Source organism: Bidens hawaiensis, unplaced genomic scaffold (genome assembly GCF_021521415.1).
Source record: "Bidens hawaiensis isolate Kalapana, Puna unplaced genomic scaffold, B.hawaiensis_p1.1 tig00038477_1, whole genome shotgun sequence".
NCBI classification, from domain to species: domain Eukaryota; kingdom Viridiplantae; phylum Streptophyta; class Magnoliopsida; order Asterales; family Asteraceae; genus Bidens; species Bidens hawaiensis.
Window position 1 is genome coordinate 66,623 of NW_027505544.1, and position 72,089 is coordinate 138,711.

General features: G+C 36.6%; 6 protein-coding genes across 7 annotated transcripts; all 6 read left to right on the forward strand.

Annotated features, from left to right (window-relative positions):
• The first annotated feature begins 32,819 nt into the window (after positions 1-32,819).
• LOC143613842 (transcription factor bHLH18-like) lies at positions 32,820-35,426 on the forward strand. Its single transcript, XM_077087449.1, has 2 exons — positions 32,820-33,509; positions 34,735-35,426. Exons 1-2 carry the CDS (start codon positions 33,102-33,104, stop codon positions 35,200-35,202), a joined length of 876 nt encoding a protein of 291 aa, XP_076943564.1. The 5' UTR covers positions 32,820-33,101; the 3' UTR covers positions 35,203-35,426.
• A 2,039-nt stretch (positions 35,427-37,465) lies between these two features.
• Positions 37,466-39,715, forward strand: LOC143613843 (transcription factor NAI1-like). Of its 2 annotated transcripts, XM_077087451.1 has the most exons (3): positions 37,466-38,137; positions 39,047-39,445; positions 39,571-39,715. In XM_077087451.1, the coding sequence occupies exons 1-3, from the start codon at positions 37,757-37,759 to the stop codon at positions 39,631-39,633; spliced, it is 843 nt and encodes a 280-aa protein (XP_076943566.1). In that variant the 5' UTR covers positions 37,466-37,756; the 3' UTR covers positions 39,634-39,715. The 2 variants fall into 2 exon arrangements, with proteins under 2 accessions (XP_076943566.1, XP_076943565.1); XM_077087450.1 differs by having other exon boundaries at positions 39,047-39,715.
• A 278-nt stretch (positions 39,716-39,993) lies between these two features.
• Positions 39,994-41,939, forward strand: LOC143613844 (transcription factor NAI1-like). The gene is made up of 2 exons (XM_077087452.1): positions 39,994-40,351; positions 41,271-41,939. The coding sequence occupies exons 1-2, from the start codon at positions 40,049-40,051 to the stop codon at positions 41,814-41,816; spliced, it is 849 nt and encodes a 282-aa protein (XP_076943567.1). The 5' UTR covers positions 39,994-40,048; the 3' UTR covers positions 41,817-41,939.
• A 278-nt stretch (positions 41,940-42,217) lies between these two features.
• Positions 42,218-44,137, forward strand: LOC143613845 (transcription factor NAI1-like). Its single transcript, XM_077087453.1, has 2 exons — positions 42,218-42,575; positions 43,469-44,137. The coding sequence occupies exons 1-2, from the start codon at positions 42,273-42,275 to the stop codon at positions 44,012-44,014; spliced, it is 849 nt and encodes a 282-aa protein (XP_076943568.1). The 5' UTR covers positions 42,218-42,272; the 3' UTR covers positions 44,015-44,137.
• A 278-nt stretch (positions 44,138-44,415) lies between these two features.
• On the forward strand, positions 44,416-46,417 carry LOC143613846 (transcription factor NAI1-like). The gene is made up of 2 exons (XM_077087454.1): positions 44,416-44,773; positions 45,665-46,417. Exons 1-2 carry the CDS (start codon positions 44,471-44,473, stop codon positions 46,208-46,210), a joined length of 849 nt encoding a protein of 282 aa, XP_076943569.1. The 5' UTR covers positions 44,416-44,470; the 3' UTR covers positions 46,211-46,417.
• A 171-nt stretch (positions 46,418-46,588) lies between these two features.
• Positions 46,589-48,449, forward strand: LOC143613840 (transcription factor NAI1-like). The gene is made up of 3 exons (XM_077087448.1): positions 46,589-46,969; positions 47,863-48,261; positions 48,387-48,449. Exons 1-3 carry the CDS (start codon positions 46,589-46,591, stop codon positions 48,447-48,449), a joined length of 843 nt encoding a protein of 280 aa, XP_076943563.1.
• The last annotated feature ends 23,640 nt before the right edge of the window (positions 48,450-72,089 follow it).

Sequence of the window (72,089 nt, forward strand, 5' to 3'; positions counted from 1 at the left end):
AAGAAAGCGGCCGACACACCGGAAACTATCACCGGTACGTTCCTTGTTAACAACGCTTATGCTAGAGTCTTGTTTGATTCAGGAGCCAACTTAAGTTTTATATATTATAACTTTTGTAGTCTATTAAACGAACCTTTAATCAAACTCAATAAAACTCTAAGCGTCGTGACCGCTAGTGGCGAAACAATTAAAATCTCCGAAGCCTTAGAAAACGGAAAAATCTTATTAGCCGGTTATGTTTTGCCTATCCAGTTACTACCCATGACTCTTGCTGGTTTTGATGTTGTATTGGGTATGGATTGGTTATCCGACAACCATGCTCATATCCTTTGCAATAGAAAGACCGTTGAACTTCAAGCCCCGGATAAACGAACTATTCGAATTGAAGGGGATAAAGACGCTGGCCGAGTTACCCTAATCTCCATGATAAGGGCTAACAAATGTTTAAATCAAGGATGCTTAGCATTCATGGCCTACGTCACCGAAGAGGCAAAACCCAAGGAAATCAAAGACGTTCTTGTTGTTTCCGATTATGCCGATGTATTTCCCAATGAACTTCCAGGCATTCCTCCCGATCGTGAAGTAAAATTTAGAATCAATCTTATTCCTGGTACTGCTCGGATAGCTAAAGCTCCATATCACCTCGCGCCAACCGAGATGAAGGAACTAAAGAAACAATTGGACGAGCTTCTCGAGAAAGGATTCATACGACCAAGTTCATCGCCATGGAGAGCGCCGATACTATTCGTTAAAAAGAAGGAAGATGCGCATGTGTATCGACTATCAAGCTCTCAACAAAGTTACAATCAAGAATCGATATCCACTTCCCCGAATCGATGACCTTTTCGATCAACTTCAAGGTGCTATCTTCTTTTCAAAAATCGATCTTCATTCCGGCTATCACCAACTTAAAGTTCAATCCGAAGATATCCCGAAAACCGCCTTTCGAACAAGGTATGGCCATTATGATTTCACCGTTATGCCATTCGACTTACTAATGCGCCAGCTGCGTTCATGGACATGATGAACCGAATTTGTAAGACTTACTTGGATAAATTTGTTATCGTCTTCATCGACGACATACTTATTTATTCTAAGTCTAAGGACGATCATGAAAATCATCTTCAAACCTTACTTGAAATCCTTAGGACCGAGAAGTTGTACGCCAAGTTCTCGAAATGCGAGTTATGGTTGCACGAGGTGCAATTTCTTGGCCACATCATAAACGTTAACGGTATTCAAGTGGTCCCCGCTAAGATTGAAGCTATCTCTAAGTGGGAGATTCCAAAGTCGTCAACCGAGATTCGAAGTTTCTTGGGATTAGCCGGCTACTACCATAGGTTCATTGAAAACTTCTCCCGAATCGCTGTTCCCCTAACTTCGTTAACTCGCAAAAACATTAAGTATGAATGGGGAACGAAACAACAAGAGGCGTTTAATATACTTAAACAAAAGCTTACCTAAGCACCTATACTGGCCTTGCCAGAAGGTACCGAAGACTATGTTGTCTTTAGTGATGCGTCTCATTCCGGGTTGGGATGTGTACTAATGCAACGAAAGAAGGTAATCGCTTACGCCTCTCGTCAACTCAAGGTGCACGAAAAGAACTATACAACTCACGATCTAGAGTTAGGCGCCATAATCTTTGCACTTAAGATATGGAGGCACTATCTCTGTGGAGTAAGATTTATCGTATACACCGATAACAAAAGATTGAAGCATATCTTTGAGAAAAAATAGCTTAATATGCGCCAACGACGCTGTATGGAAACTCTTAAATGATTACGATTGCGAGATCGTTTATCACGAAGGTAAAGCAAACGTTGTGGCTGATGCCTTAAGTCGTAAAGAGCACAAAAAGCCAAAAAGAGTCCGAGCGTTAAGGCTAGAACTTCAAATAGATCTTATCGACCAAATCAAATCTGCTCAAGCTCAAGCTATCCACGAAAACAAGATCTCCTATGAAAAGCGTAATGGAACCATTGACTCGTTAGTCAAGGGTGACGATGGTATCCTTAGAATGGGAAACCGGATTTGGGTACCAATCATTGGAGACTTGCGTGAAAAGATAATGAACGAAGCTCATAAGTCCAAATACATGATGCACCCCGATAGTGACAAAATGTATCAAAACCTTAAGTCAAACTTCTGGTGGAATGGGATGAAAAAGGGCTTCGCTTCGCACGTTGCGAAATGTCTAACATGTTTGAAAGTCAAGGATGAACATCAAAAGCCTTCGGGACTACTTCAACAACCCGAACTTCTCATGTGGAAGTGGGAGTTAATCACTATGGATTTTATAACCAAACTCCCGAAAACGACTCGACAACATAATACTATATGGGTGATCGTCGATAGATTAACCAAATCGGCACACTTCATTCCTATCAATGAGTCATATTCAATGGATAGACTAGCGCGTATTATGTGAACAACATTGTTGCTTTGCATGGATTACCGTTGTCTATAATCTCTGATCGAGACAGCCGTTTTGCGTCTCACTTTTGGAAAAGCTTCCAACAAGCGTTAGGCACAAAGTTAAACCTTAGCACCGCCTATCATCCACAAACTGATGGGCAAAGTGAAAGGACAATATGTGCTCCGCGCTTGTGTGATAGACTTAGGTGGAAGTTGGGAAGACCACTTACCCCTAATGGAATTTTCGTATAACAATAGTTATCACGCGAGCATTCAAGCCGCACCATTCGAGGCGTTATGTGGTCGAAAATGTAGAACGCCCGTGTGCTGGTCTGAAACTGGAGATAATCAATTGTCTGGACCAGAGATAGTCCAAGAAACCACTGAAAAAGTTCTACAAATCCGTGAACGACTTAAGACGGCACGTGATCGCCAAAAGAGTTACGCCGATATCCGTCGTAAGCCGTTAGAGTTTAATGTCGGTGATAAAGTTCTTTTGAAAGTCTCGCCATGGAAGGGCGTAGTCCGTTTCGGCAAGAAAGGCAAACTAAGTCCTTGATTCGTTGGACCCTTCGAGGTACTCGAACGAATTGGTACTGTCGCATACCGTTTGCGACTACCTGAGGAAATGCAAGGAATACACGATGTATTCCATGTTTCGAATCGACGAAAATGTCTAGCCGATGAATCCCTTTCGATGCCACTAAAAGATGTAGAAATTAACGAGAACTTAAAATTCATTGAAAGACCAATACAAATAGAAGATTCGAAAACTAAGAAACTTAAAAGGCGAACATTGAAAATCGTGAAAGTGAAATGGGATTCCTGAAGAGGACCCGAGTACACATGGGAACTCGAGTCCGAAATGAGAAAGAAATACCCCCACTTATTCTCGTAAGCAATCTCGAGGACAATATTTATTTCAAGGTGGGGAGGATGTAACATCACGTAAGTATCGGGCTAAAAATATTAATTTCCAAAGTCAAGGGACCAATTCTGCCAATTTCAAAACTCAAGGGACTAAAATGAAAAATTCTAAATTTCCTGACCCATAGCGCTACGCGATGGATCAGAAGAGAGCCCCATCGCGTACCGCGATGGGGTATCTGACACACTGTGACACGTGTGCCATGTGACACACGGTGGCAACGCCTGCCGCCACGTGGCAACACGTCTGTCACGTGTCACCACGTGACGCCTCGTGGCGTGGCGCCTGCCACGTGTCGTCACGTGGCAGGTCTACGCAGTGACTCAGCTAACCTATATCGCGATACGCGATAGGTTAGCCAAGGAGCCCATCGCGTAGCGCGATGGGATCCAAAATCGAGTCTATAAATAGCGGCCATGGGGTTGTTCATTTGGCACAGCAAAACCACAGCTCTCATATCTCTCTACAATACTCTCTCTCTAAAATTCCTCGTAAAACATGCCACGATAAATATCGATCTCCGTACCTATTATCCCGATATACATATCACTTTCCGACGACGTTCCTAGTAAAGAGGAGGTGCTGCCCCGACGTCCCGACGTTTATCTCGAAGTACGTGCCAAGAAGTGTTGGTGTCTCGATAGCGTGCCAAGGAGAAGGTGTTGATTGGGAAAGATTGATAAAGAAGATAGAGTCGAAGTGCTGCCCGAGTGTGAAGGGTATATTTAAGCCAAGCAAGGTAGGCATAATGCCCGAACAAAATAATAATACAATATTATAAAGGCTTAATACCCCAAGTCGATATTATTCTCGATAAACAAAGAAAGATATAACAAAGAAAACAAAGAAAAGAAAGATAATATATATATATATATATATATGAAAATATATATGTATATAAGATTATTCTTTGTTATGAAATATATTATTTAAGTGTAATGAGTATACTTAAGTAATAAAGAAAGAAAAATATGTTTCTTAATGAAGAAGAAACGTCGGGTTTTATAAATAAACTAAAGGTTTATTAATATTACTTTCCAACTAAAGGTTTTAAAGTAAAAAGAGATTATGAACTAAAGGATCTACGAGATAAATAAGACTAAAGGTCTTAAGCCGGATCGTGCATCAGACTAACAAAGGTTATACTCGTACTATAGGTGCGAGATAGCAAGGAAAGATTCACGGACGGTGTTGGAAGCCGATCCCATTGAAAAGGTGAATACGCCTCACTTTTATAAACTTGTTTTCAAGCAAACAAACGTGTTATGTGTAAAACTTTACATGAGACTAAGTGTCTCTAAAAACATTGTAAATAAGACTATAAACCTAGACCTCAGGCTGTGGTATACGTTTATCTGGATCCTTACATATGTGGTAAGCAGTGGGCACATCGCACCACGCCTGGTCACGACCTCCAGCCACAATGGGCCGAACCAAAGTATGTTCGAGTGAGAATGACCTTGTGTATATTTATGGTACCTAAGTACGTCGAAACGCTGCGGTGTTTTGCTGAGGTGACCTAGTGTAGAGACTCGAGTTTATGATGATTGTTTAACTTGATTATTCCTAAGCCAATATGGGCCGAGACTTACGTGGTCTCGAGGGGTAATTAAGTAAAGAAAATATTTTTAGCGTCAGCATATTCACCAGCATTCGTTGCTGACGTTTTTTTATAACATTTTGCAGGTAATCAGAAATAGAGCTTAAAGGACGAAGAAGCTCAAGAATCCGATGGCTCGGATAATTTTGTTTAGATATTAAAATATGATGTTTTTGTTAAACATATAAACAAGTAAATACTAAACGAGACTTTCGTCTCGTCTCTTTTGTTGTAAATATTTATAATATAAATCCACATGTTTTTATAAGTCTTCCGCATTAACCCGCAACTCTAATTTATTTACAAATGTGGTACCAACTATTGATCACACGCCTAGGCTTAGAATGGGGGTGTGACAAAAAGGCATACTAAGCTTGGGATATGTCGGTAGGCCCAACTAGTCTTGAAAGGTTTCCTACTGCATATTCTTAATAAACCTAAGTAATCTTAGATTTTGTGGGTTCTCATCCTTAGGGGTCACAGTGAAACTGAAATTCGACAAGGCATAAAGAGTATTACCATATGCTAATTACCCCAATGTGGGGGAGATTAAATGCACTCTAAGTTAGCATACCACTCCGTTTTATGAAAATAAATAAAGAGTGCTGGCACCCGCAATGTCCATTTTTATACGAGCTTTAGTCTTTAATTATATATTTAGGGAAAAAGATGCCTAAGTGCAAAAAGAAGAAAAAAAAAGTATTTTATGAAAGTTATAAAAGTATTCCAAGAAGTTGGTCTGAAAATCAAAAGCAAAAGTGAGAAAGTTATGTATTGAAAAATGTCAAAGAAGCATTCTCATAAATAGAAAAAGAGGCCCAGGTGCACATACTAGACAGGACTGAGAGCTTACGTGTTACCAAGGGGATGGTGACTATGAGGATACACTATTGGGGCTCAATGTTTTTAATCAATAAATATTTTTTAGGGAATACATAGGACAAAAGTCCTATAATATTTAGGGCATGCTCGTACGACCTCACTTGACCTATCATTCACAAATTTCATCTAAATGTATTTTCTTCTTACCATTATGGGGTTCTTATCTTACAGTGATAGGTTGAATCAGTTTTCTTTAACACGATTTTTAATTGTATTTATTATGCTTGAGATGGGGTAGGTGAATCCTAACTCTAAAGGTGTGAGAACAATAAGTTTTTGATATCAGTTAAACTTAAATGCTTAATGTGCGTGGGGGCTTGATAGGCAGGTGACTGGGTTTAAGTGGACAACAATATCGACAATCGCGGTTTTTGCGTTTATTTGTGCTTTAAAATAACCTATATGTTTTTAAGATCCACTTCCAGATTATGATTCCATTGCAAATAGTTTTTTTCAGGGACGAAAACTGTTTAATTGTGAGGATATTTGATATGAGTTAAATTATACGTATTTTATATTAATAGTTCATCCATTTTTATTTGTGTTCAATTTGGTTTTTGTTGAATGTTACTCTTATTTGGCTCATATATGAATTTTAAGGGGTTGAATAAAGAATGAGCTAATATGAAGTACTATTACTAAAATTGAGACCGACGAGCGTATTCGAATGAATTTTATATATTACTAGTACTATTATTGTTGTTATCATGATTTTTATCATTACCCATTTATTTATAATTTAATAATAGTTTATATTAATATTAAAGATAGTAGGGAAAAGAAACAAAAGAAGTCATGGGGATTAAGGTTTTAACGATTGAATTCACTTATTATTATTATTAGATTAATCTTAGATGCGCAACTTATAAAAACAGGTTTGAAGTTGGCGGGCCGTTCATCACCAAATTAATGAAAAGGTTTACTATGGGCCCAAAATAAATTACTGTAGGATCAATTTAAGTGGCCTTTTGAGCAAATCGTGAAGGTCGGCGACTATAATCAAAAAATATCTATATATACTTATATATTAAATTAAGAGGAAAGAACCCTACGGAAAAAAGGGTAGGAGCCCGAATATTTTATTAACAGAGGTGGGGTTCGAAAAAAAGAGAATATTGGGGACAAAGAGTTTGACGCAAGAAAGAATAAAAGAGAGAGAAAGCCGTTGGTTCGAGCGGAGAACGTTTGGGTTCAACACCTAATCTAGAAAATATTATTATTATTCGGTTTGATTTTATTGTTTTCTTTATGGATTCAGTTTTTGAACCTTACTTATTCGGTTTGTTCTTGAGTATGGTTGTTTGCTAAAACCTTAGACCGCCTAGGCTTATGATGAACTTTTGTTGACGTTCGATTTTATTTTGGATTTTCCTTTTGTTTATGGATTTATGATTAAGTAAGAAGTTTATTGTTATTCATTCGATGCATATGTGTGCTTAGAATTGATTGATTAGTTTTTATTGTTTTAAAATTATTTTGTTGATTGCCTATCATATAATAGGATTCTGTTACGTCATCTACTGTGTGTTTTTGACTAGTTTGTGGTTGATATGCATTAAAACCATAGAAACGATATTAATTAATCAAATAGATCTAAGTGTGCTGCTAATCTAAATAGCTGTAAGGTGATAGATTATATGATAAGTCTTGGTTGTTTAAATTTCTAGATTTAGTTCTTCGTAAGGAGCCCGTCTAGGTTTGATTTATCAACTTTGTTTATATAGTCGAGTGAGTTCTTTAAACTACCTTTGATTTCCACGCTGTAAGGTAGGGTTTCTTATAGAGGTACTTGTCATAAATAAATTAGCGATCGTAAGTGAGTCTAATTAAAACCGGTAATTATAATAGCTTATTAGGATTCCATAGGTGTCTTCTTGAGAAGGGCCAAGAGTTGTGTTCGGTTTCACATTAAGTAAATAGTTTAAGATCCTTGTTCCATAACTTAACGTTTTCCTACCATTTGATAGTTGATGCATTAGGGATTCTAGCCTAGGTGGTTGTATTTCATCATCTGAACTTAGTCCAGGTTTAAGTCATCTTAAGTTTTATTAATTAATTTTAGTATTAGTTTAATCTTAATATTTTAGTGAAACCCCCCATAATAATAATAAATAAATAGTCGTGTCTGTAGTTGAGTCTAGTCTAGTTAATTTACGTAATTTAAAGAGTCTTGCGGGTTCGATATCTAGACTTACTTAGTTGTACTAGAGTCAACCGGTTCACTTGCTGGTTAGTAGTTTTAGTTAAGTTAAGAGTCTAGAATTATTGATTAGTGTCTTGGTTAGCTTATTTATAGTTAATAAATATTAGACTACTTTTAGCACATCAAAAGGTGATTGTGGAATCCTTCAATGTTGATTGGTAAGAGCCTAAACCCACTTATGCTCGCACAGGACCCAACTGGTTGTTTGACAACGACTACCTGTTCAATCAGTTTTGTGGGATGTCTACCTCCCCATCAACAAGTGCTCATGTTCCAACTTCTGTACCTGAACTAGTGTTGATGCAAATTCTTGTCAACAACATGAATGATGCCAATCTGTCTGCTGGCTCTTCCAACAGAAATGTACCGCCAGCAGCTCCTCCACAAATTATCATCAATCCTCCTCTTCAACCTGCTAATACAACCGACATGGCAACCGTTGAAGATGCTTCTGATTCTGATGACTCATTCCTGTCAGCTGACAATGTGGAACAAATTCAGCCAAAACCCACAACAAATGTTCAAATAACACCTAGGGTGGTCGAATATGTTCCCACACCTCCCTTTTCAATTGACAATATACAAGTTGTTGTTGCTGAACAAACTGCTGCTGGTGATTTTGACAACACTGCTTCTAAGCCTGTTCCTGCAGTTATCGTTCTCTTTGTTGAAAATCTTTGGGATGACCCTATTGCTGAAGAACATGTGGTTGATCAACTTGACACCGTTCAGCCGGCCACTGATGTTTTGATTAACGCTCCACACATTTTCCATCTCATCGAGAGTTTGACAGTTGATCTTCAAGTGGAACCTGTCGTTCAAGTGGAAGACATTCCTTAGTTGTCGTTCATCGGTCACACCCGACAGAAAACATCATTGGCTCTCCTTCAGCCGGCATCCAAACAAGGAGCAAATCTGGTAACATTAACAGATGTCTTTTTGCTTGTTTTATTTCACAGGTCGAACCGAAGGACTACAAGGTAGCTCTCAAGGAGAAATCTTGGGTTGAAGCTGCGCAATAGGAGTTGTTACCGTTTAAGAAGTTCAACGTTTGGAGACTGGTTAAGAAGCCAGAGCACAAGAAACCGATTGGTACAAGATGAGTGTTTAGAAACAGGAAGGATGATAAATGGGTAATCATAAAAAATAAAACACGGCTAGTAGTTCAAGGTTTCTCTCAGAGTGAATGTCTTGATTACGATGAAGTGCATGCTCCTGTTTCTAGGATCGAGACAATTTGTCTCTTCCTGTCCTATGCTTCATACATGAACTTGAAAGTGTATCAGATGGATGTGAAGACTTCCTTCTTGTATGGGAAAGTGAAATAAGAAATTTACGTCAAGCAACCGCCATATTTTGAAGATCCTGAATGTCCAAACTACGTTTACAGCCTTGATAAATCTCTCTATAGCCTTCATCAAGCACCTTGTGCTTGGTATGCTACCCTACCAGAACATCTCTAGAAGAATGGCTATAGAAGAGGTGTTATCTATCATACACTCGTTATCAAGAAGGTAAAGGACGATCAGATTCTTGTCCAAGTGTATGTTGATGACATTATCTTTGGGTCAATATGTGATAAGCTGTGTATAGAGTTCGCAAAGGTCATGCAGATTCGGTTTGAAATGAGTTCATTGGGGGAAATGACTTTCTTTTTGGGCCTTCAAGTTGGACAGAAGACGGACGACATTTTATTCATCAAGAGAAATGCGTTCACGAAATTGTTCAGAATTTTGGGTTCAAGGACGCCAATTCCCGTGTCACTCTAATTGTAACTAGACCAATGTTGGCTCCAGATCCATCCGGAAAGTTAGTCGATCAACACCTTTATCGGTCCATGATTGGCTTCCTGATGTACCTCACTGCCATCATACCGAACATTATGTTCCATGTTTGTCAGTGTGCAAGATATCAATGTGATCCAAAAGAGTCCCACTTAACCGCTATCAAGCGTATCTTTCGGTACCTAAAGGGAAAACCTTGCTTAGGTCTTTGGTATCCCAAAGACTCTCCTTTAGTGCTGCACGCGTTCACTGACAATGATTATGGGAGATGTAATCTTGACAGAAAATCAACTTCCGGAGGATGTCAATTCTTGGGAGACCGGTTAATTTCTTGGCAATGCAAGAAACAGGTCACCGTATCCATCTCCTCAGTTGAAGCAGAATACATTGTCGCCTCCGCTTGGTGTTCACAAGTGATATGGATCCAACATCAGATGCTGGATTACAGTTTGAATTTTTTTAATACCCCTATCAAGTGTGATAACAAAGCAGCGGTTTGTATAGTCAAAAACCCGGTCCACCACTCTAAGATAAAACATATTGGCATCTGAATACATTACATTCGTGATTTTTATGACCGAAACTGGTCAATATTGAAAGGGTCCACACAGATCACAACTTTGTCGACCTTTTCACTAAAGCCTGGGACCTTACCCGATTTCTATATCTTGTAGAGTCATTGGGTATGATTTGTTTTGACTGAATTTATTTTATCGTTTTGTATTTTAAAGTTTGTAAATATTTCTAAAATACGTCACAATTTTAGAGGAAGAAAATGAGTTACTTAACTTAACTCACCAAAAAGATTTATGTTTGTCCTTTAAAAAACAAATTTAAGTCAATTGACTTGCCAAAAATATTTTATATTTTACTCTATATATTTTATTTCATATCTTACTATCTTATTTATGAAAATCAGAAAAATGTCTTAAAACTGTTTTCACGTTTAAGGGAGCTCCTACTTAGAGGGAGTCGGATAATATAAAATTATAAAATTTTTGAGAAATCGATCTGACCTTTGGAAAATGATAAGAAATTGTCTTTAATGATCCTAGCAAATGAAAATAGTCGATCAAAAGCCAACAAGATCATTTCTTGATGTGTATATATGCTTGACAAATGAGTATGTGTCATAGTGATATAAACTAAATTATCCGCCTATGCTAGTGGTTTTACCTTTATGAAGCGCTTACATGACTCCACATTAAGTTATATCGATGAAGGAAAAAATGTTATTTGTCAGTCATACACAAGCCCGTTAATGATTGATCACCATAAAATTATTTTTACTTTGAGAAATATATATTAAAAATCAAAATGGAAAAGCAGAAAAACTGCAAAAGTGATTAAAAGAATTTAAATTCAACACAAAAATGTTGACAATTCACAACACAAAATGTTGATAATCAACAAACAAAAAGGGGCATATTAGAACCACACAACGTGGGGCGAACAAGTAAGTCTTAAACACTTTATATGAACGCATGTAAGTATGAACTTGGCAAGTAAGTCCACGGTTCAACCTTTATTGTCTAGAAAAGTTTAAATTAGCTCAAAATGTTTTGATTAATCATTAGGGGTCAGAGTCAGTTCGAGGTGATTTGATGAACACAAATTATGCCTGTGGTATGATGGAGTCAATAACATGTTGGATTAAATGGGGACCACATAAGTGTTATGCTTAATATATACCTTAAACGTATCACATTGACACCTAAATACTTGTTAAGTTTAAAGTGGACAAATTATATCTACAATTGACTTTAGGTTCTTGACATAATAATGTTGGAATAAAAGTGCGATCTAGGACGTTAACGGATAATGTGATTCCATGCCGTGATATTTCTCACCAAAAATATGTAAACTTTTAATGATTATAATTAGTATATAATATATAATATTAATTTAATCTTTACTCCAATTTTTTTTAAATCCTTTTGTTTTATTTTATTTTATATTTTTAACTTATATTTTGTTTTATGTATGTTTTAATTTTTTATTTTATATTATTTTACATTTTAATTTTGGTTAGTTTTAACGTATGATATTTATGGGTTTATGATAAGGTCTTTCGTGCAAACATTGTTAATGGGTGGACCGACAAAAATATATCCTTTATATATTTGAGTGTTTGGATTCGGTTTATAAATATTTTTCGGGTTTAAATTTGTAAATATATTCAGAGACTGGGGGTTGAGAGTGTAAATTCGTTTAAAACTCGAGACGTTTTGACCCTATCGCGAGATAGGCTAACCCTATATAAAGGTCCAACCAAAATACCTTTCATTTATTTACTTCACTTTTTCGCAAAACTGTCTCAACTCTTTCTCTCTCTACCTTATCCGCCGTTCTAAACCTTCAAACCCTAAACCACTACAAATCTGCTTAAATCTTTGTTGTTCACACTTAATAGTCATCACCAAATGGACAATTCACATTCGGCAATCCATATTTGGTTATTTGAATCTTGTTTGTTTTTAATCTTGTTATTCACTATTCCTTTTGGAATCGTTCATGGATCAAGGGACCGTTTGTGTTGTTGTGTGCTTGTGTAGTTGTTATAATCTTGATGTCGCTATCCTATGAAACATAAGGAGTGATTTAATTGAGTTTTTTTCATCGTTTATACAACTTTCAGAACTTAGGTCATTTCCAGACCATTTTGGGTCTCGTGTAAACTGTTTGTATGTGAAAAAAGGACTGCCCAAAATGTTTATCGGGTTCAAACGAACCCAAATAAGAAGAAAATTGATGATTTGGACTAAGTTTTGTTTTTTATTCGAATTCAGTTTGAATCGAATTGAGTTCATAATTGAATCAAATTGAGTACAAATTCGATTCGAATCAAACGTGATCACTGAAAATCCTCAAAGGGAAAAGGAATCGAATCGCATTCATGAAAATTCCATTCGAATCGAATCGAATTGAATTGCAGACTCGATTCGATTCATTTCAAACTCTATTCGATTCTTACACAATTGTATATTTTTCACTTCTACAGGTTAAAAGGATTCGAAATTACTATAACTCAAATCCGATCGAGTTACTAAAATATCGATCTAATCGAACTCAATTTCAATCGAATCGAATCTCCAGATTTGATTAGATTCATTTGATACTCGATTCGATTCATTATATATTCGATTCGATTTGTTTACACCTTGAATATGTTCTTCAAACAATATGCTACTCGAATCATTTAAATCAACCTCGATTCGATTCATTTCTCCTTAGCAGTTTTTATGACAGAATTTTCAGATTTAATTTTTATTTTATTTTTACTTTATTTATATTTAAATTTTTTATTATTTTTACTTTTGTTAACTGTTTGTATATATACCTTTCTTATTTTTGTAACTCAATGATCAATCTTGATGTTTTATTTGATAATGCTATTGCAGCAACACAACATGTATTGTCCTTTGGATCTTCCGAGGAAGAGGAGATATTTACTTTCATGATCAAAGGACTACGGGAATGCCCACTGATGCACGCTATCTCTGCTAACCAAGGGATACATACTTGTTGGATAGTGGAATTTTGGACGAAGGCTAAAATGGTGAGCGTATGGTGTTCTATCACAACTGAAGTAGCCGGGAAGAAGCTAATAGTCACAGAGGATGTTGTTTATCGAGCCCTAAATATCAAGGATGCCTCACACCATTATTATGAGCGTATCTATACAAAGGATTTGGAGGGTTATGTGAAGAACATTGGGTTTGATATAGTTTGGACCACATGTGAGAAAATACATCTGCCGCCGTATTGGAAGTTCTTGTTTCACGTCACAGTTCATTGCTTTTCTGAGTAGAAAGGGGGGTTCGATAAGCTGAATACGGAATGGGTTGGAGTAATGGCATGTTTGACAAACAAGGTTAACTTCAACTTCTCCAGGTGGTTCTTTAAGTGCATGCAATCTAATGTGCTCGCAAAGAACACCTGGATGATGTATCCAAGGTTTTTACAACTGATTCCGGACGACTTGATGTCCGAGGTTCCAAGACCGGTCTACATAGAGGAATTTGATGATGAAGGAAACATGTTACCACCCACCAAGCCTCACCATGCCAAGATAGTGAAGTAAACTGTGTTCAAGGCTATGTTGGAGCCTGTTGGAAGAAGTGGGTACAAGTATCGAGGAGAAGAGTCTAGTATGAAGTTTGGTTTATTTGCAAAAACTGAACCTGATAGTGAGGAGACTACTAAGGAAGAAAGTGATGGTGATAGTGGAGATGATGGATATGATGATGGTGAAAGCGGTGATGACCAAGAGCATGATGGTGAGGCCACGGATTCTGACACTGACGTCGAGGGTGAACACCGAACCAAGAAACTTAATGACAAGAAAAGGAAGGCTTTCAGTAAGCCTTCTACTAGTGGTTCATCCCAACATCAGGATGAGGAGGAAGAAGAAGAGGAACCCGAGCGACCTCTCAAACGTTTGAAGAAGACAAAGGACTGCAAGAAGTCCGGACCTTCAAAGATACCGACATCGATTAAGGCAATATTTCCCTCTGCTTCCACTTTGACACAATCACAACCAACCAACCTATCACGCACCTTAAAAATCCTTAAAGGCAAACAAACTCATGTGCCGAAACTTAAAACCAAAACCAAAGCCAATACAAAAACCAAAACCAAACCTACTTCTAGGAGACTCCATGACTCACCCGTAACCTCTCCCGAGCAATCCCTTACACAAAGACCAACCCATCAAAGGCCGCCCCAACCAAAACTGAAACCGAACCTACCCATACCTCACCCATACAACAACTACATCTCTCCCCACCTAGGACAATCTCACCAATCTCGACCCCATTTAGCTCATCCTTTACCTCACCACTAAAGGGAACCACATTCTGGTCAACCACATTCATTACCTCACCTAATACCTTACCCATAACCAGCCCTACCCAAACCATTAGCCTACTTTTAGCCTTAACCTCACCCTTAGCCACCCAAACCATAACCATGCCTACCCAAACCTCACCACAAACTATATTCTCAATCACACCACCCACAATCACCCAAAGCCCAGTCATATAAGCCATTCCTTTGTCAAGTGGGAAGTCAAGGAATCCCCCAGTCTATCGGTTCTCGTTTTATTAAATAAATAAATTATGAGTTATTATGAGTCGGGCTTGTGTTGTGTTAAATGGATAAGAGTTATGGACTTGGGTTAAAAGGAAAGGAGAAAAGACCATGGACTTAAGCCCATGAACACAAAATATATAAACCATAATCACCATTTAATCCTTCATTTCACATATTCCATACACCATCCAAAACACACACTTAAGCTCTCTCTCTAGTTCTCTCCTTATCTTAGCCGAAACCAAGAAGGAAACCGAGCACCGACTCGAGGTAATGATAGTATGATATTGTATGAACTCAAACCCATTAGATTTAGTCGCGAAACGACGAGCCGACACCCTTAAACCGTTAAAATCACGAGATCAGGATGGAATCGGGTATAAACCGAACAAAAGATGAGCTTAGGGGTCACCCTAGCTCAGATCTGGATCGAACGGGACGAAAAACGGTGGAAAATAACCAAGATCTCGCTTTTCCGGCGAGATCCCTGTTTTCCGGCGATGACGGCGCCGGAAAAGGAGGGTATGTGGTTGAATAATATCAGATAATGTTTATGACATTCTAACCTAACCCTAATTCGTTAACGGAGGTTTAACGAACTAGCCTTAATTCGTTAACGGAGGTTTAACGAACTAGCCTTGATTCGTTAGCTAATTCGTTAAGGAAAAGAATGACAAACTAGTCTTAATTCGTTAAGGAAAAGAATGACGAACTAGCCCCATTCGTTAAGGTCCAGTTCATTATGAGGACCAGTTCGTTATAAGGTCCAGTTCGTTATAAGTACCAGTTCGTTATGAGGCCTAACTTGTTAAAAAGGCATATTTTTTATAATACTTAATTCGTTATGAACTTCCATTCGTTAAGGACTGAATAACGAATTAGAACTTTGAAAGAATGACAGAAAGGTCCCTAGACTTAGAATAAAATGGATAAATACATAGAAGCCCTCGAACTTTTTAAGTTAGCAAATAATATAATAATTAAAAATCCTAATGGAAAATGTGTTAAGACAGCTAATGAAAAATATAATAATTAAAAATCCTAGCCAGGGGCTCTGCCCCTTGGACCCCGCTAGGGGCTGCCGCCCCTAGAACCCCGCTGCCAGGGGCGCTTCCCTCGGACCCCCGTTCGTTAAGGGTGATAATTAAACTAAAAGCACGTTATGGATAGTGAAAGTAGTTAATACGCATAATTGTTATACAGTTAGCCCTGCACAACTAAAGAAAGGGATTACCATAAACGGTGAACGTGACCGCATTCAGGTGAGTTTCTAGCCCCATTCCTTGTTATGTTTTCGGGGTTGTGTGCATACTCGATGTGATTTGTTAATACACTTATCCTAAGTGATAAGTGTATGCCTTATGTGAATTATGTGAAAGGTATGATTGACTGCTTGTCGGTACATGAACGATCTTCGGATATTGCACGTATTGTCAAGTTATGATTATGGATATAATGCTATGTATAATATATGAAGGATGTGTACGTATGTTATGAATGAATGTAAGAGGTAGCCAGGTACAGAAGAAAAGGACTGAGCCCTAATAATACTCAAGGTAGAAAAGGGACTGAGCCCTAATAATACTCAAGGTAGAAAAGGGACCGAGCCCTTTATAATCTCGAGGCAGAAAAGGGACTGAGCCCTAATAATACTCAAGACAGAAAAAGGGACCGGGCCCTAATAATATCCGAGGCACAATAGAATAATGTAAAGTAGAATTTAGAATAAAGTATGAAGGTAAGTATATATATCATGTACGAAGTATGAGAATATAAAGTATGTACGAAAGTATGTAGTAAATGAATGTATTGTACGTTGTATGATTAACTAGAACTCACTCAGCGTAGCTGACTTTTAGTATGCACGCAGGTGAGTAGAATGAAGCAGCTCGCTTGAGGGGAAACACGTGGCACACGAATAAGAGACTGGCATCTGAAGACTCAAGACGTTTTATGTTTAATACTTAGTTTTTGAAAGACAAGTTGTTCGTTTAAGACAAGTTATAGGTTGTTATGAAATGTTTTATGAAAGTTTTTATATTCCGCGAATGTTTTTATTAACTCTGATGATTAGAACTATGTTGATGAGTAAATCCAACATCCAAAGTAAGGCACCGGTAACGGGGCCTTACAGATCCAGGCTCCGGAGGAATCAAATGAGAAAAGGGTCAAACAGGAACACCTATTTATCAAGTTTGTGAAGGAACAAGAAGAGACAAATGAGAAAGTTGTGAAGGAAAAAGACACATTGGCTGCTCGAGTTTCTCAGTTGGAGCAAGACAAGGAGGTTGATAGAGCGCTGATCGAGAGTCAGCGCCTGTGGATCGAGACTCTGCAAAACCAAGTCAACAATCAACACACTTTGTTGACCAATCAATATCTGTTGAATGTTGAACGTCATGAGGAGGTGGCGCTTCTTGAATCGGGGTCTCATGTCTTAAGACTAATCTACCTTCTTCCCCAACCTTGCACAAAATTTGAGAAGAGAGCTAGACTAAGGTGTTGACAAGACGATGATTGAGGTCGAAGGACTTGATACTCGAGTCCGTATGTTGGAAGGTGAATCGGGTTCCTCAGAAAACATTGAAACTTTGATTGGTGAGAATGTTGATTGGGAGCTGAGATTGAATAATTAAAAGCTTTGATTGATCAACACGAGCATTTCATAAATGCTCAAGTGCAGGTGCATGAAGGTTTTGTAAATCGGCATCTTGGAGTTATTGAGATCATGAAGATGACAGAAGATATTCAAGAAACGATTGAAGACCGTTTTCAGAAGTTGGACTAACTATGACTCCGATGATGATAAAGACAACAAAGGGAAAAGGAGATTAGTTTTTTTGGCCGAGATTATTACTGATGCTCAAACCGTTAGGTCTAAGGACGGTGCAAGTGGTGGTGGTGCAGGTGCTGGAGTTGGTGTTGGTGAAAAAACAATGGTCACTGGTACAATTTTTGAGACCACTGTTGTTTCAACTGTGAGTGTTGAGACCGTTTAAGTGACTACTCTGGATGTTGGAGCAACTTTCGCTGGGAACGAGGATGAAGTTGTGGTTGAAGAGGAGGACTATGACGAGTCCGATGACGAGGAATATAAAAATGAATATGGCGAGGAAGACGATGATGAGGGTGATGATCCTCATGATAGTTCTGATGAACCGCGTAGTGGTGGCGGTAATGGTATTGATGATGAAGGCGATGATGGTGGTGGCAATTGAACGAGTCACCCACGTGATGACTCTCCAAAGGATGTTGTCACAGAAGATCCTGCGAGGAAATAAGAGATGCGGATGCTTCATTGGAGGCTGAGATCTCCTCGATTTTTAATGTTGATGATATTGCAGGTACCGAGTCTCCAGTTCAAGAAGTTGTGGAACACGACAAGGAAAATAAAGATGATGATGAAGGTATCAACTATTTTCTAAACCCAAATACTCTGGTTCGTGATGATACCATTGTATCGCTTCTTGCTCATACTGCTGTTGAATCATCTCAAGCTCCGAGACGTCGAAAGAATAAGTTCTACTCTATCAGAAATCGAGCAAGTGTTCGAGACCGATTGTATCCCTATCTTGATGATTCTCATATTGTTTACTGCAACTGGCATCCCAACAATGAAACTTGGCCCATTAGACGAGCAAATGGAGACCTGACCAACATGCATTTCAAGAATATGCACACGCTGTCCGAGCTTTAGAGCTTGAAATGAATTACTTTAGAAGAATTGTGGGCCACTACACGACGGAGAATGAGCTTAAGATATGGTTTAACCGGTTTCTGAGAAAGGAATGGAAGAAGGACTACCCCAACTTCAAACTTAATAAGGGTAAGTCTTATCGGCATCTAAAGAAAGTTGATCCAGCCACCGGGAAAAACAAGAAGATGTGGAGGTACAAGACACACAAAGAAGGGCGAGCTATCTATCTATCATGGTGAACCTTTCTTGCCAAACTTGTTCCAACATTTTAATTGTTAGGAGTTCGACAACAACACGGGGGAAGCAGTTATTCACTGCAAAGACATGCACCACCTCCGATTCTTTGATGAGCACGAGCTGGCCGCCCTCAACAAAGAAGTGTTGAAGTTGTACAACTCCCCACTGGGAACAATCGAAGATGTCCGAAATGACAACACGGATGGAATAGTTGAGAAGTTCGACAAGTTTGTCCATTATCTTGTTGACAGTCAACTATTCAACTGCGAATCCGGCTTTGATTACGAGACCGACTGAAGTCAGAAGCTATAGGATCAAATACTAAAAACTAGAGGGAGACTATAGGGCCATGTTTTGTATATTAGTCTTTTGTATTTGTTTGATCTATTCACGATGTATTCTATTAGCTTGTCGGTCTGTTTATATATGTTTGGGACCGAGGTCATGTAATGTTGAGCCCATTGAGCCGAATATAATAGAAAGAGGGATGTGATGCTTCTCCTATAAATAAGAGAGAATGCCTATGCACTCCATAACCTTATTGAAATAATCTTATTCACATCTCATCAACTCTCTCTCTACTCAATCTTTTTATCCATTTCGGAAAATAACAAACACAAACAAGATCGAGATCTCGGTTGCTTACTAGTGATTTCCGCTAGCTAGTAAGTGAGATTGATTCAAGAACTTAGTTGTTTGATCCGTTCTTAGGACCTACAGGTTGGACCGTTGGCAAAGATTTTTAAAGGTGAGATTATGATCGACCAATACATAAAATGTGAGGTTATTTATTTCAAATTTGCTTTTTAGTTTATTAACTAGGTTTTATAACCCGCGCGTTGCGCAGGTTTGTGTCTAGAAATTTCGACCTCACGGGTTGCGAAACTGTGAAAAGAACCATATTGACAAAAAAAAAAGAGTTTTAACAAAGAAAACATAAAACCAATTTCTCAAATCTACATATCAACATATTCATTACACAACAAAGATGCTCAAAACACACAATTCCTCGTGGCCATTGCCAACAAACCACAACCCACCGGCTAAAACCTTCCAATAAAAAAGAAAGAAACCAGGAAAGCTCCATTGCAACCGGCGAGAACAAAGAGGAGAACAAAGAGGCTCAGATAAACAATTCATCAGTGCCATCACCAACAAAGCACAGCTCGGTGGCACTACGGCTGCAACAAAAGTCGCCATGCCAAGTAGTTGACCACCATCATCGTCGGCTAAGAGAGAGAGAAAAAAACAGTCCGAACCTTGCCATGCCACATCATTTCCTTTATAGTAAAACTACAATGGAATAATATAGCATTAGTAACTTCATCAAATATAATTAAAAATGTTACTTTTGTGGAACCAAACGTTGATTAACACCACCAATTTCTAAACTCAAAACATCATCAATCAATAAATCATTTTTACCCCTTCCTTTCAAAATCTTGATACCTCATTCCCATTCCCTATGTCGAAACATCCAGCGCAATCCATATTTAATTTCTTGTTATTCAAACACCCAAGAAACTTACCCCTAGTTCCACTCCAGTTGTAAATCTTTTCCCTTCAGAACTCAGTTGTGTGGAATTTGAAGTCAAACCGAAAAGGGGGCTATGAATGGTGTTCAATGTTTCTGAATTAGACATATAGCTTCTGTAAAAACCAAAGTTTCAACCAAAAAAACCGAACCAAATTTATGGATTTTTATTTTTAACTTTGAATCTTAAGTAATTTATTAAAACTTAATAAGTAGCATAACCAAAACTTTTAGCCCAAAAATATGATAATAATTAATCATTTAACTAATAAAATAATTTAGGCCCGAATCTATTATTTTGGGTTAGTTTATATTTTCAACCCAAAAATTTCAAATCCAAATTAAATAGGAAAACCAATACACATGAAACTGAACCAAAACTAAACGGTTTTTAAAACTCCAAAACCAGTGTTTCAATTTTAAGTTCAGTTTGAGTCTGAAACCGACTCATGCACGCTCGTAATCTATAATAATCAACTAGTAATCTATAATAATCAACTATATAGAACTGTTACTAACCACATACCTTAAATGTAAGAGTTCCTCTATCTTTCTTATCCTTTATCTTGAGGATATCAATTACGACTGTAATCTCAATTGAACTTCTTTTTCAACTTCCGGTTCAAGATCAATAAGAGGCAACTTGCTATCCCCAAACTCTTGTCTTGATCTAAAACCTGTTTGGATCCCAACACATATAATCATAATATATTTAACTAATAATTTATTGTACTTCAAATATAGCAAACTGTGTATCCTTATCTTGTGCAATCAACTCATTTTCATGATTCCAAACAGGATTAAAGTTGTTATTGTCAACCTTTTTTTTGAACTTTTCTATGCAGTCACATAAGGATCAAATTCAGATATTTTTCAAACACGATAGCTTTTGATCGAGTACCAAAAGGGGGGATGTACTCCCTCATGACTTGTAGAGTACATGACCCATGTCCTTTTTCATTAACTTAACTGAGTGTGAACGTCAATCTTGATGGTGATCTTTATGAAGCAGAGACTACCAACCTGACATTACTAAAAAAAGGTCCTGGTCAAAAATAATCCACATCAAAACAAAGACATTACATTGAACAACACATTTAAGGCAAATTGTAAATTCCAAATACGAACAATAAACAAAAAGGGCACACACCTCAATCCACTGCCGACGGTGGTCGACAACCACCGGTCTCCATCATCGTCGTAGCCAAGGGTTCCAAAACGGAACCCGGCAACTGTCACAATATCGGTGTCACCTAGTGTTTCCAAAATTGAACCCAACAACAAACGAATCTGAGCCGCCGTCGAGTATCTTTTTGATAGGCGCCTCTATTTGTAAGGGGAATTCGCTTCTCAACCAACGCCTTTTAAGCAATATCTTAAGTAGGGGTAGGGCTCTTAGGCAGCAATAGAAATGACTCCAGATGATTGGAGACGCAACAGTGTAAATCTTAACTTTGCCGATTTAATAAACACCTTGTTAATACCGGGAATCCCAATACGCATCATACCAGGGTTCCAAAACTGAACCAGACAATAGTCAAATACACATCATTACCGTCTTATTGCCACCGCCTTACTTCTGCACAACCAGAGACAACCAAAAGTGACCATCGCCTCAAAGTGAACAATTATAATCCCTTAATTTTGCCACAACCATAAGTCATCGGCCTCCGCCACATCTCGCCTAGGGTTCCAAAATGGAACCCGACAACAATCAATGCATCGGTATTGCTTATGGTTCACAAAACAGATTCAGGCAACAACAAATGTACGTTGCCACGCCAAAGTGTGAATTATCATCACAGCCGTAAACGAATCTGATGTCACAAATAAAAACTAAGCGCTTAGAATGTACAAAAAAGAGCACACCAATTTTCTGCCACAAACCGAAACAGGTAATCAAAGGTAATCGTTATGATCTGAACACCACAATTAGATAAACTAAAAACCCATTTTCACAATCATAGTGCGAACACATGAAATTCACAACAGTCAACAATCTAACTTTAGCTACAGATCATATTCATGGCTGAATTGTAGTTGCTTCTTTCCAAGAACCACGGTCGCCGTGCCAAGAGTCAGTCATCATCATCGCCCAAAAACCCAAAAGGTGTGGCACAATCATTAAAGCATTATGTCAAACACCTTATGTGCACCATACCTAGGCTCAGAAAATCATCACAGCCTTTCTAAAACCCAAACGAACATAGGCGCATTTCATCGAGCACCTCATGTGCACCATATATAACATTACAAATCACATACGCAAGGCACCACAAGTTATTTGAAATTATTCCATGTGCTAGAAGAATTCGTTGTCAGCATAATGTAAGTTCATGAAAACACCGCCGCCATTTAGAATCAAATGGAACAACACACTGATTGCAATTTGGGGTTTTCACGGCCACCAGAACACCGCCGCTACCAACCACCGTCACCTAGGGTTTCCAAACAGAAACCCGGCAACAGTTGGGCAACAACCTCGCTCACCCTTTTCCGGTCGTTTCCTAACAACGCCACGACACCGAACCCCGTCTTTAACACACCACGTAGGGATTCAGATGGTCCTGATGACGGTGGTGAACACCATAGCGGTGACGTCGGCGGCTTGGCTCCGGTGATGACGATGGCGGCAGATGGTTTTGCCGCCGGTGAAGACCAAGAAGACCTTACTAAAAGACCATCGGACCACCACGCTACCTAGGGTTTCCAAATAGAACCCGGCAACGGTAGATAGGATATTGAACACGGTGGCCTTGACGACTTTGGTGGTTGAAGATGTGCTTGCAGAGGTTGAAGACGATGGTGACTGGTGGCACATGAGATGAAGAAGAAGAAAGAGAGAGAAGATAGACGGTGGCCGGTGGGTGTAAAGAGTCAATAAATAGGAATTCTGAAAAGGAAGAGATGATTCCCTAGGAAATCAACGCGTGTAAAGTAAACAAATACGTGGCAAAAGGTATCATGTTCACAGCAAATAGTACAAACACTAAAGCAGCCTGAACAACAAAAGCAACACAACATACAACTCTTAAAGTTAAGAAAGTTGTGTTTTAATATATATATATATACTAGGTTATTTGCCCGTGTAATACACGGGTCGAAATAAAATAAGTGTTAATACATCAATTTTGAATTAGATATTACGTTAATTCAAATTACCTCATAATTTTTCAAAGTTCTAAAATGGTACTTTCATATTTTACATAGTAAATGCAATAGTTTATATATTAAAGTATAATAAAATTAGATATTTTACCTCATAATTAGATATTCCGAGTAAGATTTTAATTTAAAATAAAGGATAATAAAATTTAGGCAAGATGTTTTGTTGATTATATATTTAATTAAAAATACATTTGATTGATTTTAATTTGTAAAACTGGTAATTTAATTCTAAGAGATAATTATTAAAGTGGTATTTTTGAATGTGTAATACCTATATAAATTTTAACATACCTATTTGTATCTCATTGAGTTTACAAATTCTTCAAAATGTGATATGATAAATCGAATTATACACCCATAACTTGTTAATAATTTAAGATTTAGTTATTTATCCTAACATTGTTTATTAATACAAATAACTCTAGTGATATAAGTTACGTAACTTTATTTGTTAATATTTAAAGAAGAAAGGGTAAATTAAAAATAGTTGTTTTATTGACTAAATAAGTTTAAGAGAAAGGAAATCTCCGGAACTAATGTGTTATGATGATGATGATGATGATGCGTTCAACGAGGATAAATATGAGTTTTATTGTTAACATCTCTAGCATTAACATCTCTTTTGTAAGTTAGATATTCTTTTTGTATGTGGAGACACATGTGGGTTTTGATTATTTTCGAAGAATTGGATGATTTTATAGTGCTATTTTTGTCTAGAAACTTCATAATAGGTTTGCATGTGTATGGAATCTATCAATTTGACTACTTAAATTGTCATAGTAAATTGTTAATTCTAGGGTTCACGGTTGAAGAGGTAGGTCCCAGCAGAGTCCAGTTGGACCCGCAAGACTCACATCAAAGAGGGACGTCTGCGCAGTTGAACCCGCAAGACTCACCTTCAACAGGGACGTCTGCCCAAAGGCTAAACTCGCAAGACTCCTTGAAGAGAGACGTCTGCGCAGAAACCAACTGGATCCGCAGGACCCACCATGCTCAGAGACGTGACGTCCTTACGCGTAGTACGCAAGCTGTTCCCGCAGGAAAAGCCTCCCAATAGTCGACGTACTCCGCCTGTTCCCGCAGCAACGGATACTAGCCATCAGGGAAGGCTACCCGCACAGCAAGGCTACACGCACAAGGCACTTAACTCTTAAATAATTCAGTAATGTCACCTGAAGAAGGAGTGAGCAAGCCGGGAACACTCCCGCACAAAGCCGGGAAAACTCCCGCCCAAATGAGCCAGTCCGTACGATACTGGAGGATCTTTTGTACTGTACCTGACGAGGTATGGACAAAAGATCTGACCAAAGATACGACAGCTCACTGACAACAGTATGACGAGCAGCACGCTCTTGTACTGTATGTCACTATTAGCCGCTGCCTACTCACCAACCTGTCGGAGGACGTGCATAGCCTGCAGTTGGTGGAACAGGAATAGTACACAGCCGGCCTGGTCACTATCAGCCGCTACCTACCCACCAACCACCAGCATGGCATGTGCGTAGCCCACAGTTGGCAGAACAGGAACACTATTCAGCCGGCTGTACCTGCTTGGCCTTCGGCTATAAATACTCCAACACCTTGGAATGGTAGGATCTCATATCTCATATCTTGATATATTACCTGATATCTGCTCTAGTCATTCTCTTAATATACACTTATATTCAAGAGCAATCTAGTCTGATTCTCACGCCGGAGGGTGGTCACAAGGAGGTACCCCCCCTTCTCAGTGACAAGCTCACGGTGTCTGTTTTGCAGGTTATCAGAAGAACCATCTTTGTCGGACCTAACCCCTCGTGGGAAACATCTATTTAACCCCCAGATTATCCGTAATATGCCCGGGGTCGGTTAGTGTTTCTTCAACTGTGAAATCGAGGTTGTTGATTTGTATGGATGTTGTTCATCTTTAATATTCAAATATGGATTAAATATCACCAATACGATGTGTTCAGAATAGCTAGGATAATATAGCAAAACATCAAGGTCTATCAACTAATTTATATTCTAAAGTTTATATTGCACATAAAGTGTATGAAGAAGTGCTTCCTTTGTTAAATTTTTTTTTAACGAAATGAAAATTTAATGAGTGAAACTAGTTTGATGAAACTAAATGTGAAAGGTAAATGATTCAGTTGATTAAAATAACCCACGTGTGTTGGAGAAACCATATCAAATACATGACTATTGATATGTTATAATTCTAACTTTGGAAAGTTAATGGGTGGGTGGAATAACTCAATAAACAAATTCTCCTATGGGCGAGGTAAATGAGCTTACTATGTATTATTAAGTATCTTGTGTCATTTAAATTAATTTAAAAGCTTTTATTGTAAGAATCTTACGTAAGAAGTACTCTACATAGTTCCCAAGGACGATATTTGAAAATTTTAAAAGTTTACTATGAGACGTGAAACTGACTATAAATAAAAAGTTAACTGTTTAATATAAGATGTATCTTGATAGTCTAAGGAGTGTGTTGAACTAAAAAAGTTAACTTCTTATTTATAGTCAGTTTCACATCTCATAGTAAACTTTTAATATTTTCAAATATCGTCCCTGAGAACAATGTAGAGTACTTACGTAAGATTCTTAGTTGTGCTAAAGTCAAAATTGTAACGCCCTGGTTTTAGTTATGTTATAATTTTATTAAATTGGGTTACTGGTCAATGGCCATGGTTGTGTATATTGGTCAAGCTAAACTAATAATTCACGCGTTACATGAATTAAGCTAGTGAGTCCAATTTAAATTGACCTTAGGTATGACGAACTAGCTTATGTAATGTAGTAATTCAACTTAAAAGTAATTTAAGTATCACATGTAATATGTCCTAGTCTACTGGAATGGATGTGACATATGTTCCTAAGGTTAAATAGAAATTACATGTAACATGATAAAAGGCTAATAAATATAATATGACATGGATTAATGAATATCAAACTAATGATTGAATGGAAAATGATTTCAATAGTTTAGTATCTAATGTAACTTCGGGTCAAAACTGGAGTTAAACCTCATTGTTGGGGGACTATCCACATATTCTTGAGGAGGTTCAACTATGAACAAAAAATTAGGAGGGGGGCGGTTTGGTGTTGCTATAACAGGGAAAAGTAAGCAAAAGTGGGATAGAGGGTGTGTACGATCAGCTAAAAGGGATGAAGTAATATGGTTCATTCGAACAAATGAAAGAAGAGACACCATGAGGCTAATCAAGACTAAACAACGTGTTTCTGGAGGCTTGGAGAACCTTGATTGTCCATGTGATTGTGTGTGGCATCTATAAACTGAAGCAAAAGGGTTATAGTGCTAGGTAAATATCAAGGAGTGTGATAAAATCAGTTAATTACGAAAGAGCAAATCATACTTGGCCAATACGTTGGAGTGATTGCCTCCACATAATTAGTTTGCATATAATTTGTATTTAATAGTGTCGTTAGTATTAGTAATTGTATTGTATTTATATCTCTCATTTTAGTTGAACAATTCATGGTTTCATAATATATTCAGAACATTAATATTAAATACCAAAATTTAAGACAATCACACAATTTGAGGCAAGTCACCATGGAAGATGTGACCATGTGCGTAGGATGCCAATTTGGGTAGTATGGGAAAATGTAATAATATGAAAGTAATTATCAAATCAATATAATTTCCTTAATAGGGAAAGCAAAATGTAATAATATGAAAGTAATTATCAAATCAATATAATTTCCTTAATAGGGAAAGCTCGTGTACAGAAATGGTTGGGTATTTAAGTAAGTAGCAAACTTTGTCTTGTCTTGTTACATAATTCGCTTGTGACAATCTCGTGTGTTTTTATTTGAATGAATGTATAAACGTTGGCTTCTTTTAATAGGAAAATTGGATTTTAATAATCCCAACTTAATGCAGTTGGCTGATAATAATCTCAACTTTGAAAGTAGTTGTCACTGGTCTCAGCTTTCACACTATTTATTTTCATTGGACACCCGTTAAAAAAAACTTAACGACGTTATGTTTTTTTCCAAATTTCAAACTGATATTTTAGGGCTTTTGATCGGAATGAGAATACGAGTCGATTGATGAAAAACTTACTTCCAAACGGTGGTCCAAACGACTAAAGGAAGCTTCAATTTCGGTGTTTAAACTTTTAATTAACAAAATTCAAACTGTTTGAAGCATCGTTTCGAGTTAAGTTTTACATCAATCGACTCGTATTCTCATTCCGATCAAAAGCCCTAAAATATCAGTTTGAAATTTAGAAAAAAACATAACGTCGTTAAGTTTTTTTTAACGGAGGTCCAATGAAAATAAATAGTGTGAAAGTTGGGACCAGTGACAACTACTTTCAAAGTTATGATTATTATCAGCCAACTGCATTAAGTTGGGATTATTAAAATCCAATTTTCCCTTTTAATAATAAGAAATCTAGAGAAAATTATAAATACCTATTTATGAAACAAACATTGAAACTTTTATCTATGAATTCACCAACGTAAGCTGATTTAATTTAACACATGTTTTAGGTGAGATTAGTAAGTGGTGACGTGAGATCCCTAGAGTATCTAGCATGGGTTGTGGGGGGCATCATAGGTTAATTATAAGTTGTGCTATATATCATGCCTGCTAAGAATCTTCCCATCTTGAAAACCCTTCAGAGAAAAACAAAGTGGTCAAATTGAACCGAGACCCAGTTGTCAATGGCGAATCATGGGATTGATATACGATTTTTGATTACTTTTGGTGTGTAAAGGATGTTTCTAAGTACAGTGGTTTAGATGGGTTATGTCACCCGAATTGAGAATTAGCATGCTATTACCATTTTTGGAAAATATAAAACTGATAGAATATATACCTTAAGAAGGGATAAAGATCATACATTGGCCTACAATTAGGTGATTGAAGCCATGCGCTCATATACCACTTATTGGTTGTCACCATCCATGTTAGTCTGTAAAATCGTGGCTTACGGTAGTGCATCCCCAGGATCAGTAGGTTGGAGATAGTTATAACCCACAAGATGGGCTTGAGTTAACCGTCTAGAGGAGACCGATTCTGAGTTTACACTGTCCGAGAAGTCCAGCCCGGATGAGAAGGACACTACTATGGTGGATTGAGCCAAACATGTTGTAGCAATTACAATAAGGGGTCTTCAAATTCGATATCTGAAAATTTCGGATATCTGAAATTTCATACATGAATTCGGATATTAAAATGGATACCCGAATTGAAAAAAATTACATATATTTATATATTTTAAAATAATTTATTTAATACTGCAAATTAAATATGAAAAACAAATACGTATGCTTCGTTTATTTTTCTAATATCATTTTCATACCCACCATTCATCAAAACCTAATATCCACACTACCTCGATCACTAACCATTAACCATCACTGGCCATCAATCATTACCGTATTTTGAAAGGGGTAAATGTATGTTGGTCCAGTTGTAACAAATTTGTCGGATTTTGAAAGATTTCGAAACCAATCGTGGTTTCAGAACATTTAAACAAATTGTTGTGTAGGAAAGAACAAGTTTGTTGCGTATGGGAAATTTGGTCATTCCCAGATCTAAATTAGGAGTTGAATCTAGTTTCACGACTCATTAACATTGAATCAGCAACCATCATAACCTTGAGTGCATGCAATAAAAAGATTCTCCGTATTTTTTGTTGTGTAGGGAAATAACTCATTCTGTGGCGGTTAGATCTAGAGTTTGGTGGTGATAGGTGGTGTGTGACGCTAAGGATTTGGGAATACAGCCACCGTGGTAAGGCGAAGAACTTGAATTTATAAAATTGATTATTTTATCAGGTTTCGATTTTGCTATGTATGAACAAAAAAATAAAAAATTTAAAAACAAAAACAAAATGAATGAAATGAAAACCAACTTAAAAGGCCGAATCTAAGTAATTTATATGAAACTAACAAATAGTATAGCTAGGGGTGTTCTTCGGGTTTGTTTTCGGGTTTCGGGTTTTTCGGGTCGAGTTCTTCGTGTTTCAAAGTTTTAAATCTTGACCCGAAACCTAACCCGAATATCTTACGGGTTTTTCGGGTTCGGTAATTCGGGTTTGGGTTTTTTCGGGTTGGGTTAATCAGATTTCGAGTATTCTATAAAACAAAATAAAAAACAAAAAAAAAATTAAAAAACTACAATGTTAAAATTAAAACAACATATTATTCTTTGTTCTTAAGCAACTAATAAAATAATAAACCAATATAACTTGATAAAACAATTCAAAAGAAGAGTAAAACAAACTTGAACCATAACCGTCTTCAATCGGGCGTGATTTGGTTGTTCGATTACGGTTGCTATTAGTAATAAATGGAAAACATAAATTATCAATAAATAATCGATCTATAATAGATGTAATGAGAACAATTGATTAGGACCAGATTTTGAAAACGTTAGCGGCTAAGAATAAGCCTATTATACCTAAATATATATTTAATTTCAAACTAAAAGTTTATTCGGGTTGACCCGAAACTTATAAATCAAACCCGATAACCAACCAGAATTACTTTTGTTCGGGTTCGGGTTAGTCTTTTCTCGGGTTCTGGTTTTTCGGATCGGGTTAGTTCGGGTTCGGGTACGTGTTTTCTCGGGTTGAGTTTCGGGTAAAAGTGACAGCCCTGAGTATAGCCCATAAACTTAAGTCTTAATGTGTCATAATTAATTACAGATATAGATAAAAAAAATTGTGGTTTGGTGCCGTAAATAGCCTATTGGTCCACTTGGCATCACCTTTACTTCTTTTTGTATTTAATTTTTTGTTTTAAATAATTTACAATTTTTAGTTGTTATTATTATTAGTACACCGTTGATACCGGCCGAACTCGTGTTGGTTTGCGGTCGCAAAACATTGCTATTAATAAAATTATTATTATTTTTGGTTCGTCGCATTTTTTTGTTTTATATATGTTAGTTTGTTGTATTAGTGCTCGGATTCATGTTGTTTCACGCTCACAACAAGTTTTGTCAAGGGACATCACTTTCAATACCACCACGTTAGTTCACATCCGTAACACACTTTTTTGTTCGTCGCGAGTTTTGTTGGTGAACTTATATTTTTGTTTAGTTTTGGTGCCGAAAGCGATACCGACCGAATTCGTGTCGGTGCACCTCCACAACCCGCGATTTTTATTATTATTTTTTAAAATATGTTAATTGTTGTATTTCAGTGTTGATGAATTTATTTTTTTATTGATTTACCATCAACCATCGCAACGCACTGGGTGTGATCCCTAGTTACATATTAATTAAGCCCAAAATTTGTGGGTTAAATTAATTATGGTAGGACCTAGAGGTGTACAAATCGGGTTTTTCAAACACTCGGGTTCGGGTATGACAGGGTATTGAAAAATCGGGTATTGGCAATAACCGGGTCGAGTTCGGATCCATGTATTATCTCTAAAAACCATACCCTATGTATCGGGTTCGGGTCGGGTATAAAACCGGGTATTTGAATACCCTATTTCAGGGTATAAAAAAAACCCTATTTTGGTTTTTTCTGGTTTTTTCCGGGTATTTTCGTATATATATTGGATTTTTTAAGGGGTTGCACCTATTAGGATTATTTTTCCTGGTATTTTTCGGGTAATATCGGGTATAGATCGGGTATTTGAAAAACCCGGTTCCAGGTATATGTAAAACCCGGTTCAGGTATGGAATCGGGTTTTCGGGTACCGGGTACAAATCGGATCAGGTTCCGGGTACGGGTTTTGGTACTGAAATACGTACCCTATCCGTACCCTACGGGTAGGGTCGGGTACGGGTATTTTTATCGGGTCCAGGTTTGGGTTTTTTGTGCACCTCAAGTAGAACTAGGACTGTTCAAAAGGTAAGACCCGACCCTTTTACCTAATACCCTACCCAGACCCTTTACCCTTTTAGGAAGAAACTTGGATCCAAGACCCTACCCTCTAACCAATAAAAGGGTCGGGTATAATCACATCTCCTTTTTCTACATTTACAAGTTGCATATCTCATAAATGACTTTAATATATGAATCATAGAACAATTATACTTTCATTTAATACATAGTAAAGTTTAACTTCAAAAGTTTATCAATCATTTGAATTGATTCAAGCAATATTCATATTCACAAATTACTTGTAGAGAACAATTCAGTGATTTTCATATATATGTTTCAATTTAGTAGCTAGTATGACCATTTATTTTTATTATTTTTAGTAGTTGGAAATTTCTGATGTATCATATATGAAATACAAACCTCTCCTAAATTTAATATTAATCATGAATCTGATGTATATATGTCTAGTAAAAGGGTCAAGGGTTTGAAAAAGGGTCAGACCCTTGAAACCCTTTTACCCTTTAAGGTGATATTTAAATACCCTTTACCCTACTCATATTATTTATTCGGGTCTAATTAAGGGTTTTTAGAGTCGGGTAACCGGGTTTCAAGGGTCCGACCCTTATCTTGCTCACCCCTAAGTAGAACCCACAAAACTGAAACCTAACCAAACTAGGGGGTGTTTGGCCTAGCTTTTATTTTTTAGCTTTTATGCTTATATTTTAAAGTAGCTTATAGCTCATTTTCTATTATTTGTTACTCTTTTTAAGTGTTTGGATTAACTTATATTCTACAAGTTGATTATACACCTTAATAAGTTGTTAAATCCATCATTCTTTAATTTGTTTTAGTAATAAGCTGCTTCAATATTATTAATCCATCACCATTTGAAGGCAAATAAGTAATTTACCCCCCTTAAACAAATAAACTTCTTCAAATAAGATAAAAAACCATATTCAAATAAGCTCTTTAAATTAACTTATATAAACTAATTATAAGTATAAACTAAAAAAGTTAAATCAAACACCAAATTAAACCGTGTGAAAATGAAAACAGAACAATTTATATAAAAAACTCAAGCATACGGTTTGAGCCCAAAACCAAATTGAAGAGTATGACACTTTCTAGCTCATGGTCTAGGCCCAGATCGTTTGTATATTGGCCCTTTGGCTTACTTTGATCTGATCATGATCATGATCATGCTTACATCAACTTTTGTAAACAACATTAAAATATACATAATTAGCACGTTTGTTAACCCTAAAGGGAGAAGAAATGCATAGGAAGTTACAACCCGCAGAAGGAGGAAAGCTGCTTTTACACGTGGGTCTTGAATAAATAAACAACAATAGTCATGTCTCTTGCTTGCATTAAACAAACACAATTGACAAGAACTAAACAACGCTGTTTTTTTCTTTTTCAAAGGTAAATTAACCCTTATCCATCTTCATCTATCTGATCTTTTTGGTGCAGCTTCTTGTTTCTAGAATTATTTTAAAGAGTTTAATAGTAGAAGTTGATGAGTTTATTTCTTTGTTTCTTGATTTATACCAAATGTTTCATTTTGGATATCTAATTATATAGCCTGATTTATTTTCAGACTAGTTGACCACACTAAGGAGTAACAATGGGCCTGGATCCGCCGTCAATGTGGTTACCGGAAGTCGTAAGATACACACGTTGTTTATTATAGATTTACTAGGAAAGAAAGAATATGGTCATGAAAATACTTAATTAATTATTGTGGGTCTTGGATGTTGCAGGAAAATGAAAATCAATGGTTCATGAATCTAAGTGTTACCGACAGATCTTTCCAGACTCCAAGTAGCTTTGAACAAGAGACAGAAATGAAAATGCCAAGTTATAATCACAAAGCTAGTAGCACTAACACAAGGCCGTGTCAAACTCCCAACATTGTTAGTGCTGCTAGTCTTTCAAACTCCAATTCATTCAATATATCTTTTGGAGAACAAAACACTAGAGATGACATTCACCCTTCTGTTGATTCACTCGGTATCGAAGTTTCTGGTGCAGTAAATGTTCAGCAAATGCCCAGATCTCCAGTTCAGGTTCAAGATCATGTGTTGGCTGAGAGGAAGAGAAGAGAAAAGTTAAATGGACATTTGATTTCTTTGTCTGCCCTCCTTCCTAACCTTAAAAAGGTGTTACTTTGGTTCTTCTTTTGATTAATCATTGCATTCGTTGCATCTAATTACTTAATTAACCTTTTGATTAGTAAGCGCTTTAGGGAGGAGAATTATAAAGAAACCTATAGTATTTAGGGTTTTAATTAGTAGGGACCTTATATGCCCAGTTTATCTCTATATATTGCAATCCTCTATTGAATGAAATGAAATAAGAATTTACAATCTTATATGATATTAAAGCCCATCTTTGGATCTCAGCCTACCACCTCCGTTGCTCCACACACACAAACCCTAGCCATTGCCACTTGGTTCAAACCCTAGACAGGGTAGCGTGCCATCACGACCGCTAACCTGTCCCAGTTTTTGGTTTATAACTTTATATATCTTGTTTTCTATTTCCAGTCCTAACAAAGGCCGGGTTTTGGTTCGGCCTCCGGCCACTGTTCCCAATTAAATCCTTTTTCGAGCAAACCCTACCTCTCACCTCCGCCTTCATCGTGATTGCCTCCCTCCGACTAGCTGATTGCAGAAAATTGCTGCACTTCCGCTTAGCCACATGTCACCTCCTTTTTTCGGTGAGGCATTTTTTAACGAATATCAAGCCATCCTAACATCAGTTTCAGGATCAAACAAGCTGTCTCCGTGTCTAGCCACTGCTTGACCACGGGCACACTGCCACTTCTTTGTTGGACTATGGTTCTCCACCGCACCCCTTTAGAACCATGGGATCATTGATATTGGAGAATGTGGATTATTGTTAGGGCAAAATCAAGAAGAATGTGGATTTTTGGTTGAATTTCTTGCAAGTCAAGAACTGAGATCGAGACTAGCTAGTTTTTTTTTTATTATTATTATTATTATTATTATTATTTTATATAATTGTTCTTTCTTTTATGTTTTTTTTTTCTTAATTGTTTTCTGTTCTAAGCATCTGATTTTCTATTGCTCTAATTGCATGTGTGCATTAGAACCTATAGTATTTAGGTTCTATAACATCTTTATATATTTTATATATTGTAACCCTCTATTGAATGGAATGCAATCCATCTTTTACCATCTTACATGGTAAACAAGGTGTTTTTTTGAATTTCTTGTATTTCCACAATAGAATTTTACTTACTGCCTAGCTAGGTCTAACGAAAACGAGATTCATGTGTCTACTGAAAGATTTAATTTCTTGAGCTTAACCCAGAATCTTTCTTTTCAATGGCCTAACTCTTATATATACATATTGTTTTAGATGGATAAGGCATCCGTGTTGGAAGATGCAGCAAATTACATAAGAGAGCTTCAAGATCGTGTGAAGGAACTTGAGGAATTGTCAGACATCAAGAGCAAGGATGCTAAAGATTATATAATTGCAATGAAGAGATCTTCAGATGAAACGAATTCTGCAGATTGTTGTGCGGATGTTACTTGCATGTCATCTGCTGAGATTGAAGTGAGGATGACAGGAAATAGTGTGCTAGTAAGAATCCTATCAAAGAACAACTCATCTCTGCTAGTGAAAGTGGTAAGCAAGATGCAGCAACTTGGGCTATCCATAATCAGTAGCAGCACGATGCCTTTTGCTGATACTGCTACTCTTGTAGCCATTGTCGCTCAGGTATATGTTCAGCCATTTATGAAATTATTCAACTCGGGTAAACTTAACTTCGGTCACAAATTTGAAGCTACACGATTCCAGATAACCACAAATAATTTTTGACCAATCTCTAAACATTTGGTTGTTTTTTATTTACTACTGCAGATTGAGGATGACTTGTGTATTACGGCAACCGATCTCATTAAGAACCTTCAACTGGCAATATGAAATTCTATTACAAGCAAGTACTACGTTCAACATTTCCACTTTGGGATTGTTGATAGGTTTTACCTTTGTGATTTGTATATGAAACCATCTATATTCTCAAAATCTGCTTTCTTTATTTTTCTTGTGGTATAACGTGGACAGTCACCATAGATTCTCATGAGATTTCATTGTTTTTCTTTATTTAGCATTTTGGAGCTAGCTGGCTGGAATCATCTTATAAAATTGTAGTCTATCTCCAATATGCATTATTCAGAAAGCAACCTTTTCTGCCAACTTCATCGCATTTCATAACATTATCCTACTTTTGCATCCAATATAATTAGCATATATATTTTTATAATATAATGAGACTAAAAACGAAGCTGTACGCCAAATTAAACATTTCAAAATTAGACCAAAGTATAGTTTTAACAAGAAAATAAAATCGAAACGGTATGCAAGTATAAACTGAATGCAATACTGTTTTTGTTTGTTTGATAACGGTCAATATCGGCAACATTAAAAATAACAAAACCGAATGGTGCCAAAACCGAAAAATGAAAAATGAATACCGGGTGCATTACCGAAGGTGTTCGCTCGGTATCGGTTTGGTATGGTACGCTTTAGTACGGGGATGGTGTGAGTACTCGGCACAAAATTGTTCATCCCTATTTGCAGCTTTCAATTCATGTTTAATTCTCTGTAATCCTAGATAGTATTTTGAATCGTAGACACATCACTTTCATATTAAAGTATCTCGCTTATACATGAAATAAATAATCAACTAAGAAAAGAAGTAATTTCAAAGAACGACATAGGTTCTTTTTCTATAATAATTCGAAGTATATATTTGATCTTGAATTTAGACGGCCGGCCAAATAATACATGCACTACGTGTTGAAGAACCACATCAGTTGGGGTGAAATGCCTCAATGTTTAACAAATAGTTATTATAGTTAAGGTGTAATCGTTGTTAACTTCAGTATCAGAAACTCCATTAATTTGGTAGCATACTCATTTGTTAACAAATTAAAAAATGTAACTAAATTACAATATGCTACGTACCTTATGCTATTGATATTTACTATTTAGTATAGGTCACTATCGAACATCAAAGTTGCTACCAATTTGATACAGGGCGCTGCCATGTACTTATCAATACGATCGTTACCCCTTGGACCACACAATGGACTAATTACCAATTAAGGGGCGGTGTTCCCCGAAACCCTAAAGCCAATATAGAGGTTCCTTAATACCATAGTCATAATATTATGATCTTACATGAACTTTACACCTTCTAACTTTTATCAAAGTTATTATGTTTTCCCAGCTTGTAGTAGTACAGGTAAACCTTGATTGCCCAAAACAACATGATGACACTAAACTCATCTAAACCGACAACATCCAAGTTTCGTTAACAACTGATAAAATACTGAGTTTATTTAATAAAAGTTGAAAATGAAATTGTTGCATTGCTCTTAGGATCATATCATCTTTCTTTAGAATTTTCTTCCTAATCATTTGGGATGGTTCTGTAGACTCACCATAGTGTTAATTAATTGATCTTGCATATATACTTGTTTCTCAAATTAAAAATGCAATAAAACCTATTTATAACGTTTAGACCAACAAAATTTATTTACTTTTCAAGGTCCTGATTATCAATCGACAAAATACTACTTTATAAAAGTATTATTTGAGTATTACAATAACACAAATTTGACTATGAGATACGCGGGCGTGCATGCATGGGCCTGTTTAGGCTCAAACCGAACCAAAATCGAAACTTCAATCTTAGGAAACTATCTGGTTTTGCACTTTTGGTTTAAGTTTTTTACTTTAGATAACCGAATTTTTGAAAATATTAAATTTATCATTTTGGCTTACTTTGATCACGCTTGCATCAACATATGTGTACAATGTTGAAAACATATATAATTAGCACGTTTTTAAAATATAGATAGAGATGAAGCTGCATTGGAAGTTACAAACCACAAGAGCAGAAAAAGGTACTTTTCCACGTGCATCTTGAATGAATACACAACAAGGTACATTAAACAAACACAATTAATTTACAATATCATATGTAAACCCAGTTCATTAACTTCATCAATCTGGTTACAATGATCTTATTGGTGAAGTAATTCAAAGATCAGAATCCCCTCCCTTGATCATACTTGGTGTTTTCTAAATTAATTTAAAGAGTTTCATAGTTGAAGTTATTGAGTTTCTTAATTTGTTCTATATACCAAAGCTTTTATTTTGGATCTAATAGATCATTGGCTATACTTGCAGGCTAGTTCAGCATATCAACTAAAATGGGTCTGGATCTGTCGTCAATGTGGTTACCCGAATTGGTAAGTGACACAGGCTTGGCTTGTTATTTATGATAGATTTATATGGAAAGAGAGCTAGAATACAGTCCTCATAATACTTAATTAATTTTTGTGGATTCTGGACATTGTAGGAAATGGAAAATCAAGGTTTCATGAAATGCTTTACGGACGGATCTTTGCATACTCCAACTAGCTTTGAAGAACATAGAGAAATAAATCTGGCTAGTTATGATAGCAAGGCTAGCAGTGTAAATAACACAATGTGTCAAACTTCCAAGACTGTTGCGGTTACCTCCAATACACACACTATCTCTTTCGGAGAAAAAAACCCTAAAGATGACATTCACCCTTCTGTTGTTTCACTCGGTAGTGAAGTTTCTGGCACGGTAAATGTTCAGCCCATGTCCAGATATCCGGTTCAGGTTCAAGATCATGTGTTGGCTGAGAGGAAGAGAAGAGAAAAGTTAAACCAACACTTGATTTCTTTGTCTACCCTCCTTCCTAAGCTTAAAAAGGTAATCCTTTTTTTCGTTTTTAATTAATCATCGCATTCATTGCCTCTTATTACTGTTTTTATTGCATTAGTAAGTTGTTTAGGAACGAGATTATAGGTGTCTTTTAGAACTTTGTGTACTTCTAGGCAGTTCGCTAAAACTTGGTGAACAAATAATGATATAATATAACAAGAACAAGAACACGATGATGATGAACGAATTCTTATTGATAAATATTGTCTGATACGAATTACAAAGGGATCGATGAGGGTATATATAAACCCTATCAATACAGTCGCGACGTTTAACAATAACCGTTTCAATCTGTTTACAGTATTGACCCTAACCTAATTACATTGACACTTTAAACCCTAAACTAACTTTAAACTAATGACAAATAAACCCTTATAACTTATAATACTACTATTATTTTGTTTAACTTCAATAGCTATCCCTATAAAGGTCAATTACATGTTTTATGATGGACCATGAACAAGAGACTTGGTTATCATTGTGAATTCTTCTAAAACTATGGAGCTCGCTTCGCTTGCCACCCAAATGAACTTGCCGAGTTCGCCTTTAGGGGTAGGGAACTGTTTAGAAGTACAAAACTTCAAAAAAACACCCATAAGTCCCGATATATATGTTGCTAAACAACCTACAGTGGATTACCTACTCACACATAAAAATCTCTAAGAGCGTATCCCGTGAATTCACTTTCAAGCACATTAAATGCGTAACGTCAGCTGGCACATCCTTCACACACACATTTTCTCCTCAGTGCAGCTATACACACACACACACACACACACATTCAATGGGAATGTTCCATTTTGACACCATCTCTCACCGATTTCATAGCGTTGGAGTTGCTCTAATTAATGCTTAATCCAGATTCCAATGACCTAACTCGTACGCATCTTGTCTTAGATGGATAAGGCTTCTGTGTTGGAAGATGCAGCAAATTACATAAGAGAGCTTCAAGGCCGCGTGAAGGAACTTGAGGGATTGTCAGTCATAAAGAGGAAGGATGTTAAAGAATGCATTATTGCATTGAAGAGATCTAGGAGTACCGTAGATGATGATGACAACTCATCTTTGAATGAAACAAGCTCTACAGATTGTTGTGGGGATGCCACTTGCAGATCATCCGCTGAGATCGAAGTGCGGATTTCTGGAAGCAGTGTGCTAGTGAGAATCCAGTCCCAGGAAAACTCCTCTGTGCTAGTGAAAGTGTTATGCAAGATGCAGGAACTTGGGCTATCCATAATCAGTAGCACCATGATGCCTTTTGCGAATACTACTACTCTTATAACGGTTGTCGCTCAGGTATATATCCCTTACACCAGCATTAATATTTTGAACCAAATTTTGTTGTTTCTGAGATTACCGCAGTCAAATAATATTTTGAACCCATCTCTAAATATTTGGTTCTTTTTTATTTATTTCTGCAGATGGGCGGCGGCTTCTTTATAACAGCAGATGATCTCATTAATTATCTTCAACTAGCTATATGAAATTCAATTACATGAAACTGCAAGTTCAAGATTTCGACTCTGATTTTATTTTTATATGAAACCATCATGCTTCTCAAAATCTATTGTATTTCTTAATTCTTGTGGACGTTCACTGTAGATTCTCATGAGATTTCATTGTATTTTTTTATTTGCAGTTTGGAGCTAAAGTACATATAGATGAGTAACTTGATTTAAGGCTGAAATCCTCATATTTAACGAATAAACTGCTAATCTATTTATCCAATGTGCATGTTCCAAGGAGCAATTCATTAACTTTTTCTTCCCGGTGCATCACAATTCGTAGCTTTATGTTCCAAGGGTGAATCCATTGTAGGAAATGGAAAATCAAGGTTTCATGAAATGCTTTACGGACGGATCTTTGCATACTCCAACTAGCTTTGAAGAACATAGAGAAATGAATCTGGCTAGTTATGATAGCAAGGCTAGCAGTGTAAATAACACAATGTGTCAAACTTCCAAGACTGTTGCGGTTACCTCCAATACACACACTATCTCTTTCGGAGAAAAAAACCCTAAAGATGACATTCACCCTTCTGTTGTTTCACTCGGTAGTGAAGTTTCTGGCACGGTAAATGTTCAGCCCATGTCCAGATATCCGGTTCAGGTTCAAGATCATGTGTTGGCTGAGAGGAAGAGAAGAGAAAAGTTAAACCAACACTTGATTTCTTTGTCTACCCTCCTTCCTAAGCTTAAAAAGGTAATCCTTTTTTTCGTTTTTATTTAATCATCGCATTCATTGCCTCTTATTACTGTTTTTATTGCATTAGTAAGTTGTTTAGGAACGAGATTATAGGTGTCTTTTAGAACTTGCTATACTTCTAGGCAGTTCGCTATTGTTGTAAAACTTGGTGAACAAATAATGATATAATATAACAAGAACAAGAACACGATGATGATGAACGAATTCTTATTGATAAATATTGTCTGATACGAATTACAAAGGGATCGATGAGGGTATATATAAACCCTATCAATACAGTCGCGACGTTTAACAATAACCGTTTCAATCTGTTTACAGTATTGACCCTAACCTATTTACATTGACACTTTTAACCCTAAACTAACTTTAAACTAATGACAAATAAACCCTTATAACTTATAATACTACTATTATTTTGTTTAACTTCAATAGCTATCCCTATAAAGGTCAATTACATGTTTTATGATGGACCATGAACAAGAGACTTGGTTATCATTGTGAATTCTTCTAAAACTATGGAGCTCGCTTCGCTTGCCACCCAAATGAACTTGCCGAGTTCGCCTTTAGGGGTAGGGAACTGTTTAGAAGTACAAAACTTCAAAAAAACACCCATAAGTCCCGATATATATGTTGCTAAACAACCTACAGTGGATTACCTACTCACACATAAAAATCTCTAAGAGCATATCCCGTGAATTCACTTTCAAGCACATTAAATGCGTAACGTCAGCTGGCACATCCTTCACACACACATTTTCTCCTCAGTGCAGCTATACACACACACACACACACACACACATTCAATGGGAATGTTCCATTTTGACACCATCTCTCACCGATTTCATAGCGTTGGAGTTGCAATAATTAATGCTTAATCCAGATTCCAATGACCTAACTCGTACGCATCTTGTCTTAGATGGATAAGGCTTCTGTGTTGGAAGATGCAGCAAATTACATAAGAGAGCTTCAAGGCCGCGTGAAGGAACTTGAGGGATTGTCAGTCATAAAGAGGAAGGATGTTAAAGAATGCATTATTGCATTGAAGAGATCTAGGAGTACCGTAGATGATGATGACAACTCATCTTTGAATGAAACAAGCTCTACAGATTGTTGTGGGGATGCCACTTGCAGATCATCCGCTGAGATCGAAGTGCGGATTTCTGGAAGCAGTGTGCTAGTGAGAATCCAGTCCCAGGAAAACTCCTCTGTGCTAGTGAAAGTGTTATGCAAGATGCAGGAACTTGGGCTATCCATAATCAGTAGCACCATGATGCCTTTTGCGAATACTACTACTCTTATAACGGTTGTCGCTCAGGTATATATCCCTTACACCAGCATTAATATTTTGAACCAAATTTTGTTGTTTCTGAGATTACCGCAGTCAAATAATATTTTGAACCCATCTCTAAATATTTGGTTCTTTTTTATTTATTTCTGCAGATGGGCGGCGGCTTCTTTATAACAGCAGATGATCTCATTAATTATCTTCAACTAGCTATATGAAATTCAATTACATGAAACTGCAAGTTCAAGATTTCGACTCTGATTTTATTTTTATATGAAACCATCATGCTTCTCAAAATCTATTGTATTTCTTAATTCTTGTGGACGTTCACTGTAGATTCTCATGAGATTTCATTGTATTTTTTTATTTGCAGTTTGGAGCTAAAGTACATATAGATGAGTAACTTGATTTAAGGCTGAAATCCTCATATTTAACGAATAAACTGCTAATCTATTTATCCAATGTGCATGTTCCAAGGAGCAATTCATTAACTTTTTCTTCCCGGTGCATCACAATTCGTAGCTTTATGTTCCAAGGGTGAATCCATTGTAGGAAATGGAAAATCAAGGTTTCATGAAATGCTTTACGGACGGATCTTTGCATACTCCAACTAGCTTTGAAGAACATAGAGAAATGAATCTGGCTAGTTATGATAGCAAGGCTAGCAGTGTAAATAACACAATGTGTCAAACTTCCAAGACTGTTGCGGTTACCTCCAATACACACACTATCTCTTTCGGAGAAAAAAACCCTAAAGATGACATTCACCCTTCTGTTGTTTCACTCGGTAGTGAAGTTTCTGGCACGGTAAATGTTCAGCCCATGTCCAGATATCCGGTTCAGGTTCAAGATCATGTGTTGGCTGAGAGGAAGAGAAGAGAAAAGTTAAACCAACACTTGATTTCTTTGTCTACCCTCCTTCCTAAGCTTAAAAACGTAATCCTTTTTTTCGTTTTTAATTAATCATCGCATTCATTGCCTCTTATTACTGTTTTTATTGCATTAGTAAGTTGTTTAGGAACGAGATTATAGGTGTCTTTTATAACTTGCTGTACTTCTAGGCAGTTCGCTATTGTTGTAAAACTTGGTGAACAAATAATGATATAATATAACAAGAACAAGAACACGATGATGATGAACGAATTCTTATTGATAAATATTGTCTGATACGAATTACAAAGGGATCGATGAGGGTATATATAAACCCTATCAATACAGTCGCGACGTTTAACAATAACCGTTTCAATCTGTTTACAGTATTGACACTAACCTATTTACATTGACACTTTAAACCCTAAACTAACTTTAAACTAATGACAAATAAACCCATATAACTTATAATACTACTATTATTTTGTTTAACTTCAATAGCTATCCCCATAAAGGTCAATTACATGTTTTATGATGGACCATGAACAAGAGACTTGGTTATCATTGTGAATTCTTCTAAAACTATGGAGCTCGTTTCGCTTGCCACCCAAATGAACTTGCCGAGTTCGCCTTTAGGGGTAGGGAACTGTTTTAAGTCCCGATATATATGTTGCTAAACAACCTACAGTGGATTACCTACTCACCCATAAAAATCTCTAAGAGCATCTCCCGTGAATTCACTTTCAAGCACATTAAATGCGTAACGTCAGCTGGCACATCCTTGATCCTTCACACACACATTTTCTCCTCAGTGCAGCTATACACACACACACACACACACACTCAATGGGAATGTTCCATTTTGACACCATCTCTCACCGCTTTCATAGCGTTGGAGTTGCTCTAATTACTTCTTAATCCAGATTCCAATGACCTAACTCGTACGCATCTTGTCTTAGATGGATAAGGCTTCTGTGTTGGAAGATGCAGCAAATTACATAAGAGAGCTTCAAGGCCGCGTGAAGGAACTTGAGGGATTGTCAGTCATAAAGAGGAAGGATGTTAAAGAATGCATTATTGCATTGAAGAGATCTAGGAGTACCGTAGATGATGATGACAACTCATCTTTGAATGAAACAAGCTCTACAGATTGTTGTGGGGATGCCACTTGCAGATCATCCGCTGAGATCGAAGTGCGGATTTCTGGAAGCAGTGTGCTAGTGAGAATCCAGTCCCAGGAAAACTCCTCTGTGCTAGTGAAAGTGTTATGCAAGATGCAGGAACTTGGGCTATCCATAATCAGTAGCACCATGATGCCTTTTGCGAATACTACTACTCTTATAACGGTTGTCGCTCAGGTATATATCCCTTACACCAGCATTAATATTTTGAACCAAATTTTGTTGTTTCTGAGATTACCGCAGTCAAATAATATTTTGAACCCATCTCTAAATATTTGGTTCTTTTTTATTTATTTCTGCAGATGGGCGGCGGCTTCTTTATAACAGCAGATGATCTCATTAATTATCTTCAACTAGCTATATGAAATTCAATTACATGAAACTGCAAGTTCAAGATTTCGACTCTGATTTTATTTTTATATGAAACCATCATGCTTCTCAAAATCTATTGTATTTCTTAATTCTTGTGGACGTTCACTGTAGATTCTCATGAGATTTCATTGTATTTTTTTATTTGCAGTTTGGAGCTAAAGTACATATAGATGAGTAACTTGATTTAAGGCTGAAATCCTCATATTTAACGAATAAACTGCTAATCTATTTATCCAATGTGCATGTTCCAAGGAGCAATTCATTAACTTTTTCTTCCCGGTGCATCACAATTCGTAGCTTTATGTTCCAAGGGTGAATCCATTGTAGGAAATGGAAAATCAAGGTTTCATGAAATGCTTTACGGACGGATCTTTGCATACTCCAACTAGCTTTGAAGAACATAGAGAAATGAATCTGGCTAGTTATGATAGCAAGGCTAGCAGTGTAAATAACACAATGTGTCAAACTTCCAAGACTGTTGCGGTTACCTCCAATACACACACTATCTCTTTCGGAGAAAAAAACCCTAAAGATGACATTCACCCTTCTGTTGTTTCACTCGGTAGTGAAGTTTCTGGCACGGTAAATGTTCAGCCCATGTCCAGATATCCGGTTCAGGTTCAAGATCATGTGTTGGCTGAGAGGAAGAGAAGAGAAAAGTTAAACCAACACTTGATTTCTTTGTCTACCCTCCTTCCTAAGCTTAAAAACGTAATCCTTTTTTTCGTTTTTAATTAATCATCGCATTCATTGCCTCTTATTACTGTTTTTATTGCATTAGTAAGTTGTTTAGGAACGAGATTATAGGTGTCTTTTATAACTTGCTGTACTTCTAGGCAGTTCGCTATTGTTGTAAAACTTGGTGAACAAATAATGATATAATATAACAAGAACAAGAACACGATGATGATGAACGAATTCTTATTGATAAATATTGTCTGATACGAATTACAAAGGGATCGATGAGGGTATATATAAACCCTATCAATACAGTCGCGACGTTTAACAATAACCGTTTCAATCTGTTTACAGTATTGACACTAACCTATTTACATTGACACTTTAAACCCTAAACTAACTTTAAACTAATGACAAATAAACCCATATAACTTATAATACTACTATTATTTTGTTTAACTTCAATAGCTATCCCCATAAAGGTCAATTACATGTTTTATGATGGACCATGAACAAGAGACTTGGTTATCATTGTGAATTCTTCTAAAACTATGGAGCTCGTTTCGCTTGCCACCCAAATGAACTTGCCGAGTTCGCCTTTAGGGGTAGGGAACTGTTTTAAGTCCCGATATATATGTTGCTAAACAACCTACAGTGGATTACCTACTCACCCATAAAAATCTCTAAGAGCATCTCCCGTGAATTCACTTTCAAGCACATTAAATGCGTAACGTCAGCTGGCACATCCTTGATCCTTCACACACACATTTTCTCCTCAGTGCAGCTATACACACACACACACACACACTCAATGGGAATGTTCCATTTTGACACCATCTCTCACCGCTTTCATAGCGTTGGAGTTGCTCTAATTACTTCTTAATCCAGATTCCAATGACCTAACTCGTACGCATCTTGTCTTAGATGGATAAGGCTTCTGTGTTGGAAGATGCAGCAAATTACATAAGAGAGCTTCAAGGCCGCGTGAAGGAACTTGAGGGATTGTCAGTCATAAAGAGGAAGGATGTTAAAGAATGCATTATTGCATTGAAGAGATCTAGGAGTACCGTAGATGATGATGACAACTCATCTTTGAATGAAACAAGCTCTACAGATTGTTGTGGGGATGCCACTTGCAGATCATCCGCTGAGATCGAAGTGCGGATTTCTGGAAGCAGTGTGCTAGTGAGAATCCAGTCCCAGGAAAACTCCTCTGTGCTAGTGAAAGTGTTATGCAAGATGCAGGAACTTGGGCTATCCATAATCAGTAGCACCATGATGCCTTTTGCGAATACTACTACTCTTATAACGGTTGTCGCTCAGGTATATATCCCTTACACCAGCATTAATATTTTGAATCAAATTTTGTTGTTTCTGAGATTACCGCAGTCAAATAATATTTTGAACCCATCTCTAAATATTTGGTTCTTTTTTATTTATTTCTGCAGATGGGCGGCGGCTTCTTTATAACAGCAGATGATCTCATTAATTATCTTCAACTAGCTATATGAAATTCAATTACATGAAACTGCAAGTTCAAGATTTCGACTCTGATTTTATTTTTATATGAAACCATCATGCTTCTCAAAATCTATTGTATTTCTTAATTCTTGTGGACGTTCACTGTAGATTCTCATGAGATTTCATTGTATTTCTTTATTTGCAGTTTGGAGCTAAAGTACATATAGATGAGTAACTTGATTTAAGGCTGAAATCCTCATATTTAACGAATAAACTGCTAATCTATTTATCCAATGTGCATGTTCCAAGGAGCAATTCATTAACTTTTTCTTCCCGGTGCATCACAATTCGTAGCTTTATGTTCCAAGGGTGAATCCATTGTAGGAAATGGAAAATCAAGGTTTCATGAAATGCTTTACGGACGGATCTTTGCATACTCCAACTAGCTTTGAAGAACATAGAGAAATGAATCTGGCTAGTTATGATAGCAAGGCTAGCAGTGTAAATAACACAATGTGTCAAACTTCCAAGACTGTTGCGGTTACCTCCAATACACACACTATCTCTTTAGGAGAAAAAAACCCTAAAGATGACATTCACCCTTCTGTTGTTTCACTCGGTAGTGAAGTTTCTGGCACGGTAAATGTTCAGCCCATGTCCAGATATCCGGTTCAGGTTCAAGATCATGTGTTGGCTGAGAGGAAGAGAAGAGAAAAGTTAAACCAACACTTGATTTCTTTGTCTACCCTCCTTCCTAAGCTTAAAAAGGTAATCCTTTTTTTCGTTTTTAATTAATCATCGCATTCATTGCCTCTTATTACTGTTTTTATTGCATTAGTAAGTTGTTTAGGAACGAGATTATAGGTGTCTTTTATAACTTGCTGTACTTCTAGGCAGTTCGCTATTGTTGTAAAACTTGGTGAACAAATAATGATATAATATAACAAGAACAAGAACACGATGATGATGAACGAATTCTTATTGATAAATATTGTCTGATACGAATTACAAAGGGATCGATGAGGGTATATATAAACCCTATCAATACAGTCGCGACGTTTAACAATAACTGTTTCAATCTGTTTACAGTATTGACACTAACCTATTTACATTGACACTTTAAACCCTAAACTAACTTTAAACTAATGACAAATAAACCCTTATAACTTATAATACTACTATTATTTTGTTTAACTTCAATAGCTATCCCCATAAAGGTCAATTACATGTTTTATGATGGACCTTGAACAAGAGACTTGGTTATCATTGTGAATTCTTCTAAAACTATGGAGCTCGTTTCGCTTGCCACCCAAACGAACTTGCCGAGTTCGCCTTTAGGGGTAGGGAACTGTTTTAAGTCCCGATATATATGTTGCTAAACAACCTACAGTGGATTACCTACTCACCCATAAAAATCTCTAAGAGCATCTCCCGTGAATTCACTTTCAAGCACATTAAATGCGTAACGTCAGCTGGCACATCCTTGATCCTTCACACACACATTTTCTCCTCAGTGCAGCTATACACACACACACACACATACACTCAATGGGAATGTTCCATTTTGACACCATCTCTCACCGCTTTCATAGCGTTGGAGTTGCTCTAATTACTTCTTAATCCAGATTCCAATGACCTAACTCGTACGCATCTTGTCTTAGATGGATAAGGCTTCTGTGTTGGAAGATGCAGCAAATTACATAAGAGAGCTTCAAGGCCGCGTGAAGGAACTTGAGGGATTGTCAGTCATAAAGAGGAAGGATGTTAAAGAATGCATTATTGCATTGAAGAGATCTAGGAGTACCGTAGATGATGATGACAACTCATCTTTGAATGAAACAAGCTCTACAGATTGTTGTGGGGATGCCACTTGCAGATCATCCGCTGAGATCGAAGTGCGGATTTCTGGAAGCAGTGTGCTAGTGAGAATCCAGTCCCAGGAAAACTCCTTTGTGCTAGTGAAAGTGTTATGCAAGATGCAGGAACTTGGGCTATCCATAATCAGTAGCACCATGATGCCTTTTGCGAATACTACTACTCTTATAACGGTTGTCGCTCAGGTATATATCCCTTACACCAGCAATAATATTTTGAACCAAATTTTGTTGTTTCTGAGATTACCGCAGTCAAATAATATTTTGAACCCATCTCTAAATATTTGGTTCTTTTTTATTTATTTCTGAAGATGGGCGGCGGCTTCTTTATAACAGCAGATGATCTCATTAATTATCTTCAACTAGCTATATGAAATTCAATTACATGAAACTGCAAGTTCAAGATTTCGACTCTGATTTTATTTTTATGTGAAACCATCATGCTTCTCAAAATCTATTGTATTTCTTAATTCTTGTGGACGTTCACTGTAGATTCTCATGAGATTTCATTGTATTTCTTTATTTGCAGTTTGGAGCTAAAGTACATATAGATGAGTAACTTGATTTAAGGCCGAAATCCTCATATTTAACGAATAAACTGCTAATCTATTTATCCAATGTGCATGTTCCAAGGAGCAATTCATTAACTTTTTCTTCCCGGTGCATCACAATTCGTAGCTTTATATTAGTTTTACATCATATATAATCAATAGATAGTATAAAGAAATAAGAAGTCGTGCCAAATTAATGTACCATTTCAAATTCGCTCAAAGTGTATTTCCAACAACTCTATAAGATGACACTGAATCTTTTAGATTATTATTCACAATATTCTGATATATCTATAAGATTACAAGTTTGACCTACTATATAAATCATATTTGATTTACAATATATATAACATAAGTATATGCTTATATGCCCTAATTGTGATCGAAGCTTGAGGTTAACAAACATTAAAATCTGGATCAGAAATCATCAAGCAGAAATCTTGTTCAGCAATCTAATGTCCGAATGGAACATGAAGAACTTGTATCCGACCACGTTAACAATGTTTATGGTTTGGAGCTTGTGGAAAGTGCGGAACGCATTGGTTCATGAAGGTAAGCCGTTTCGGTTATCGAATAATTTAGGGGAGGAAATCAAAATCCTAGGCTATACTTGGGTTAGAAATAAAGCCAAACTTCTTCACGTGGGTCAGGAGAAGTGAGAAAAAAAATAATTTTTGAGTTCTGTTTAGGCTGGGGTTTGTTTTGCTTTTTTTTTCGTTGGTGATGGTTGTATTGGGGTTGTCTAGTTTCTTACTAGACTTCTGTGTTCTTAGTAAAATTTGTTATTCTTTTAAAAAGAGTAAAAAAAACAGAGTTTAACAAAAACTGGAAATTGTATAAAATGTAACTATTTCAATTTTTTAGGGACTAAAAACAAAATATGTTCTTTTCTAGAATGTTTATAACCATCACATGTCTCTTTTGTATAAAAGTATTAATATTTGTACATTCTCGGAATTGACAAATTTAAGATACAAGCTAATGCTTCATGATCAAACTATTGACTCACATGGATGACACAAAAATTAACCTTTACTTTTTGTCCTCTGGATTATTTTAATAACGATCATGGATCATATGATCGATCTTGGTCAAAAAGTAAACTTGGTTTTATATATTAAAAATTCAATATTCGACAATTAATCTAATAAGATCTGAACTTCGTTTTTCATATATACAAGTATACAAACTGACACGTTTTCGTTGACTATTATATCTAAGAACTTTTTTTCAAAATTGGAAGAAAATTATTGAGGGCAAAATGGATTATAAGGGAGAAAAAATTGTTTTTGAATTTATAGGTGATCCATTACTTTAGACAGCGGATGCTAAAAGTTATACAACTATTAATTGCCAATTCTTGTTTGGTGATGTGGAAGTTTTTTTGGCATTCTATCATTTTAAATGACGGAACTAGTTTAAATATTTTAGAATATGCCATTTAGAATGGCAAATCTCAGTTAGTACATCGCATCAACGATGTACTTGTCATGATTTAAGATATGTCATTTCAAATGGCGTATCGTAAAATATTGAAACTACTTCCGTCTTTTCAAAGGGCGGAACACCGACGAAACTTCCATGCCACTAGACAAGAACTGACAACCCCTGCATAATATTTAGGATCCGTCATTTCAAATGGTACCGGATTACCTATAAACCAAAGTAGTTAGTTCTCTCTCTTATAAGCCATTTACTCCTTTTTTTTTTCTAATTTCAAAAAAAGTTCCTGATATCTAATATGGCGGAATTAAACATTATTGTTGCCATCATATGTGGAATATATTAATATCTATAAGGGCTAAGATCAACAGAATTCATAAAATTGTCAAAATCGATAGTCTGAGCTTAGGTTCGGAAGGGGAAGAACATAATCTATTTGTCGTCCCGGCCGATGATCATTGGATACTAATTTCACATGTTGGAACATTCGATAATAACTGCACAAGTTAGTCTGCTTAGGATTTGTTTGGTTCGCAAACCTTTTTCTAAAAAATGAAACTTGCAAAAAGAATTGGAATATGAGGAACATGGATTAACCAAAAAAATTTGAAATTTAAAGGAATGAGAATCATAAATGATTTGGAATCTATCGTTGCATCCACCATCTACATGTCGCACCACCATCTATGCTCGCGGCAGCCGATGAAGTGCCACAACAAATAGTCTAACCCCAATTTACCTATCTATGTTACCACCATGCCACCTCCATAGCCTATCTCTGCCACCACACCAACTCCAAACACACAATTAAGATTTCAATTAATTTGTCAACAAAACACATTAAAAATGAAACTAAGTTTTCAATTCCAATAAATTTTGCAAACCAAACACATCAACAATGGAATTAAAATTCCAATTTCATGAACTCCATTGAATTTCACAAACCAAATGCACTCTAAATTCTGGAAGTTTTGTAAAATTCAATAGACCCCTTATCACGAGTTTTCATCTCAATTCTTAAAGTTTGCTGAAAAGATCAAGTCTTTCATCAACCCTTGTGCGTGAAGCCCTGAATTTTCAAACAAAACCTTACATTCATTATGTACTTAAAAACCCTAGGTGGTCACAATATTAGCTGCAATACCCACATGCACCAAACATACATATTCATATTGCATCAGTCATTTCACCTTTCCCACACAAATAGAACCACCATTTGACCACTTTTGAGTATTGTGAGCCAAAGCCTCACAGCCATTTTGACGAGGATATCCATGCAGACGTTCATAAAACCGCACGACCATGTGACCGGACCGAACTTGGAAATAATTCTTAAATTGGTGATGGTCTTACGATTTCTAGTTTTTATTCAGTTATTTATGAAAAAGTTCGATTTGTTTCTTATTTTAAAAATAATGAAATTCTTTAATTTTGGGGGTTTAATTATTCTACAACGTGGAACAAAAATAAGAAGGATTTGTAGCCAAATAAAAAAAAAACCCTCAAAATTTTAAATAAATAAATAAATAAATTATAACTCAAATTTTAATAAAAAAACAAAAAAAGTAAAAACACAAATTAATGTTTCCACAGTCTTTCTCGTTCTCTTAAAAAAACACAATGGTAAGTGAAAAAAGTCGTTGTGTCTTTTTGTATATCCAGTGGCGATGCTTGGACATACACGTCGAGGGGCCCGGACTTAGTGTTTATAAAAAAATTCATAAACTAGAGGGGGTGGGCTCAAATTTCGGTCAGAAACGGATAAATTTACACAATGTATACAATTTTTCAGCTGAAAAAAAAATTTTACACTACCGAGTGATAAAATGGAGGGGCTTGACTCAAAATTTCGGTCAGAAACGAGTAAATTTACACTATGTATACAAATTTTCGACGGTAAAATGATAAATTTACACTACCTAGTGAAAAAAAGGGAGGGGGCCGGGCCCACCCCTGGCCCCAACTAACCTACGCCCCTATGTATATCATTGTGTTTTTTTCGTCATTGATTGTGTCTTTAAACTTTGACATTGTGTCTTTTTTCTTTATATTGTGTTATGTTACTTAACATTGTGCTATATTTTGTTCGGCATTGTGTTATATTTTGCGATCTATTGAGTCTTTTTATAGTTATTATTGTGTATTTTGTTCATTTTCGTTATTTTATATTATTTTTTTCGATCGTGAATGATGACAGAAACATTTTAGTTTTTTAATTTATTTTTCGTTTTTTATTTATATTTTGAGTTATGATTGTTTTTATGATTTTTTTAATTTATTTTTAAAGAGTTTTTTGTATGGTCATAAATCCTTCTCACACTTCTCAATTTTTGTCTTTCTTTATATTTTAACTTTACCCTTAATTTTAGTTACATAACTGTGTTTTCTTTTAAAAGAAAAATGGAAAAATGCATTTTGGGTAATTTGGAAAAATAATAAAAATAAAAATAATGGGGCTCCTCTTTCAGTTTATGTACTTTTTTGTGGATTTAAAAAAAAAACTAAGATGACAAGCCTTATCATTAGTTAAGGTAGGGATACAAATGAGTCGAGCTGACCTTGAGTTTGACTAGGCTTGAGCTTAGCTTGTCTAAATTACACAGAGCTCGAGCTTGGCTCATCTCGAGCTCTATTTTCAAAGTGTGTGAGTAGATTTATAAACTCGAGCTCGGCTCAGGCTCGCCTCGTTTACTATATAATTTATTTTTTTTCATAACGTTATATATAATAATATATTAATAATTATTAAATATATATTTCAAATAATTATATAAATGACATGCTCGTTTAGGCTCGCGAGCCGGCTCGATAAGTGAAGCTCGGGCTCGAGCTCGTTTATTAAACGAGCTTACATTTAGGCTCAAGCTCAGACTCGGGCTATATTAAGCTCGTCTCGATCGAGTTTTTTAACGAGTCAATCTCAAGTAGTGCTCTCATGAGCAGCTCAGCTCGTATGCACCCATAGTTAAGAGTTATGGATACTTTTTGAGTGCCACATTCACCCGTATATCATATGTTACGGGTGATTATCAATCTTCATTATTCATCTTATCATGTCATTGTCACCTTAGATTTTTCTCATTCAAGCTTATAACTTAACTCATGTTATACCTCATTATTCATCGTTCTCTACTATTTCATTTATTTATATTATTTAAATAAAAAATAAAAAAGAAAAGAAAAAAAATATAATTGGACGATATTGTGAGTAATGAGGTCACAAAATATGAAAAGTGGGAATGACTAACGTGATGGCCCTCATGTGCACCCCGTCATGCATAAGGGAAGGATGTGGGGCGCGATTGTGGTGTTCATTGTGCAGCATTTTAGCCACCTCAACACTCTTCGTGACCTAAAATGATTCACACCCCATAGTCTTATAGATTAGAAGAATTGCTTTGTGAAGTAGAAGTACCGTGTTATAACTTAGTAAGTCAACAATGATGGTTATTATTTTTCCAATTCCAACTAAGATTTTATTAGGAAATTGTCCCGACCCATCTAGTAATTGATTTGTCTTAATCAATAATAAGTTTTGGACGTTTACACCATATGATTTCATCGTTATAAAGTGGCTACAATCATATGGTATTCCTAAAAAAAAATCAAATGTGCTCATTGGCGGATCCAGCATACAAACGGGTGGTTCCCCGGAACCACCCGAGTTTCGAAATAATAGTGTACGGATATATAGAAGACGCGTAGGAACCACCTTATAAATTAAGAGGGAACCACATAAAAAAAATTCCTGGATCCGCCACTGAATGTGCTTACATTCCGTAGTGATAGCAGTTATTCTGAAATCATATGCCAACCCGTCAAACACTCCTAATATGTTCAAATATGTTCTCCTGATTTCGTAATTAATGTAAATGTTTTTTAGTCACTTATTGTGATACAATGTTTTGAATGTGATTAAATTATTTCTTACATTTTGTTATATATGCTTCGATTTGACTGCAATATTAGTCGAGCTATTAACCACCTATTGAGGTACAACAGATACATCATTACCATACTAAAGACTAAAGTCATGAGTCATGACACTATCCATGACGACGTGAGACAAATTTCTTATGTCGAGTGTCGACCTATTAAGATATTTTAATACGTATAATTTGGTAGTTGGTTGTGTATACATATGAATATGACGGGTGTTTTCTAAGAGCATTCACATCCCATTCCTCATCCTCATCTCTATAATTACACTACAAAACACTACATTTCTCTTTCCTGTTTAATTAAATAATACTTTTATCATTACAGTTTTTTCTCTCCTCTACTCATAACCAATCCAACAAATATTAAAAAATAAATAGGGGCAAACAATGTTCCTCAAATGTTTCCCCAAATTTACAAAAAATCACTACATTTCTCTCTCCACTCTATAATTTACACTCACAATCATTCAAAATCTCACCCTATAATTTATCAATCCCCCTCACATAATTATGAAGGATGGGATGTGAATGTTCTAAATTATAACAACAAAAAAAAAAAAGAAAAGGAAACGCATTCCTTTTTTTCTTTCTTCTTCTGTTTTTTTATTTGTTATTTTTTTAAAGTATGTGGTAATCAAGTTTTTGTAACAATTCTGGAGGATACGTATGATTACAAATTAGTATTTTGTAAGCATTAAAATTAAATGTTGCTAATTAATCACTAATTCACCATTTCAGCCTTGGTTGTGTGATAAAAGCTCTTCGCTTTTGAGAGTGAATAACCAAGGTGAACCTTGGTATGAAAGTAGTACATTTCTTTGAAGTAGTTTAGACGTATGAGTACGGATAAATAGATGTGTATAGCCATTATAAAAATTAATCACTAATTGATTGTGGTTGTTAATACATTAACTAAAAGAAGGATAATGAAGAAACACTAAGTCTAACCCGATGAGGTTAAACCTAATATCTCACCTACGGGTTACTTCGTAGATCAACCCAGATTAATAAACCCGGCTTGTCACTTAACCCATACAACCCACTGAGAGCAGGAATGAGTTCGAGAAGACCGTCCACCTGCAAAACCGAACACACCGTGAGCTTGTTACGAGAAGGGGACTAGGGGGAGGGGGGTCTTCTCGTAACCACCCTCCGGCGTGAGAATCTGTACAGTAAGTGGTCGGAATATATTTTAAGGAGCTAGAGAGCATAAGAGTGGAATCCTTTTACCGTTGGGTTGATGTCTGTATTTATAGCCGAAGGGGGAGAAGTTTGGGCCAACTGTCCCGCTCAATGGAATGTTCTCCCGTCATGGTTGAGCATGACGGCTTATCCTGATTGGCTAGACAGTCTAGCCAATGATGTTCTTTCTTTTGATGCGAGTACAACGTTGGCCCATTTCAATTGGTCCATCGTGTGTCCATACGACAGTCGGTACTATGCAGTGGCATTCCACCACGTGTCCTTCCTGTGGCAGCACTTACGTTGCTCTTCCGTTGGTACAACGTTGGCCCATTCTTATTAGTCCATCGTGCGCTCATTTGATAGTTGTACTACGCAATAGTTATCTACCACGTGTCCTTTCTGTGGCAGCACTTCCTCGGCTCTTCCTTGTTATAGTTGCTATGTGATTGTTCCCCGCGGTTGTTTGTAACCTTCCGTGGGTTATTCATCTTAGCTTGCTATTTATATGGGGTGTTTTATACCTTACCCCCACATATAATTAAGAGTAAACAACAGTTTTCGTTCTTATGGTTTGCCCAAATCTGCGGGTTTAGTCCAATAGTTTTAAATTTGCGATTTTCGTCCATGTGGTTTCATTTCACCTACAATTAAACCCGGATTTATCAACCTCGTTAAGTCTAGTTGTTAAACACATCAACATACCCTTCACGTGAGGGGCAATTTTGTCCTTTTCCCCCCAAATACACCTCAGCCCCTCACGTGAGAGGGCTTGCGAATTACAACTAGGGTTTATTTGGTGAGAAAAAGGATAAAAATGCCCCTCACGTGAGGGGCACACTGATGGGTTTAACGAGCAGACTTAACCGGGTTAATGAATTCGGGTTTAATTGCAGGTAAAATGAAACCACAGGGACGAAATCGCAAATTTAAAACTATTGGACTAATACCGCAGATTTGGGCAAACCACAGGGACGAAAATCACAGTTCACTCTATATAAAGAAGAGGAATAATTAAAGCATTTACTGAATTAGTAAATTGACAGCATAATAATACAAAAACGCCACCATTTTTATTCTCAAGTTTCTATTGATCGAATGACAACGTGGGATAGTTATAGTAGATTTCATGAGATTTAATACCATTTCTTAAACTTGTAGTTGATAGAATACAAATTGGCAGTTGCATTTAAGAAAGGATGCTGGGGATCTTCTTGGATCTAGCTGAAGAATATTTATTTATTGGGGCGTTTTTAAATCTAACAACTGAAGTTGTTACTTATATGATACTAGTGGAAGTTTATTTAGATTTTTTTTGAAAATTGACTTTCATTAAAAAAAGACACAACCAACGACTATCGGAAGTTTATTTAGATAATCTGTATCTATATACTATACAGTGAATAGATCTAAAGAAAAGTTTAAGGGTAACCCAAAAATTTTCTTTTGACGTGAGGGTATCCTAATTTTAGAAACAATTTATAGTTCATATAATAATATGAAAGTTGTAATGTGGGGGGAATAACATGCGGTACAGGATTTGAACATGCGTAAGCACTAAGCAGAACCCACATGCAATGACGGATCTAAGAATTTTTTCCAGTGGGTTTACTGTTGTTAGATGCTCTAATTTCATAAAGACCGGACATACAAAATTTCGGGTCGGTTCCACTGTTCGGGTCGTGTAATTCTAATATTGAGGCCTTTATAGTTTATTGTATAGACAAGTGATTATATGTGACAGCAAGTCAAGTGCACTAAGACGTAGTTTTAAAATATATTTTATTTGTTTCGGGTCGGAATGTATTTTAACAAAATAAGCACATGTCAATTTAGAAAGAAGTATTAAAATGAATAGATCATCAAAGCTAAAGTGACCTAAAAGTCATCAACTTATCATATAGTTCTATCACTGTAGGTTTTATTCATCCCCTCAATATTTCATTAGCAAAGTGACCCAAAAGTTTGGCAAAATATTATTTTAAAAAGCTCAAAATACCTCAATAACCAACAACAAAAAAGGTGTATATTAATTATTAAGTTATTAATAATTGTTGTATGAATCAAATTGAGATTAGGCAAAAATGATATCTAAGAACAATATAATCATTGTGGTCTAGTAGACATATGAAATCTAAGAAAAATACTTTTGATCGATTCAGAATAATTCTGCTACTTAAATTTTTGAGCTACTGCAAGTTGCAACTACTATCTATGCTGCCACATTTTTAAACAATTATAAAAAACCCTAGATCTGAAACCTCAACTATGAATTGACATATTTTAACAACAAATCCACTTAAACAAAAATATAAAATGAAATGAAGTCAGATCCATCATTTTTAGAGTAAAGATAAAGCATAGAGAGTACCTATGTTGTGTGTGGGTGCTAAAAGAATAAAACCTTCAATGTTAAAAAAAAATGCTTATAAAAAATGCTGCAAAGAATAATAGAACCTGGGTACAATCACTAACAAGCGAAGCGTTAACCAACAGACTTATTGTTCATTTTGTGTGTAGAATCACTCCATTTTTTTTATATCGATTCATTACTGTTTTTTATATAAACGTTTTACTTAAAACAGAAATTTAATGGGTTCCTGTGAACCCGGTACCTACTATGTAGGTCCACCCCTACCCACATGAATTCTAGTCATGGAATATAGCCACGCCAACAGATCTACTTATGTTATCAAATTGCTACATATATACTTACTGATTTCATAACATGTCCTAAACATCTTAAATATTTCCATTTCGTCGATAAAGTTGAGGGGTAGCATATGCCCTTGACTATATATAATACATAAGTGATGGGGATAGTATATTTTAATAGTTTTACAACTTGTAACGCACACCTTTCACCCATGTTCATTGGATTTCTATAAAAATAATTACAAATATGATATCTCAACTTTACTCGAATTTTGTTAATTTAAAAAAATACTTACAAGTTTGATCATGTTGACATGTTTTTTACTCAACTTTATTCTTTTTGGTTTTCTTCTTATATGTTTACAAAAATATAACTAAAAAAATCCGAACATGCCTATTTAAACGGACTTATTTTTTACTACATTTCAATATATTTTTTTTTCAAAACAAATGAACGGTTTAAATGTACAAGTCAATACTGCATGGATATACGTATAAATGTAAAAGTTTTTTAAAGAATAAATATTTACGGTCTCATGTTTTCATATAATTAATTCTGCTCGAGTTCTTTATCTATTTGATAAAAAGCATAACAAACCTGTTATAACTCAAAAGGTTGCACAAGTCTCATATAATTGTATATCCGGCATTTTATTTATCTGTGCCATTATATACTACACAACTCATGGGCAAAATTTAGAATGCAGATTACAAGTGTGATAACTCAATTTATTCAAATTTTGTTAAGGGGATAATTACAACTTTAACCTCTATAGGTTTATCCAAATGTTACTCAAATTGATTTATGTAAGGCACCGATCCTGATGCACTATCTGGACGTTGGATTTACTCATAATCACAGTTCTAAATTTCAAAGTATAATGAAACTTTTCGCAGAATAGATAAATATCGCCCATTCAGTACATAAGTCTTAAAATTCAAACGTTAATAAACATGTCAGTAGGTTCAAACATCATAAATTTAAGTATTCGGATGCTAGCTTATTTATTCATCTACCATGTGTCTCTCTTCAGGCTAGCTGTCTCATCCTACTCACCTACATGCATACTAAAAGTCTGCTACGCTGAGTGAGTTCTAGTTAATCAGGCAACATGCAATACATTCATAAGCTATATACTTAACCTGCTTTCTACTTTTTTTCATACACACATAAATATGTACCTTTATTCTTACTTCCGTACTTTCATGCTTTCATATTTCATCTTACTTATACATACATATTTATTTCTACGTTTTTTAAAGAGTCTATCGTCCTATAACCTCACAAATATTATTAGGGTCTGCCACCCTTCTTCACAGATATTATTAGGGTCTGCCACACTCTTCACATATATTATTAGGGTCTGCCTCCCTCTTCACAGATATTATTGGGGTCTGCCACCCTCTTCACATATATTATTAGGGTCTGCCACCCTCTTACCGTCAATTCATGCATAACCTTCTTTTTATATTTATATACTTTCATGCATACCCTTAACCTTCTCTATATCATTCATATATCATACATACCTCTTTCATAGACATTCATACATCATACGTAAACAATCACATCCTCAGACTATCACCTGGCAGTACATGAAATATCCGAAGATCGTTCACGTATTGGTCAATCATTCATTCATAACTTTCACATAAATCATATAAGACATAGACTTACCACTTAAGGTAAGTGCATTAACTAATCTTATCGAGTATGCACACAACCCCGAAAACATAACAAGAAAATGGGGCTATCTGGTTACGTTCGGAGTTAATGGTAATCCCTTTCTTTAGTTGAGCACGACTAACTGTTATATATATATATATATATATATATATATATATATATATATATATATATATATATATATGTTAAGTAATCGTATAATTAATTAAGTTGGTATTTTAGTTAACCAACGTACTTATCAAGTTAGGCTCGTTTGTTTAGTTTAAACCGATGGACTAGTTTTGTTTTAAATTAGGATATGGGCTTAGAAACTTGTGGACTTAGTTAGGTTAGGCCCAGTTGTTCATTATGACATCTAGGCCCAACTGGGACCGGCCCAAAACCAAACAGAAAACTGAGTGGCCGAGAACTCAAGGTAGAGAACACATGGAACCGAGAACCCATGTTTGACCGAGAACTCATGTGTTGACCGAGAACTCAAGGAACCGAGAACTCAGGTCACCGAGAACCCCATGTTTGATGCTTACAGCTCATTTTTTTTCTATCTTTTCAATCATTTCTCAGCTCAGGTAGCTGATGACAGTCTTTATCATTAACTTTGATAGCGTTTACTACTCTTCTTATCCATTTTACACCCATTATAATCCCATCATCTAGATTTAACCCATTCTTGGTATAAAGCTTGAACATTTATCGAGTTCAAACCCGTTTTAACTAGATCCTTAACTAACGAGTTGATTAAGTCCATTTTTAACATCAAGTTCACATTTTTATTGCATAAGAATGGCCGATTTGCCTTCGTTTCAACCCTTAGGGCAAATGGGTTATAAAAACGAAATCTTTAAACTAAAACATACCTTTTAGGTTCACTTCGGCTACGGTTTAGCTTCAGTACGTTATCTTAGACTTGTACGCTGCTTGTATAATCAAAGATCTTAGCACGAATCTTCTTTATTTGGATTCTGATATAGGCCGCCGGCAATGGAAGTGTGTTTGGCTTAAGTGTATGTTTTGATGGTGTAGATTAAGGTGTAGAATGGATGGAAATGGAAAGGATTAGGGTTTAAGGGTATTTATACTCCCTTAAGCCCATGGACCTAAGGCTCATCTTTCCTTTTTGGTCAATAATTAATTCTATCTAATTAGCCTACTTATTCTTCCATCTTTATTATTTTATTATTTATCTACAAACTCAAGTAAACTTTTCCACCAATAATAATATATTAAATATTATTCTTAGAAATTTCGGGATGTTACTAGTACCCTCCTTAAAAAAGGTTTAGTCCCCGAAACCTAACTCGGACTTAAACAATTATGGGTAAAACTTTTGCATCTCTTCTTCAACTTCCCAAGTAGCATTTGATCCCTTACGATGCTTCCATATCACATTCACTAAAGAAATAACTTTATGACGAAGCTACTTTTCTTTATGGTCCGCTATCTCGATAGGCTGCTTGATGTAGTTCAACTGCTCATGAACCTCAATGTCTACTAACGGCACGTGGGACGCGTCATCAGCTAGAAATTTCCTCAAGTGAGAAACGTGAAAATTAGAGTGAATACCTTCTAACTCTTCAGGCAAATCCAGCTTGTAATCTACTTCACCAACACGACCGACAATCTTAAACGGTCTAATGTACCTTGGAGTTAACTTCCCTCTCTTTCTGAAACGAATAATTCCCTTCCAAGGCGAGACCTTGAGCATCACATTGTCACCAACGTTAAACTCAATTGGTCGTCGCTGCTTATTAGCATATGAATTCTGATGAGCAGCTTTCATTCTTGCCTTGATTTGATCAAACCTTGAGGAGGTCTCTTGTAAAACTTCCAGACTTCCAATCTCTTTCTGACCAATCTCTCCCCAACATACAGGAGTTCTGCAACGCCTACCATACAACATCTCAAATGGTGGCATACCGATACTAGAATGGTAGCTGTTTTTATAGGAGAACTCCGCCAGATGCAGATGATAATCCCAACTTCCTCCAAAGTCTAAAACACAAGCACGTAGCATATCCTCAAGGGTTTGGATAGTCCTTTCGGACTGCCCATCTGTTTGAGGATGATACGCTGTACTAATATTCAATCTTGTTCCCATATCTTCATAGAATTTCTTCCAGAATCTCGAGGTAAAACGAGTATCTCTATCAGATACGATCGACAATGACACTCCATGTTTAGTCACAGCCTCCTTGATGAACACATTTGCTAACGTTTCTGACGAGATGGCCTCTCGTATAGGAAGAAAGTGAGCACTCTTCGTTAAGCGGCCCACAATCACCCAAATGGTATTATGATGTTTAGCTGTACGCGGTAGCTTAGTTATGAAACCCATGGTGATGTGTTCCCATTTCCATTCTGGTATCTCTAGTGGCTGCATCTTCCCATAAGGTTTCTGGTTTTCCACTTTGAATTTCAAGCAAGTTAAGCACTTACTGACGTAATCTACTACGTTATTCTTCATGCCCGGCCACCAGTAGTCTCTCTTAAGATCTTGATACATCTTGGTGGATCCCGGATGAATCGAGTATCTTGATTTATGAGCTTCATCTAGAATTCGTCCTCTAAGATTTCCATGGCGTGGAATCTACATGTGGTCAAACCTAGTCTTCACACCATGAGTGTTGTCCATCAGCTCGTCTTGCTGTCCGAAGATTCTTTCCTTCTTCATTAGCCTTTCGTTTATAAGTACCTCAGTCTGTGCCTTGATAATCTCTTCAAAGATGTCTGAGTTAACGATCAACTTATATGACTTCACAGTTGCGATGACTTCTTCATTCTTACAACTTAGTGCGTCAGCAACCACATTGTCCTTACAAGGACAGTATTTTATATCACAGTCATAGTCCTTTATTAACTCTAACCATCTCCTTTGTCTCATGTTCATCTCTTTCTGCTCGAAAAAAATACTTCAGACTCTTGTGATCGGTGTAGATAGTACACTTAGTACCATATAAGTAGTGTCTCCGAATCTTGAGAACATGAACCATTGCTGCTAGCTCTAAGTCATGTGTCGGGTAGGTACTCTTATGAACCTTCAATTGTCAGGATGCATAAGCTACCACTTTTCCTCGTTGCATTAACACGCAACCTAACCCACGATGCGAGGCATCAGTACAAACAACCAAATCCTCGTCACCATCGGGTAAAGTAAGGATTGGAGCTTGTGTGAGTCTCCTCTTCAATTCCTCAAAAGCCTCCTCTTGAAACTTACCCCAATTGAATACTATAGACTTTCGCGTCATACCGGTCAACGGTGCGGCTATCTTGGAGAAGCCTTCAATGAATCTTATATAATAGCCAGCCAATCCTAAGAAGCTTCGTATATCAGTCGGGTTTTGCGGAGTCTTCCAATTTGTTATCGCCTCTATCTTGGCTGGGTCCACAGTAATCCCTTCGGGATTGATTACGTGACCTAGAAACTGTACCTCACGCAACTAGAACGCGCACTTCGAAAACTTAGCACACAGCTTCTCCTCCATTAAAATCTCCAATACCTCTCTCAGATGTTCTACATGGTCATACTCGCTCCTCGAATAAATCAATATATCGTCATTGAAAACGATAACTGACTTGTCTAACATCGGCCGACATACCCTATTCATCATGTCCATAAATGCTGCGGGAGCATTTGTTAGACCAAACGACATCACGAAGAGCTCGTAGTGTCCATACCGCGTCCGAAACGCCGTCTTAGGGATGCCCGATTTTTCACCTTTAGCTGATGATAGCCTGATCTAAGGTCTATTCGGTAGAACCAGCTTGAACCTTGTAGTTGATCAAACAAATCATCAATCCGCGGAAACAGATATCTGTTCTTCACCGTAAGCTTATTCAGATCGCGATAGTCTATACACATTCTCATACTTCCATCCTTCTTCTTAGCAAACAACACAGGTGTGCCAATGGGGAAACACTTGGTCTTATAAAACCTTTGTCGAGGAGTTCTTTCAGTTGGGACATCAATTCCTTCATCTCGGACGGCGCCAGGCGGTAAGGTGCTTTCGCGACGGGCTGTGTTCCTGGTATTAAGTCTATCTGGAATTCTACCTCTTGCTCCGGTGGCAACCCCGGAAGGTCCTTAGGGAACACTTCTGGGTAGTCGCGCATAACAAGAACATCCTTCACTTATTTCGTCTCGGCCGTAGCTTTGACAACATAAGCCAAGTAGGCACCGCACCCTCTCCTTAACAAACCTTCAACTTTTATCATCGAAATGACATTAAGGCCTGAACTTTCTTTATCACCATGAACCGTCACCGTACCACCATCCAAGGACTTTAACCTTATCGACCTACTCTTACACACTATCTGAGCCGCAAACTCAGATAGCCAATCCATTCCCAAAACCACGTCCAACAACTTTCCTAGCTCCAGCCATTCGTATTCTTTAAGGAAACACAAACATCATCACTTAAAGAACTATTTAGTACAAGGATATTAAGGTTAACAGGTAATAACAGTGTCCAGCTATGATTAGCTGATTACGTTACTCTCCGTATACTATATACTTCCCTTTGTGAGTCCACTTGTGCTAGGTTTCACTTTTAAAAAGTTAATCAATCAATCAAACAATCCTATCTCTAGAAATTGAGCAAACTTTCTTACATTATACATGAAATTAATCATGTACCTTAACCTTATTTAGCTTGCTTAAGTGACACATGTCTTTCTTGAATTGGCATCTTCTTTCTTTTCTTACTTAAGTCCCAATCTCTGTTCGAGTCTAAGCATGTAGGATGCTTATTTATCTCGAATTTATGCTCTGATACTAACTTGTAAGGCCCCGATCACAATGCCCTACCTGGACGTTGGAATTACTCATAAACACTGTTCTAAATATCAGAGTTAAATGAAACTTTTCGCGAAATAGATAAATGTCGACCACTCATTACATAAGTCTTAAAATTCAAACGTTAATAAACATGTCATAAATTTAAGTCTTCGGATGCCAGCTTCTTTATTCATCTACCATGTCTCACTCTTCAGGCTAGCTGTCTCATCCTACTCACCTGCGTGCATACTAAAGGTCAGCTACGCTAAGTGAGTTCTAGTTAATCAGGCAACATGCAATACATTCATAATATACATACTTAACCTGCTTTTACTTTCTTTCATACACACATAAATATGTACCTTTATTCTTACTTCCATACTTTCATGCTTTCATATTTCATCCTACTTATACATACATATTTATTTTACGTTTTAAAGAGTCTTTCGCCCTATAACCTCACACATATTATTAGGGTCTGCCACCATTCTTCACAGATATTATTAGGGTCTGCCACACTCTTCACATATATTATTAGGGTCTGCCTCCCTCTTCACAGATATTATTGGGGTCTGCCACCCTCTTCACAGATATTATTAGGGCCTGCCACCCTCTTACCGTCAATTCATGCATAACCTTCTTTTTATATTTATATACTTTCATACATACCCTTAACCTTCTCTATATCATTCATATATCATACATACCTCTTTCATAGACATTTATACTTCATACGTAAACAATCTCATCCTCAGACTATCACCTGACAGTACATGCAATATCCGAAGATTGTTCACGTACCGTTAAGAATTCATTCATAACTTTCACATAAATCATATAAGGCATAGACTTACCACTTAAGGTAAGTGTATTAACTAATCATATTAAGCATGCACACAGCCCCGAAAATAAAACAAGGAAATGGGGCTAGAATCTCACCTGGATCCAGTTACGTTCGGAGTTAATGGTAATTTCTTTCTTTAATTGAGCACGGCTAACTATTAAATATATATTTGTTAAGTAATCGTATAATTAATTAAGTTGGTATTTTAGTTAACCAACGTACTTATCAAGTTAGGCTCGTTCGTTTAGGTTATACCAATGGAGTAGTTTTGTTTTAAATTAGGATATGGGCTTAGCAACTTGTGAACTTAGTTAGGTTAGGCCCAACTGTCCATTATGGCATATAGGCCCAACTAGGACCGGCCTAAAACCAAACAGATAACTGAGTGGCCAAGAACTTAAGGCAGAGAACTCATGGAACCGAGAACCCATGTTTGACCAAGAACTCTTGTTGACCGAGAACTCAGGTCACCGAGAACTCAATGGGAACTCTAGGTACCGAGAACTCAGGTCACCGAGAAACCCATGTCTGATGCTTTCAGCAAATTGTTTTTCGATCTTTTTAATCCTTTCTCAGCTCAGGTAGCTGATAATGGTCTTTATCATTAAATTTGGTAACATTTGCTACTCTTCTTATCCATTTTACACCCATTATCATCCCATCATCAAGATTTAACCCATTCTTTGTATAAAGCTTGAACCTTTATCGATTTCAAACCCGTTTTAACTAGATCCTTAACTAAAGAGTTAATTAAGTCCATTTTTAACAACAAGTTCACATTTTTATTGCATAAGAATGGTCGATTTGCCTTCGTTTCAACCCTTAGGGCAAATGGGTTATAAAAACGAAATCTTTAAACTAAAACATACCTTTTAGATTCACTTCGGCTACGGTTTAGCTTCAATACGTGATCCTAGACTTGTATCTTTCTTGTATAATCATAGATCTTATCACGAATCTTCTTTATTTGGATTCGGATATAGGTCGCCGACAATGAGGTGTGTTTAGCTTAAATGCGTGTTTTGATGGTGTAGGTTAAGGTGTAGAATGGATGGTAATGGAAATGATTAGGATTTAAGGGCATTTATACTCCCTTAAGCCCACGGACTTAAGGCCCATCTTTCCTTTTTGGTCCATAATTAATTCCATCTAATTAGCGTATTTATTTTTCCATCTTTATTGTTTTATTATTTATCTACAAACTCAAGTAAACTTTCCCACCAATAATAATATATTAAATATTAATCTTAAAATTTTTTTTAATAATGCAACTTCTTCAAGGTCGACCCAACCTATTTTCATCTTTTAATATTTTTTTGGTATAATTTTGGTCCCAATTAAAGGTCCTATCTTAATAGGAGCCTAAAGTCCTAATTTAAATTAATGGGCATTTACATATATCATCTTCCAAAGATTCTTAATTACATATTTACTCAAATAATTACATATTTCCGCTTCTTAACAAATCTATATTGGACCATGTGTAGTAATAATGCCCACCCCTGAGCATTATGAGCCACGTGGCGCCCAATCACTTTTACACTTTTTGTTTTTTTTAAATAATAACTCATTACATATTCAAATATAACATTAAAAAAACTACATTAAAATAAAAAAAATACATTAAATTTAAAAATTAAAACTACATTTAATTAAAAAAAAATACAATAATAATAAGACTAAATGTTGTTTTTTTCAAAAACAAAATTTGCCGAATTGTTTTTAGAGATTGGACTCTCGGGTCGTATTCGGATAACTCGTTTGTTAAAACCTCGATGCCGTGGTCCAATTCATTCCTTTTAATTACTTTGACGGCATCCAAATTTACTTGAAGACGTTGAGCTTAAGTTCTTTTATTCCTTTAAGTAGGATGTTTATTTCTTTGAAATGACTTTCCATTTCGGCATTCGAACCTATTGACGACGATGCGACTCCTTTCCCCATTCCCTTGCTTCTTCTACCCCCCGGTCGAGGGATCTCGGCAACATCCACATAGGGATTCTCGCCTTCGTTATCTCTTAAGTTGAAGTTTCGAGCTTCGGAACATGGCGTTTCTGGATCAACCGAAGACGATGTTTTAGACCTTTTGTTAGGCCTAAAACTTTTGGTGTAGGCGTCCTTAACGGGGGCCCATTTAGGGTGAAACCTCAGTGATTTTTCCAACAACTAAAGTAATTGAAGTTCCCGACTTCTGTTGATACTCTACCAACGCCCTTTCCATGATTTCTGCGTCAGAGTTATCACTACGCCACGTTTGAGTCATCCGAGAGTGAACCACATGGTAAGCCGTGCATTTGGTGTTTATATCACTCCATTTCGACACATTACCGAATCTTTTTCCCGACGTGAGTCCCAGCCAAGTTTGTAGAACCACTCTTTAATTTTGTTCCAAAATACGCTCAATGCTTGAAAGTTCGCTAAAAAAATAAAAATATTACAAGTTCAATGTTTGTTCTAAAAAATTTAACGAAAAATAATTTTTTTTATAACTTACCACCCTAGGGATCTTCCGATATCACGCACCAAGCACGACCAACTAGTCCACACCCGTCCGATGTCCACGGTATAGTGGTCTTTTTAGTCCGAGGTTCACCGATGAGTTTTTTTATCAAACAGTCATATATAAACGGATATATTTTTTTTAAACTTGTGCCATATTAGCGTTGTACACAAAACATCGGCACCTTTTATACCACCCAAAATTCCGGGGGGGGGGGGGGGGGGAGGCATTGCGGGTGGCTTATATCCTCTTTTCATTAAAATTAACTAATTTAATGATCATTTTATTCTTACTTTTACTATTGGATATTTACATCCTATTTCTAAAACATACATACAAATACAAATTTCTCTATTTCATTTAATTAATTTATTAAATAACTATTATCTTTATTTCTTTAAAAGATTTTTATATTTTTAAACACCATCAATCACGTTGTTTATGTTCGCTAGAGATGAGCAAACGACACCGAATCGGTACCGAATCAGCGACTGTTGTTACTCATTTGGCACCAACTCTTTGAGCTTTTAGGATCAACAAGGTTCCGGTATTTTTTTTTTGAAATTTTGTCTTTGGAACTGGTACTGTACCGAGCATTTTCGATATTGTACCCGTTTTTGTGCAATTTTCGGTATCGAAATTTTCGGTACTGATATCAAGCTCATCGGTCGTTTTTGTTCGTGAACCATATACGAAAAAATTTCGTTTGATCAGCTATTCGTGAACCGTTCACTTGACCGATAAAGGCTTACGAATGAACATGAAGAAGACTTTGTTCGGTTTGGTTCAATTCGTTTACAACCATAGATGAATGCAAATCAGTTTCACATATAGTATTTCTCATTCAATTCTGTTTTCTGTATTCCCATTAATAAATAAGCAAAAGATATATTATTTGGTATGGAAATAAATCTAAAGTAGCTATTTTAGTTATTCTAAAGTTCTATTTCGGTAGGTATTCAAAAAAGTCTTTTTCAAACATATTATTGGCACTTACGTTGTGTAAATATATTGGATCATTTGAGATTGGATCAAGCCCCACTACCTTTAGCCAAAAAAATATGAACAAAAGTAGAGAAATACCATGTCATCATCCAATGTAACCTTCCAATCGATTCAATACCAGAATCACCTCATCAAAGGTGAATGTAGTAAAATGATAATTGCCAAAGGGTGAATTAGTAAAATGATAACTGCCATGAATGTAGTCACACCTTTGGCACCCATTTTTCTTCTTAAAACATTAACCATAACAACTTCATCGAACGATTCCTTTTTGATCCAGAGTAACTTAGTTGTGCGAGAAGAATTGAACCAAATTATACCAAAGTATAACAATTAGCGCGAGAAGAATTAAACTAGAGTGAGTGAATTGAACAAAGACGAAGAGGTTGCCAGAAGAATCGAACCAGGATCACGCGATGCCCCAAAATTGAATGCAAGACTGGCGTCAATGAAAGGATAATAGGACGTTTAGGTTTTTTCTATCTATTGAGTACTGGGTATTGCAAATTCATAAGGGTAAATGGATAATTGTATATGAATAGGAGAAATATGTAATTAACTTTTTAACGAAAAAAAATATATAATTTATGATCCCAATAGAGAACATATATAAAAATCTCTTAAATTTACTCCCAGCAACAACCCTCAACAACAACCTATAAGTTAAGGATTTTTAGGAATAAACGATTACCCTAGGGCTTCTTTTTTTGCTTTTTTATCACACACCATAATGATATTTTCTTTACATATATTATTATTATTATGTTTATATTAGTGTTGAACTTTGATTTATATGTATTGCTCCATACATATGTACTTTAGAGCTAAGGGTCTCTCTGGAAGTCACCTCTTTATCTCTTTGGATAGAGGTGCGGTGTGCCTACATTCCACCCTTCTCAGACCCTACTTATAATTTTGCTGTTGGTGGGACTACACTGGGTATGATTGATTGATTGATTGACGTGTTAGGAGATTGGAAGTCCCTCTCGAGTATTATAATAATAATTATAATTTATAATTAATAATATTTGGGTGTAAATGCAAGTACACTCCTTTGAATTTCTATTAGTACGTTTGAAAGTCAATGGATTATGGACCTAACAAATTGTTTGCGCCTGCCTTTTGTGAAGAGTAAACTTCTTCATATAATATAATATTAATGACAAGACAATAAAATTAAAGAAAGTATGTCATTTTAATTTATTTTACGTTGACGTTATAGCTTTTAAATCAACTTTTTAATACTATAAGTATATATAGATTTTCAATAATTTACATTCTATTATATTCTCTATCTCTATCTATATAATATAGAGTTTAATTAATAATAATATTTTAACCATATATTATGAGTGTGTGCAGTTCAGTTTTCACGGTTTTTATGTGAAGAAACGTGGATCTACTCACTGGTAGCAGATCTACTTTCCTCGGGTGTGATTATACTATTTCACCGATGGCTCTTCTGGATCTGTGTTCTTCCACCTACAAAATGAACAGCGCCGTTACTTACCCCTCAGAAAGGGACAGAGGGGTCCTCTTTGGGGTAACCCTCCGGCGTGAGAATAAGTATATGTAGGAGAAGATGATAATGTGAGAGTAAGGGAATTTTGGGAAGTATTGCTTAAAATGCTGAATACTGTATGTTACTCTGTATGATTGTGTGATTGAATATGCTTCAATGTGAATCAATGTATCTGTAACTGTGTACGTTATGATGTATTTATAGTGCTAGGGTTTCCACTGATTGAGCTGAGACCAAATTAGGGTTTTGTTGGCCTCCTCCAATCGATTTGCGCCACGTGTCCCTGGAGACACCTGGTGCTTTTTCATTGGTTATGATCACGTGGTAACCCATGAGTCATGCTGAGCTGTCCACCTTTCATTTAGCAGCTGTCAACATCAGCATATCCTTATTCCTTAAAAAGATGCCTTCTGGAAGGTTGTCTGACGTGCACAATCAAGGTTGCCCCAATCCTGATTTGGATAAGGACGAGGTTGATTATGTGCACGTGTGATATGCGCCCATCCTGAGGATGCGCGAGGTCTTCTCTTTATTCTCACGCGCAGATATTTCATGCGCAGATGTGATACGCACAAGCATGTAATACGCGTCACGCGCGGATGCCCCACGCGCATGGGTGGGCATGTATGACGCGCGAGCATGTGATATGCGCCGCGCGCGGATGCGCCACGCACGATGTGATATGCATAAGCATATATGATGCGTGAGCATGTGATACGCGCGAGCATATGTGATGCATGAGCACATGTGATGCGTGAGCATATGTGATGCTTGAGCATATGTGATATGTGCAAGCATGTGATGCTTGAGCATAAGTTTTGGCTTTGTACCTTGATAATATCTTTGACTTCTAATGTCTTGTATATATCTTGTGGGTTGACCTGCCCATTCGGTGTTGAGGCGGGTACATACCTCTTCAAGCCCCCCCAGTCTAATGTGTGTCTTATCTCGCGCGAGCGCGGTAAGATAGATATTAGACTTACTGATTTGGTCTTTTAATGGTGTTTTGTCGTTTTCTTGGTTGTTTCCATCGTTGCGCGAAGTTCTATCCATTTGGTTGAAACGAAGGGTCCAAACACGTGGTTAGTTGGTGGTGATGTGCGCCGTAAACGTGTCAGACGTTTCGTGTGCTCGAGGTGCTACAGTTGCCTTTCATGTCCCCTCGCACAGCTGTCTTGAACACGTGTCACGCTCGCATTGGTTTGCACCTGCGAGTGGGGGCGCGTCTCTGCTCCGTGGCAGGTCCGTTACGTTTTCATGTCACCTCAAACAGTGTCAAGGACACGTGCCGCGACCACGTTGGCTTACAGCTGCGAGTGGGGGCGCGTGAAATCCGATCAGTTGCCAAATTTCTCTCTCCTGGGCCTATAAAAGCAGGCCCTTAAGAAATTTTCTGTCTTCATCTTCATTGTTGCAAATTTTCGAATTTCTGGCTTTAATATTCTGATTTGAGTGTATTCATCGTTTCGAATCCTCGATTATCTGCTGCTGCAGTTGTATGTCTGATAGTTCAGACTCCTCTAACCCCTCCATCACCTCTATTGCCTCCCGAAGACGCCGTGTGAAATCTGTGGTGATGTCGACATTGAAGCAGAAGGGCAAGGGGAAGAGGGTTGTTGAGACCACATCGGAGGAAGTAGGGAAGACCAAGGCCCCGAAAAGGTGAAATGAAATCCCCTGCAAATTGAGGCAGGCCGATCTCGACAGCCTCATCTCGTCACAGGGTTTTCCCGCCCTGTTTGGCTGCATGTTGCCTGGGGCCGGGCAAACGGCGGCGGACCCGCCTGCCGGCTATATTTCACTGTACACCCATTTTTTCACCCACTGCAACCTTCGTCTTCCGATGACAAGGTTTGTAGGCGCGGTGTTACGTTTTTTCGGGATTCATATATCCCAAGTCCATCCGTTTG

Bases quoted from the DNA above. Each gene is read 5' to 3' on its own strand.
- LOC143613842 (XM_077087449.1), top strand. From the start codon at position 33,102: ATGTTGCAGGAAAATGAAAATCAATGGTTCATGAATCTAAGTGTTACC. The intron at 33,510-34,734 runs GTGTTACTTTGG...ATATTGTTTTAG, and splicing joins TCCTTCCTAACCTTAAAAAG to ATGGATAAGGCATCCGTGTT.
- LOC143613844 (XM_077087452.1), top strand. From the start codon at position 40,049: ATGAATCTGGCTAGTTATGATAGCAAGGCTAGCAGTGTAAATAACACA. The intron at 40,352-41,270 runs GTAATCCTTTTT...ATCTTGTCTTAG, and splicing joins TCCTTCCTAAGCTTAAAAAG to ATGGATAAGGCTTCTGTGTT.
- LOC143613840 (XM_077087448.1), top strand. From the start codon at position 46,589: ATGGAAAATCAAGGTTTCATGAAATGCTTTACGGACGGATCTTTGCAT. The intron at 46,970-47,862 runs GTAATCCTTTTT...ATCTTGTCTTAG, and splicing joins TCCTTCCTAAGCTTAAAAAG to ATGGATAAGGCTTCTGTGTT. The intron at 48,262-48,386 runs GTATATATCCCT...TTATTTCTGAAG, and splicing joins TTATAACGGTTGTCGCTCAG to ATGGGCGGCGGCTTCTTTAT.
- LOC143613843 (XM_077087450.1), top strand. From the start codon at position 37,757: ATGGAAAATCAAGGTTTCATGAAATGCTTTACGGACGGATCTTTGCAT. The intron at 38,138-39,046 runs GTAATCCTTTTT...ATCTTGTCTTAG, and splicing joins TCCTTCCTAAGCTTAAAAAG to ATGGATAAGGCTTCTGTGTT.
- LOC143613846 (XM_077087454.1), top strand. From the start codon at position 44,471: ATGAATCTGGCTAGTTATGATAGCAAGGCTAGCAGTGTAAATAACACA. The intron at 44,774-45,664 runs GTAATCCTTTTT...ATCTTGTCTTAG, and splicing joins TCCTTCCTAAGCTTAAAAAC to ATGGATAAGGCTTCTGTGTT.
- LOC143613845 (XM_077087453.1), top strand. From the start codon at position 42,273: ATGAATCTGGCTAGTTATGATAGCAAGGCTAGCAGTGTAAATAACACA. The intron at 42,576-43,468 runs GTAATCCTTTTT...ATCTTGTCTTAG, and splicing joins TCCTTCCTAAGCTTAAAAAC to ATGGATAAGGCTTCTGTGTT.